Source organism: Morchella sextelata (genome assembly GCF_020137385.1).
Source record: "Morchella sextelata strain SCLS chromosome Unknown scls_15, whole genome shotgun sequence".
Lineage (NCBI taxonomy): Eukaryota > Fungi > Ascomycota > Pezizomycetes > Pezizales > Morchellaceae > Morchella > Morchella sextelata.
The window spans coordinates 1,492,586-1,562,830 of NW_025408630.1; the positions used below are offsets into that span (position 1 = coordinate 1,492,586).

At 48.6% G+C, this 70,245-nt stretch overlaps 13 protein-coding genes across 13 annotated transcripts; 8 read left to right on the plus strand and 5 right to left on the minus strand.

Annotated features, from left to right (window-relative positions):
* Nucleotides 1-1,989: 1,989 nt before the first annotated feature.
* Nucleotides 1,990-3,941, minus strand: H6S33_003686 (uncharacterized protein; the record flags this gene model as incomplete). Its single annotated transcript, XM_044835055.1, has 5 exons — nt 1,990-2,630; nt 2,684-2,975; nt 3,067-3,473; nt 3,535-3,780; nt 3,842-3,941. The coding sequence occupies 5 exons, from the start codon at nt 3,939-3,941 to the stop codon at nt 1,990-1,992; spliced, it is 1,686 nt and encodes a 561-aa protein (XP_044692047.1).
* A 2,880-nt stretch (nt 3,942-6,821) lies between these two features.
* On the plus strand, nt 6,822-8,788 carry H6S33_003687 (uncharacterized protein; the record flags this gene model as incomplete). Its single annotated transcript, XM_044835056.1, has 3 exons — nt 6,822-7,102; nt 7,179-7,764; nt 7,841-8,788. The coding sequence occupies 3 exons, from the start codon at nt 6,822-6,824 to the stop codon at nt 8,786-8,788; spliced, it is 1,815 nt and encodes a 604-aa protein (XP_044692048.1).
* A 1,401-nt stretch (nt 8,789-10,189) lies between these two features.
* H6S33_003688 (uncharacterized protein) lies at nt 10,190-10,730 on the plus strand (the record flags this gene model as incomplete). The annotated part of the gene is made up of 3 exons (XM_044835057.1): nt 10,190-10,205; nt 10,288-10,616; nt 10,689-10,730. 3 exons carry the CDS (start codon nt 10,190-10,192, stop codon nt 10,728-10,730), a joined length of 387 nt encoding a protein of 128 aa, XP_044692049.1.
* Nucleotides 10,731-11,375: 645 nt separating this feature from the next.
* Nucleotides 11,376-12,047, minus strand: H6S33_003689 (uncharacterized protein; the record flags this gene model as incomplete). The annotated part of the gene is made up of 1 exon (XM_044835058.1): nt 11,376-12,047. One exon carries the CDS (start codon nt 12,045-12,047, stop codon nt 11,376-11,378), a length of 672 nt encoding a protein of 223 aa, XP_044692050.1.
* A 1,036-nt stretch (nt 12,048-13,083) lies between these two features.
* H6S33_003690 (uncharacterized protein) lies at nt 13,084-14,193 on the minus strand (the record flags this gene model as incomplete). Its single annotated transcript, XM_044835059.1, has 1 exon — nt 13,084-14,193. The coding sequence occupies one exon, from the start codon at nt 14,191-14,193 to the stop codon at nt 13,084-13,086; it is 1,110 nt and encodes a 369-aa protein (XP_044692051.1).
* A 2,470-nt stretch (nt 14,194-16,663) lies between these two features.
* On the plus strand, nt 16,664-18,034 carry H6S33_003691 (uncharacterized protein; the record flags this gene model as incomplete). Its single annotated transcript, XM_044835060.1, has 1 exon — nt 16,664-18,034. One exon carries the CDS (start codon nt 16,664-16,666, stop codon nt 18,032-18,034), a length of 1,371 nt encoding a protein of 456 aa, XP_044692052.1.
* A 5,918-nt stretch (nt 18,035-23,952) lies between these two features.
* On the plus strand, nt 23,953-25,012 carry H6S33_003692 (uncharacterized protein; the record flags this gene model as incomplete). Its single annotated transcript, XM_044835061.1, has 2 exons — nt 23,953-24,094; nt 24,162-25,012. 2 exons carry the CDS (start codon nt 23,953-23,955, stop codon nt 25,010-25,012), a joined length of 993 nt encoding a protein of 330 aa, XP_044692053.1.
* Nucleotides 25,013-27,275: 2,263 nt separating this feature from the next.
* Nucleotides 27,276-28,349, plus strand: H6S33_003693 (uncharacterized protein; the record flags this gene model as incomplete). The annotated part of the gene is made up of 1 exon (XM_044835063.1): nt 27,276-28,349. The coding sequence occupies one exon, from the start codon at nt 27,276-27,278 to the stop codon at nt 28,347-28,349; it is 1,074 nt and encodes a 357-aa protein (XP_044692054.1).
* A 945-nt stretch (nt 28,350-29,294) lies between these two features.
* On the plus strand, nt 29,295-31,262 carry H6S33_003694 (uncharacterized protein; the record flags this gene model as incomplete). Its single annotated transcript, XM_044835064.1, has 1 exon — nt 29,295-31,262. The coding sequence occupies one exon, from the start codon at nt 29,295-29,297 to the stop codon at nt 31,260-31,262; it is 1,968 nt and encodes a 655-aa protein (XP_044692055.1).
* Nucleotides 31,263-33,253: 1,991 nt separating this feature from the next.
* H6S33_003695 (uncharacterized protein) lies at nt 33,254-33,974 on the minus strand (the record flags this gene model as incomplete). Its single annotated transcript, XM_044835065.1, has 2 exons — nt 33,254-33,783; nt 33,851-33,974. 2 exons carry the CDS (start codon nt 33,972-33,974, stop codon nt 33,254-33,256), a joined length of 654 nt encoding a protein of 217 aa, XP_044692056.1.
* Nucleotides 33,975-40,883: 6,909 nt separating this feature from the next.
* On the minus strand, nt 40,884-44,138 carry H6S33_003696 (uncharacterized protein; the record flags this gene model as incomplete). Its single annotated transcript, XM_044835066.1, has 3 exons — nt 40,884-41,708; nt 41,759-41,860; nt 41,916-44,138. The coding sequence occupies 3 exons, from the start codon at nt 44,136-44,138 to the stop codon at nt 40,884-40,886; spliced, it is 3,150 nt and encodes a 1,049-aa protein (XP_044692057.1).
* Nucleotides 44,139-45,506: 1,368 nt separating this feature from the next.
* H6S33_003697 (uncharacterized protein) lies at nt 45,507-52,279 on the plus strand (the record flags this gene model as incomplete). Its single annotated transcript, XM_044835067.1, has 4 exons — nt 45,507-45,680; nt 45,737-51,133; nt 51,185-52,045; nt 52,124-52,279. The coding sequence occupies 4 exons, from the start codon at nt 45,507-45,509 to the stop codon at nt 52,277-52,279; spliced, it is 6,588 nt and encodes a 2,195-aa protein (XP_044692058.1).
* Nucleotides 52,280-57,512: 5,233 nt separating this feature from the next.
* H6S33_003698 (uncharacterized protein) lies at nt 57,513-58,821 on the plus strand (the record flags this gene model as incomplete). Its single annotated transcript, XM_044835068.1, has 2 exons — nt 57,513-57,848; nt 57,913-58,821. 2 exons carry the CDS (start codon nt 57,513-57,515, stop codon nt 58,819-58,821), a joined length of 1,245 nt encoding a protein of 414 aa, XP_044692059.1.
* Between the last annotated feature and the right edge of the window lie 11,424 nt (nt 58,822-70,245).

Genomic DNA, 70,245 nt, shown 5'->3' on the forward strand with positions numbered 1-70,245 from the left:
GACCTGCGTGATAGTTCATGGAGTGAGTGAGATTAGATGCGTATGACTGCCTGAGCGTGGGACCAGGTTTCTTTACTTGTCCGTCCCGTAACAAGGGACCACATTGCTACAGGAATCGGTACTATATTCCAGGGTTTCTGCCTTGGTTGGTGTTCCAATGCAGGTTCGCTTTTATGGTTGTATTCTAGCGTAGTTAATTGGGCTTCGAGACGCTATAACGGCGATATTAATTCAAGTACAAGGTTCAAGCTGTCGAAACCGACTTTGCCTTTGAACGAAGCCTGACAAAGTAAATCGATCAAATCAAGTTCTAAGATTGAACAAAGCGATATTAAACCTGTCTAATCCGATATCGACACCTCACTTGAGCCGCGGAAATGCAACACTGTGCCGAAACCAATCAAAAAAATCGACTTCCCCGATTAAAATCGCCATGTGTAGTATCGAGAATAGTTTAATTCTATTTCTCTGAAATAAAGCCAGCTTGATCGAATCTTCTTCCGGCGCTAAGAAGTCGAATATCAGTGAGATATTATGATAAATGACCAAAATGTATTTTACAATGTAAAATGGAAAATATTCATAGATCAAAACCTAGGATTAAGCAAAAAAAAAATTCTATCAAAGAACATTTAAGACTACAAGTACCACTCTTGGACTAAATCTGGGCTACAGCGCTGATTACTTGCCTGGACGGCTCAAAGTGCAGTGGATACATGAAACAATATGGTGTATAAACTTACGAATAGTTTTTCTTCATTTGCCTGGTGTAGTATACATATACTGAGCCAGATGGTGGCGTCTAACTTCTTGGTAGCTCCTCTTACGCATTGTGATAGGACCCATATATTAGAATGTGAAGAAGTTCTAGGCGCGGCGGGTGTTAGGCCAGTTTTCGTTCCGCTGCATTAAATTCTGCAAGTTGGCCTGCCAATAAATACGCCACCTAATTCCTCTTATGATTAAGGACATACCGGATAATATTATACAGTGTACGCAAATCTTCAAGCTTCAATATATTTTCATCCTCGAGTTGACTCAAGGATACCGTTAATTCTCCAGAAATCCACTATCTCCGCTTCGTTAAATCTTAATTCCGGGTGAGAAAAAGTGTGTATCTGCACGAATCCGTGAATTTTGATACGCCAATTCGCCTTGGTCCGGACTTACCACTCACAAATACGGGGATAGTAGATTATTCGAGAATTAACGGTATCACATCTACCTTTTAGCATGTGAAAATGTGCTCTGTATGTACACCTATGGGAAGATCATTCTTTGGAAGAGCTACCTCAGACGAGGAAAACTATCGCTGTCTATGGTGGCAAAAGTATTGTCTTCAGAAGCTCTGATACACCGATTTTCGCCGCGTCCAATATACAGATATGATGGAAGCGAGTGATACCGCATGATTCACAAGCTGGGTTTGGGGACCGGATGTAATAAGAGATCACAGCAATTTTAGTTGCTGTAAAGGCCCCCGCTCCAAAAAGAAAATCCCTACTAAGTTTCATCAGTATATTGGCAGACGTACATGCACACATATTTTAACGCCTATCGAAGCAGAGCTTTCTCATATAACAAGACTACACAAAATATGCTATCGAATATAGATCAAGAACCGCCTTCCAAACGGCAAGGACGTGTTCAGAACAGTCAGCTGAGCTAGCTGAACCATGCACTCATGATTAATACCAATATGCAATACATCAAAGGAAATCTCGAATTCGGGGTTAGTCTGATATTTCAGAGCATAGAGGGCGTCTACTTTTTTAATTCAGCAATGCTATTCTCGATAATGGCACCAATAATAAATCAAACTATTTAGTCCCGCAAGTGGGCTCTTAGGCGCAAAACACCCACCATAGTCCTTATAGCTGAATAATAATACTAATACAATGCTAGAAAACGATTACTCCTACTTGCAATACAATAGTTATATCTCCTCGGCTATGCGCACCGTAAGCTGTACACTATAACTATCATCCACTAAGCCCCCTCTCTTTCCTCCCACTCTCCAAAGTCTGCCACAACCCATTCACAGAACTTCTCCCATTCCTGTCTCCACATCTTCATTCTCTCCGCCCTCACTCCCTCCTCCACACCCACGTCCACGCCCTCGAATGCTGCATATTTCACAGTCGTCTCCGCCAGATCCCCCAGGCCCTCCAGCCCAACATTATCAAACGCTTGCAACACCTGCCAATGATCATGCGTCATACTCGCCGTCGTCTTTTGCCCAAGAATTCCCGGATCATCATTGTTCAAGGTTACAGGCACCCCATGCGCCAGAAGCGCCGGGAGTGAGTGCGACAAAATGCTGGATGTGAGCCGCAGGATCTCATTCGAGACAGGGCACACTTCAAGGCAGATTTTACGTTCACGACAGAGTCTAAGCAGGTGGGGATGCTTGTAAAGGGAAAACCCGTGACCAATACGTTTGGTCCCTAGGAGAATAGCATCAAAGAGGTTTTCATCGGTTGCGTTGCCGTCGCCGAGCGTTTCGCCGGCATGGAAGAAAAATGGTATATCAACCGCTTCCTGGCGGCAATATTCACGGAACCAGAGGATCTCAGGGATAAGCTCCTTGTGCGGGCGGCCGAGATCTTCTTGGCCAACCAAGTCAAAGCCTTGAAGGTATTAGCGAAATTGAGCATGCGAGAGAGTAAGGCTGGGAATCTACCGGCGATGGCATGGGGATAGAGCTTTTTGGCTTCAACGCATTCTTTCATGCTGGCTCTAATAGTTTCATTGTCGAAGCTCCTGATAGTGGTCCATATCATACGCGCGCCCCAGAAGCCTGCCCCTTCCGGAGACTTCTTATACCGTTCCACCTCCTCGGAAAACGCGCGGATGACGTCAGTGCGGGGGAGGATTTCTCCTGTTTTTGCCGCGCGGAAGACCATGGCATAGGCCGCCCGCATATCCACCCAGAGAACATTATCCAGATGCAAATGGTGGAGAATATGGCGGACCTACTTTCATTACATATTATTAGAGCTTGTTGTGGGGATATGGAAGAGGGGAGAGGAGGAGGAGGAGGAGGAGGACAAATGCTCGATATACTGGCTCGTAATAGACTATGCCCGAGATTATTCTGAATATGCCCTGAAACTTTCGCCAGACCATGTTGATCCCTTCGTGATGCTTCAAGCTCTCTTCGGCTGTAATCGTGGTGCGGTCAATAAGCCATTCCAGGAATGCCTCTCTCGCAGTTGTGCCTGCAGCTGTGCCGTCAATATTTCCGGATTCCATGAGCAGGTTCGCTGGGAAAGTATCCGCGGCCTCGGTAATGGGAATGAACCCATTCGGAACATATGCCGATGAATATAAGGAGGCAGATACAGCCGGGGGTTTCGCCGAATACTGAAACTGTATCGTAGCAATCCTCAACGCCTCTGGCGAAACCAGCGGTATGTCCGAGAAAATATATAGACCCGGCGTCTCCAAAGCGAGGTTCAACAGCCAATCCACTATTCGTTTACAGTGAGTTGAAGAACACTTCCCCACAAGAGAACCCAGGGGAAAGCTCACTATCAACCATGGCCTCCAAATGCGCATGGAGCAAACAGCCCTTCGGCATTCTCTTGACAATTTTCCATAGCCTCGTGCTCTCCATACGGTCCTTTGCCAGCGTGAACATCATCCCGGGGTACACATCGCCCTCGTCGTCCTCCACCTCCTTCGTCCACACTGTTGCGGCCTCGTAGTGGCGGATATTGCCCACGATGTTTGAGGCCCTCTTGGCAGTCTCCGAGAGGCGTTGCCGGAACGCATAGTCTGCCATGTATGACGTCAGTCAGATGCCGGAGGCGAGGACAGCAGCAGGAACGTTACTGACCGTGACGGAGTGCCTTCTCTTGAGCTATGAGGGCGGCGCGGGACGCATGATAGGCCTCGAGCTGGGTGGCGACGGTGGATTCGATGTCGGTGGTGGGCATGGTCGTGGTACGTTGTTTGACTTTTGGGAGGGGACGTGGACTGTTTGGTTCGGCGGCCACGGTCAAGTATGTACGGTTCAAGGACTTCATATGTGCAGATCACCCTAGACCGCTACACTTTACCCTACCCTAGAGTACATAACCCCCCCTAAATATTGTAGAGTGCACATACGAACAAAGAGCCGGGCGGCGGGCCCCGTTGTTGGTGATGATGTCGGTACTGCCCGCATGGAACTGAAAGAGCTCAAGCTTCATGACATGCAAAGAAGTTTCTTGTGAAGCATGTCACATAGAAATGGGAGCCTTTCTTTATTTATACCTTAACCTCATATCCCGGCGCAGCATTTGGCACAACACGCTGCTTGTCCTTCTTCTCCTACAGAACGAAGTACTGATAGCTATCTCGCACCACGACCCCACAACCCCGCCCTACCTTCCACTTCGACGCAACCCTAGATGGAGCCTAGCCGGGCCCAGTCGAGCAGGTATTCCATGCATCGAACCTCTCTGCGAGTACGTAACGAAAACTCGGGCCACATGCTATTCACTCGGTACGCAACGTTTTTTTTTTTTTTTTTTTTTTTGTGGGGTAATTTGTGGGGAAGAAGGGCCATCGAGGTTTCCGGGGATTTTCTATGTACGCCCACTCGGAGCTGCGCGGAGGACTGGGCCTGTCATAAACCCTGAGAGTCTCATAGGTAGAGCAGGTAGGTTCCATACGTGCCTTGAATTCCCTGAGGTGTGTGGACAATGTACCAGGCTGGTGGATGTTCCCCGGGAAAATTTAAGGCGGTATGATGCTTATATAGATAACCACATAGCTATCCCTTGGACGGATGAAACTGTCAAATTCGCAGCTTGCCTTTTTTGAGCTAATACTAGCCTAAGCAGGTATCTAACACTTATTTTTTGATTCGCTCTAGGTCTATTATCAACCATTAAGAGCAACGGATATACCCAACTCAGTGCGTGCACGGTCCAGGCTGCGAATTTGACGATTTCATCCGTCTAAGGGATACTAGTTCCCCCAGATTCGTCCGAAGCTGTAGTTCCTGATAACCACAGCGTTACAATCACTCCTCCACTCACAAACGGGTGCCAAATACCAACCACTCTACCATACCAACGGACCGCAACCCAATAAATAAAATCAGACCACTACCTACTCTCCTACCCGCACGCATATAACCACGCCCTTCCACAATCCGGAACCCGATACCACTGTATCTACCCTCCAAAGCGCTACTAATCCTCCAGGCTAGCAGAGGTATATCGCGATCACGAATCACGATACGATACGATACGATACGATACGACACCTGCTTACAGGCAGGCAGGGTTTTGGTTGCACACCTTCCAGAGCGGGCAACCTTCCTCTTCCGGACGGTCTTGGCGCGTCATCTTGGAGCTGATGTATGTAGTCCGAATCGGATGGCTGGATGGACTTGTGATGCCGCGGTTAACAATAGGGGACGTACAGGTAGAGAGGTAGGTAGGTAGAGTACAGTTGGGGGATCCGGAGAAAGACCTTCCTTCTTGACGGTTGAAACGTTTGGTGGAAATTGGGACGGGCTTATCGGGGATGGATGGACGCCGGCGGGCAGAGTGGGATGTTGATACAGCTTGCGGTAAGATTATTGTAGAAGTATGGGAGGAGTTCTATTGGCTTGTCCAGCCATAGAAACCCTGTTTTTTAGACCCCTGTTTCTACAATAATTCTACCTCTCGCTGTATATTATGGTGGCCTAGCTAGTAGGTAGCTAGCTGAGAAGCTAGAGATCGGCGCACGCGACACTGATATCGATATCTGGTAATTACGAGTAACATGCATGCCAGATGCCGATTCTGCTGATAACTATCCCCCCCCCCACCCAGCTAGAGGAGAGGAACGGATTGATATATATTAAAAAGCCCACCTATCTACCACTACGTACCACCACCAGTACTAAATACTAATATTCACGACGTACGCGTAGAGATATGATAGTTAACACTAATATTAAATACCAGAGATAAGCACACCGGAGTTCTAGGCGGGGCTCTCTCTCTCTCTCTCTCTCTCTCTGGTAGAGTACTCTAACTACCCTACCCTACCCTACCCTACCCAACCCAACCCTGCCCTTGCAATTGATCATGATCATGATCAGATACATACATGTATCTACAACCCTGATAACCTCCCCCCCCCCCCCCCCACTTCCCTCACAGTGGCGAGGATTAGAGTTGGCAGGGCCACCAAGTTGGTAGGTATCACTGGCCATGTTAATTCCCCGAGAGAGGAAGGTGGTGCAGCTAGATATCTATACTTCCCCCCATTATGCTCTATCAATACAGTCTAGTGGTACGGGTAGCCAGATTGGCTTGGGGGAAGGGGGGGGGGGGCCTTTATTGCCAACCCAGCGCATGCTGCCAATCAGTCTGTTTGAAACCGTTTACCTATCGAGCTGGTAGGCTGGTAGGTATCTATGGAGGAGGCATCTTACTTGCCTGGTATCAGAGCAGCGTAGAGTAGGCGCCGCGACTCGAGCTAATCAAGTAACTAATCCGGCCGGCGCCGCGCTAAGCTACCAAGCAAGCAAGCACTTTGGCCAATCTCTTCTAGCTGGTAGCTTAGTGGGGACCCAATTAATAGAAAGAGAGCGAGAGAAGAAGAAGAAAAAAAAAAAAAACCGATATGTATCAGGTTTCGGGCAATTATTCTGTCTGTACCCACTGCATGTAGATATATCCCCCCCTCCTCTCGCCCTCGCCCTCGTTCTAGTTTTTCTCCTTCTTCCTCTTCTCCTGTCGTTCATCCCACCACATTAATCAATACCCCCCCCCCCCCAAACAACACCACCCCCCCCCTCCTTCCTCCTTCCTTCGTTTGTTGTTGCCGCAATGTCGCACCCCGACCCAGCGCTCAACATCTCGGACCCCCCACCCCCCGCCACCACCACCACCGCCGCCGCCGCCACAAATGAGCCCGCCGACATCGAGAGCGGGCACGCCATGAAGAGCGCGCCCATATCCGGCGACATCGAGAAAGGCAGCCGGAGCGGCAGTGGCGCCAGCGTCCGCAGCGCCGGCGCTGGCAGCGGCGGTGCCGGCAGTGGCAGCGGAGGGTTCTATCGGAAGTACCGGGTGTTTGTGCATGCGTTTATCTTTTGTCTCTTCACTGGGTAACCCCCCCTCCCCTACACTTTTTGGCCAGGTAAAAAGAAACAAGAGCCCTAATATGCTGCCACGACCGTAAAGATGGTGGATCGCATCCCTGGTGCTCCACCGCGCCGACAAGAACTGGGTCGTCCCCTTCCTCTTCTGGCTGTGCATCGCGCTGCGCATCACCACGCTCTACCTCCCCGTCAGCCTCCTCTTCAAGCCCGTGCAGACCCTCTGGAAGCACACCGCCGTGCGCCTCGTCACGCTCATCCCGTCGGGTCTGCGCACGCCGCTGTCCGCGGCGCTCGTCGTCGCCGTGTACCTCGTCGGCGCCTTCGCCTCGCCCGAGTCGCTCAACAACACGCGCGACAACCGCGCCGTGTCGCTGTTCGGCCTGCTGGTGTTTGTGGGCGTGCTCTGGGCGACGAGCAAGCACCGGGCGCACGTCAAGTGGCACACCGTCCTCATGGGCATGCTGATGCAGTTCATCATCGCGCTGTTTGTGCTCCGAACGGGCGTGGGCTATGATATCTTCCATTTCATATCGGGGCTGGCGGAGAGCTTGCTGGGCTTTGCGCGGGACGGGGTGGCCTTCTTGACGAGTGCGGAGATCTCGCAGTTGGGCATGTTCTTTATCAGTGTTTTGCCGGCGATCATCTTTTTCGTGGCGATTGTGCAGCTGGTGAGCCTCTCCCCCCCCCTCTCCTTCCTTCCTCCCTTCTCCACATCGTGCCTACTAACCAACCCGCAACGACCAGCTGTACTACTGGGGCATCCTGCAATGGTTCATCGGCAAATTCGCCGTCTTCTTCTTCTGGTCCATGCAGGTCTCGGGCGCCGAAGCCGTCGTCGCCGCCGCCTCCCCCTTCATCGGCCAGGGCGAGTCGGCCATGCTCATCCGCCCCTTCGTCGCCCACCTCACCCTCGCCGAGATCCACCAAGTCATGACCTCCGGCTTCGCCACCATCGCCGGCTCCGTCCTCGTCGCCTACATCGGCATGGGCATCAACCCGCAGGCGCTCATCTCCTCCTGCGTCATGTCCATCCCCGCCTCCCTCGCCGTGTCGAAGCTGCGCTACCCCGAGACCGAAGAATCGCTCACCGCCGGCCGCGTCGTGGTCCCGCAGGACGCCTCCGAAGAGAAGCCGGCGAACGCGCTGCACGCGTTCGCCAACGGCGCGTGGCTCGGGCTGAAGATCGCGGGCATGATCCTGAGCACGCTGCTGTGCATCCTGGCGCTGCTCGGGCTGTGCAACGGGCTGCTGACGTGGTGGGGCCGCTACCTGAACATCAACGACCCGCCGCTGACGGTCGAGCTGGTCGTCGGCTACGTGTGCTACCCCGTGGCCTTCCTGCTGGGCGTGTCGCGCGACGGCGACCTGCACAAGGTTGCGCAGCTCATCGGGACCAAGCTCATTGCGAACGAGTTTGTGGCGTACACGAGGCTGCAGAGCGAGCCCGAGTTTGCGGGCCTGAGCGACCGCTCGCGCCTGATTGCGACGTATGCGCTGTGCGGGTTTGCGAATATCGGCAGCTTGGGCACGCAGATTGGCGTGCTGAGTCAGGTGGCGCCGGCGAGGGCGGGGGATGTGAGCAGGCTGGCGTTGAGCGCGCTGGTGGCGGGCGCGATTAGCACGTTGACGAGTGCGAGTGTGGCGGGGCTGGTGGTGACGGATCAGAGGCAGTTTACGACGCCGACGGTGTAGAGGGGAGGGGGGTGGAGAGGAGGGGAGGGGGGTGTATACATAGTTGGTTGGGTTGGGTTGGGCTGGGTTGGGTTGGGTTGGGTTGGGTTAGTTATGTGATGCTGTAGCTTAATGATGTGGATGGATACGGATAGCAATGAATGCAAGTAATGGAAGTCTTCAAGCCACTCAAACCATCTGCATGGACTTGTCCAGCCATGACTCATTCACCGCCCGAGCACGCAAGAGTGGGGGGGCTAACCAGTGGTGTCGCACGGCATCCGGTGGCTTTCTGCGTCATGGGCTGTCACTCGGAATGTGAGTGATGCGTGGGCTGGGTGGGGGCTGGAGGTGGTTTTGCTCTTTTCTGGCGGAGGGGGGGGGCTGTTTTTCTTTTTGTTTGGGGGGCATGGGTGCTCACTCGGGTGGGCTGCTGGCTGGCTGGTGGGGGTTAGAGAAGCGTTGTGTGGTAACTTATCATGGGTGTAGGTAGACAGCTTGGGCAGGCCGGGCCGCAGATTGAAACTGTGGTGCGGTGACGTACGTTGGTTGGTTGGTTGGCCCGCATTGGATTCCCCGCCGTGTCAATCAATCTAGCTACCCCGCATCCACCCCCCCTCCCCCCCTCCCCCCCTCCCAAGCAAGCACGAGCCTCCGCTTAGAACAAACCTCCCCTGTGCATAGGACGGGAGTAGTCTAGATAGACTGGATCGGTCTGACCCGGGAACGGCACATACTAGGTGGTGTACATATATATACCGGCTTGTGTTTTCGTAGTATTGGCGGAATGTGATAGATGTCAAGTGTGTGGATTATGGATTATCACTGTGCACACGAAAGGCAAATGCACGGGTTCTCACTCGGATGGAGTATCACATGGGTTGTTGTTGTTGTTGCGCGAGCGTTCAAACTGACATGTCGGTTTTGATCCCTGCTCGCGTGGGGTCGCACGGGTTCGGCATGCCCGGCCGGTCCGCACATGAAGAAAAGAAAAAGCCCAACAAAAACGAGCGGGAGAAAGAAAAGAAAAAAAAAAAAGAGATGATGGCGGCGAGATTCGAACTCGCGCTCTTTCGAACTACGGTTTTGACAATGCCTAAACGTAGCGCCTTAGACCACTCGGCCACGCCACCTTGCCATTTGAGGCTTCCAAACCCACTTATCAATGGAAGACGGTGGTGGGAGGAAAGCGCTTACCGAGCTTTCACATGCCTGCCTTGTGACTCCATCGGTCGGGGAACACAAACCAACCGTTTCGGTCCGCACCGTACATAAACCCGAGCCTGTCCCAACCAGACGCATCCTCCACACCCCAGGTTCTCTCCCCACAAGTCACCGACTCAGCTTCTCTCCTATTCTGCTCCTGCTTCATTAAACGTCTCTATTCCTATTTTACTCCTTTACGTATCATAACGCTCCATCATGTCGCTCAAATCAGGTATGTTTGCCCCCGAGCTCTGTGTCTCACCTCCAAGAGACCACATTGCAGCAAACTAACCACCTCCCCCACCCCCACACAGACGCCTTCCCCTCCTCCGTCGCCTTCGACCTCATCGCCGCGTCCCTCACCGCCGAGCCCGCCAAAAAGGACGCAATCAAAAAGGGCAACGCCATCTTCGCCTTCACGCTGACCAACGGTGGAGCGGCCGAGTCGTGGTACATCGACCTCAAGAAGACGGGCGCCGTCGGGAGGGGGCTGGCGCCCGAGGGGGCCAAGCCGGACGTGGTGCTGAGTCTTAGTGACGAGGACTTCCAGAAGCTCGTGGACGGGAAGGCGGCGGCGCAGAAGCTGTTTATGGGCGGGAAGCTGAAGGTGAAGGGCGATGTGATGAAGGCGACGAAGGCTGAGGTAAGGATTGGGTTCCCTTTGAGCGCGCTGACGGGGTGGGTGTGGATGTTAACGACGGTGGTGGGCGGGCAGGTGGTGTTGAAGAACGCGCAGAAGACGAAGGCGAAGTTGTAGATGTGTGTGTGTGTGTGTGTGCGTGTGCGGGGGTTTGGGGGGGAGGGGGGCTTGTACTTTAGGGGCGCGTAATTGCGTAATTAAGGCGGGGGATGGGCCTTTGCTTTGAGGCCTGGGTGCGGGTTGAATATACTGTTTATTTGCTTCACGTTTCGTGGGTTTGTGCTATGTTTTGCTTTGGTGACTTTAGTATGCGGGCTTGTTTAAAGAGCCATATGGTGAATTCTAGCTTAGTTTTGCTTACGTTGGAACTTGCAATAACAATACCATTAAAGTTCTCAACAATTAACACCGTGTTTCTGCTGTGTCGATGTTACCCATCTGGAGGTAACATCTGACTCAAGGCTCCATAGTATTGTCCTCGACATGTGTTTCGGGTATCACTTTGTCACATGTTATACGCTTGACGGTCATTGGTGTCTTGGAACCCGAGTATCATTACCAGGTGCGTTTTGCCCGTTGTTTACAACCAAATTGACGAATCACAAAATTCACCAGACCACAAGAGAACGCACTACTACTGGATAAGCGCCAAGCAAGCTAACTAGTTGCCAATAAATCTGCATTTCTATCATTTCTCTCTATTTGCACAACCCAACTACATGTATATATCGATTCACCAACTTCTACAACTCCAACCAATATCTATATATCATAAACCCTCACCCACCCCTCCCTCCCCTCCCACCTCCCCAGCTCCACCCCCATCTTACTCACCACCTCCTCCTGCACCCACCTCCTACTCATCTCCGAGCACTCCCCATCGCTATTCCCCCCGCCCCCAACCCACACCTCATCAACCACCAACCCATCCTCGCGCATCTCCTCCAGCATATACCGAAACAGCCTCAGCCCCTCCATCCCCGCCAGCCCTCGCCCAGCGCCGGCAAAACTCGGGTCATACACGCCCCAGACGCCATCCCTCCAGAAGGCCACAAAGCAGTGCCACCCCACCCGCCCGCACCCGCCCGTGCGCTGCGCCGCGCGCCGCTCCGCGCCGCTCCAGTTCGGCCCGATAAACACCATGAGCGTCCCGTGGTCGGCGAGCAGGGACAGCGCGGTGGGCAGCGTGAGCGTGCATTTCCAGTCGCGCAGGTGCGCGCGCGCGGGCGAGGAGATGTCGGTGGGCGTGGCCTTGGCGGTGTAGAGGGTGGTCCAGAAGTGCTTGTCGGCGGCGTCGCGCGAGGAGATGGGCTGTGGGATGAGGCGGAGGGGGCTGCGGGTGAGGTGGGGCTGCGCGAGGTGGGAGAGGAAGGAGGTCCAGGCGCTGGTGGGGGTGTAGGAGGTGAAGGGGATGGTGAAGAATTGGGGGGCCATTTGTGCGTGGTTTGTTGGGCGGCTGGGGGTGGAAATGCGTACTGACAGAGGCATGGGAAGGTGCAGCGCGGAAAAAGAGGGGCGGGAGGGGGGATATTTATTTTGTGGGCGGGAGGGGGGGGTTTCTTTGTTAGGGGTTCTGGAATCGTGGAGGGTGGGCGGTGGGCGCTCTTTGAGGATTCCATTATTGCGTGCCAAGGAATTGTTCGTGAGCTTTCGATAATGTGGGTGGTGTTTCTCGGGCTTGCCTAGTGGTTCGGGGGGGTCTTTGATTAGTTTGGTGGATCAGGTATCAAACATCGTCGTGGGTTCGATAAAGTACTTGGATAACAAAGGGCAATTCGCCCCACTGCCAGGTTTGCGGATTAAAGTATACAGTTAGTGAATTATCAATCAATCAATGCGGATCGAAATAAGGTATTGTGTTTACGACTCGAGTGATTCCTGGTATTGGAATCAGGTTGAATGAAACCACTGTTCGAAAATGTAGTTCTTATATACTTGTACCGTTGTGCCCGCTAATTATTAGAGGATTATTAGTAGCAGCGCTACATTTACTCTTGGCATCTACTAGCGCTTCCCAACCGCCAATTCAGTAGACCGTACTACTCTCGTCACGTCGCATCACTCGCACGCACTAGAATGTGCTGTATTGAACAATATCATGGCGCGAGTCCCGCCTGGTGCGCTCTCAAGCAAGCTCTCACGTAGTGGGTTCTAGCTAGCTAGCCAAATTGTGGTGACCACCCACTAGCACCGCGTACCGGTTGGTAAGGAGGACAGTATAGAAACACCTGTTCAGTGCAGTGGGATAAAGGACAAGTTGTAATTAGGAAACTAGAATATTTATGAGGAGAGCGAGGTCACACTTCTCCCTCTCCCTCTCTCTCTCTCTTCCACCCCACATTGTCATGAACGTTGCAGAATTACATATTGGATCGAGCTGGGTTTTTTTTTTTAGAAAGGCATCAGTCTCCAGGCCCTCAAAAATATCCTACACATGTCCCTGCAGATATTCACTTGTGCTTCCCATAAGCTAACACTCGCCAGGCCCAATCGACCAATCCTCCAACAACTTCACAATCTCCCCCGAACTTCTCGGCCAGCCATTCGCACTCGCCAACCATACCGGCGTCTTTCCCGAACCATTCACCGCTTCCCTCTCCGCACCCGCCTCCAACAACATCCTCACCACCCCCACATCCTGAAATTCCGCCGCGTTGTGCAGCGGCGTCCTCCCCCCCTGATCCCTCGCATTGCAGTCCGCACCCCTCTCAATCAGCAGGGCCACTATCTGAGAATGCACCAGCTTCCCACCCGCCTTCATCCCCTCTCCCAATGACCGCAAAAACAGCCCGGCCGAAACACCCTCCCCGCTCTTGGCGGCGCTGTGAAGCGGCGTAGCGCGGTACCCGTCACGCGAGAGAACGTCGGCACCGTAGTCGAGTAGCAGGCGCAGCACGGGCAGGAAATCAAGCCCCCGCAGGACCCTCACGGCAAACGCGTTCTCCACAACCCAGTGGATCAATGGCTTCTTCCTCGCGGCGGCAACCGCCATCCCGCCCACAACCACATTCGGCGATGCTCCATACTCAAGCAGCGTCCGCACAACCTGCACGTGAGCATTCCTGACAGCCAGCACCAGCGGCGTCGCCCCATCCTGTGCCTGCTGCATCTCGCTGAAGCCCGCCTCGAGCAGCACGCGGACTGTCGCGTCGTGGCCGTTCTCCGCGGCCGTGTGCAGCGCGCTGCGGCCATAGTTGTGTGTCTGGCATGCAACGTGGACAGCTACGCCCTCGGTTCTTGCCGTGTGGTACGCGATCATGAGGCTCACTATCTCCTCCTGGCCGTGTTCCGCGGCAGTGTAGAGGGCGGGCGGGGCGCCGGAGGTGTACGATGCGCCGGCATTGAGGAGGTGTGTGACGGAGCGGATGCGGCCGAGGCGGGCGAGGTTGTTGAGAAGGGGTTCGGGGTTTTGGAGGTCATCGCGGGGGGGGAGTATGAGGGTTTTGGCGCGGGTGTAGAGGTGCGGGGTGAGGAGGGCGTTGAGGGGGCGGTTTGTGCGGAGGAGGGAAGAGACGTCGTGGAGGGAGAGCTCGTCGGCGACTAGAAGGAGGAGCTCGGCGGCGAGGGCGGAGAGAGGCATTTTTCGTGCGGTGTGGAGGTTGGAAGAGCTGGAGCTGGAGCTGGAGAGCCAGCGGCCATCTCGAAGGAGAAGAAGAAGAAGAAGAAGTAAAGTGGGTGTTGCAGGAAGTTGGTGGGCAATCAGTCGATCGTGCACCCGGGCACCACTGGCAGTCGGTGAAGCCAATCAGCGTCGACTGGCCGGTGAGCATCCTTGCACGTCAATGTGCGTCACATGGATGCACGAATCGCTGGCTATCCCAGAAGACTGAGCATTACGCGCAGTATGCTGGGTATTACACACTCTGCGATCTCAAATGGATTTCTAAACCGGGTCTAGTTAGTACTTGATCAATTGAAGCTGTTGAATAGTCACCCGATCTGCAAGAGGCAGTGGGTACATACATGTAGATATTTGACTCCTTTGTTTTGTCACCAGTACTGCGCACGTGCGTGCCCAAACAATCTGTGCGAAAAGCTTGTGTTTCGGAAAGCTTCGTGACTATATAGGAATGCCTTATCATATTGGAGCGATCCCTATCAAGATATTTTAGTTTTCCGATTTCTCAAAACGACAATTGCAAGATATGGAGTTGACTCCCAGAGAAATACTGCCAAGCTTAAGAGGCAGCGAAAACAAAACACGTTTCAATCATTGACCTAGCTTGGCTAGTCAACGCAATTGCATGCAGGATGTTTCATGTATGTAGGTAGTTATCCCTTAAGCTGTTACTTAAATGCTGCCAACATAAGACAAGGTAACATCAGGCGAGCCTCGCGCGCAAGCCACAGAATTGAGACATGATACTTGGCAAAGTTGACAGCTTTAACGTCAGCATATGGGATAAGTAGCATGCATTTACATACCGAGCGTTATATTAAATAAGTTTTTCTGTTGTCAAAAATTCTGTCCACTCACGATCGTACGACCAGTGCCCCATCTGGCCAGATGTATCGGTACAAGTGAAATTTCCCCGACTTAAGCTTGGCGCAAGATGTCCAAACACGTATACGTGTACGTATGCGATGTAGAAACATTAGTTGCCCTCCTTCCAACGTCTAGCTATAAAACTACCCTCTGTCCTCCTCCACGCTTTCTTTCTTTCTTTTCTCCTCGGGGGCAGCGGTGGTCGTGGGTCTTCCCTTTCTTTTCTAGCTTTCTTTGACCTCTCTGATTTCTTGGACTAGTGCGTTTTGTGATGGGAGTCTGATTTCTTAGTAGCCAGGCCGGAGGTCTGGGGATATGTTGGAGATCTTGTCGTGTTGTTTATGTCTTTTCTTTTGCTTATCTGTCGTTTATTTGTTTTCTTTCTTTTCCCACGTGCACTTGGGACGTTTTGAGGAGATTTTTGTTGTTTGTCATGCTCATGCATATAATTGATCCTCTTTACCAAAATTGACTTTACCGGTTCCATTACAAGTACCATGAGGGTACCTGCTCTTATGACATCAATTTACTGGTCAGTAGGTGAACCACTCACGCCATTGGTTTTGATACACGTTTGCAATTCGCCTCCTTGGCTGGCTAATAATAGTTGCTCATTTAGGTTCATATACAGCCCTAGCCTGGGCCTTCGAGTATCGTCATGTCAGTCACTCCTGGCCCGTGGTCATATATATATGCATCAATAGGGCATGGTTGTTTCGATGATCGGAACAATGTCCTCTCCGAGTGAGATTCTATGAAATAGTTGCCACCCGCGGCAGCGACCATTGGAGGAGCCCTAGCTAGCCGGGAGTCACATATCCTAATTATAAGGAAAGGTACCCTCAGTCTAGATGCTGTGGGTTCTTTGACTCTAACAAGCTAGCCATTCATATGATCTAAAAGACAATCATATTAAGATCAATCTGCTGTGTGGCGGAGGCGCATCCCTTCTTCAAACTGCACTTCTAACAGCGCTCGACTAGCCACGTGTTTCCCCACTCTTAAGGTCAAAACATCATCTCAAACCGTGCTCACGGATTCATTGACCCCTAATTGGTAGTGAGACCTAATGCATCACTTCCTGCAGCTGTCATCGTTTGATCTACTGCAACAGTTTAGCAACGTTAGATCTTACTATTACCTCCACTACCGGTATCAAACGGCATACACGTATCCTAATGACCATATCTCCTGATGATATGAATTTCAGAACCCCCGTTTCTGTCCAGGAATAGCGTTTGCAATTGGCGCTGCTTAGCTGTGTGTTGTTGGTTACACGCGGCCTTTCTTGGCACCGCTCTCTTGTGCGAATGCGAATTAATGTCAGAGCTGCGTTGCACCAATAATAGAAAAGGGGTCAATCATCGAGTGCGCAACTATCCTTGACCCATCTCTCCTCAGCCGTCCATCGATGATCGATCTCATAGGCTACCAGAGATTCCCCCACAGAGGGCAATGTCGCAGACATTCAGCCCCACGCAGCTCTTGTCAACATATAAGAGCTCAGCTATGGCCCTTTAACACCCAACTCTATTAAATTATAATACCTTAGAAGTACTTAACCATGGTCCGTGAACACCGCCGATTGTCCTCCTTGAACTTCCTATCATTCCGCAGGTTAAGAAACAGATCCGCCTCTACCCCCCCAAGACATGGGACACCTCTCTTGACACTCACGGATGCCCTCATTATCGCGATAGCTTCCTACGTCGACGACCCCCGAGACATCTCCCATTTCCTCCTCGCCAACCGGCGCCTGTCAACCCTCCTCACACCCGTCCTCTACGACACCGCCTTCCTCATCAACCCCTACAGCCGCAGCGCCGCCTCCGCGCTGTGCCGGGCCGCCAAACTCGGGCACGTCAATGTCGTCCAATACCTCCTCGACCGCGGCGTCAGCATGATCGACCCCAAGCCCTGGACGGGCATCGAAAACCCACTGCACGTCGCCGCGCGCGACGGCCAGCTCGCCGTCGTCGAGACAATGCTCCAGCACGAGGACGCCGCCGCAGCCAGCCTCCTCATCGACTCCCACGGCTACACGCCCTTCCACCTCGCGGCCCTCAACGGCTTCGCCAGCGTCACCAGACTCTTCCTCGAGACCGCCGGCGTGGACGTCAACCTCCGCAGCGACCCCGCCACAACCCAACACGCCGCAACAGCACTCCACTACGCCGCCTCCTGGGGCCACGACAAAGTCGTCAAGCTCCTCCTCCGCTCCGGCGCAACCCCGGACTTCACCACCACCGACGGCGCAGCCCACACCCCGCTGCAATGGGCGCTGCAGAACTTCTGCTCCATGGCCGCCCTCACCCCCATTGACCCCACCGAGACCATCGTCGCGCTCCTCGCCGCCCGCCCCGCCATGATCTCGCAGCGCAACCCCGCCAGCGGCCGCCCGATCCTACACTTTGCCGCCACGAGCGGCGACTACTCGCCGCAGCGCCGCTTCGGCGAGCACTACTCTCAGATCCGCGCCTCGCCCAGCGGCACCGTGCTGCCGCGCGATGCGCGCGGCCGCCGCGAGGCTGCGCGAGAGATGCATAGGCGTGTTGTTGCGTTGCTGGTGGCCAACGGGGCCGACATCGATGCGGTTGACCGCGAGGGGAAGACGGCGCTGTTCCATGCGGCCGAGCACGGCGAGGAGCATTTCGTCAGGAACTTTGCGGAGCTGGGGGCGGACGTGGGCGTGAAGGCGGACACGGGGGAGACGGCGCTGGAGATGGTGGTTGTGCGGCGAATGTGTGGGGAGGGGATGGAGATGGCGGAGGCGCTGCTGGACCATGGGGGGGTTGTGGAGCTGGGGAGGGGGGGGAGGGTGGCGGGGGAAATTGGGGAGCGAGAGAGGGAGGGGCTGGTCAAGTTTGTGAAGTGCCATGAGACGAAGATGAGGAGGGTGCAGGGTGGGGGTGGGCATCATGGAGGGGCGTGGTAGATGCGGTGGGCGTTAGGTTGGCTTGGAGGCTTGCTGTATAGTAGTGTGGATTCTGTGGGCGGATGTAAAATATTTAGATGGGTGATATCCTTTTCTGTTCAGATAGTTAAAGACGTGCGCAGCTGTTCTAAAAAGTGGTAAAATCAATCCTTGACCTTAACTAGCCATAAGCGCTGCCTCCTGCTTTACCTAGCGTGGGCCTGTCTACGCACCATCAACACTCCAACCTACAACTCCCCCCCCCCCCCCCCCATGTTGCATTCCTCCCCACGTATTTCAATACATTTCAATATTCTAAACAGCACGCCACAACCCGCCCACCACACAATACCTAAGCTACCTATCCCTAGATCCCACACCCCAGTTGGTCAAAACGTAACACGGTGAACCATATACATACACATAGCGGATTCTATCTACCCCCACTAGTTATGGGTTCAATTAAACGTCGCCGTACTTGGGTAGGTATTATATATAGCTATATAGGTAGCCTGCAGTTGTTTTTGACTGTAAGATGGGGGTATTAATATGGCGGGTATTGGGATCGAAGTTGAAGTTGAAGTTGGAGTTGAAGTGGAGTTGAAGTTGGAGTTGGAGTTGGAGTTGTAGTTGAAGTTGAAATTGGAGTTGGAGTTGAAGTTGAAGTCGTGCAGTTCATGTGGGTGATATATACGCTCCGTCCCAGCCACGCGTATATATATTTCATTGCCAAACAGCCGGCCGACCCATATCGCCTAACTGACCGTCCTGTTGATAAAATATTTCACTATTGACCAATGTTTCTTGAGGTTTGGCAAAACAGTCACTGATCATCTTCGGTCCGGTTGGCCCGTGCCTCATGCCAGAATTTGACCAAAGCGGTGATTGTGAATATTGTCTAGCTACTTAGCTCCCAAAGGTCACTGCCTATATATAGCTAACAACCAAGAAACCTCAAAGAGCACATTCTACCTACATTTGTGTACCTAGTGTGGTCCACGAGGACACTCGAGGCGAGATTTGGGGGGGGGGGGTCCTCAAGGTACCTCGTCCTCGTTGCATGTTGACCTCTGCCCTTATCTGTGCTCGAGGTACCTCGAGGACGATATAAAACGACCCGGTAGAGCAAAAATCTTAAAATGAAAGGTATGTTTATTAATGACCTTATTCTATTAGTACATATTAATATTATGTGTCATGTATTATAGCCAAGAATTGCCCTTGGAAGCCCTCGGGGCAAGGACATTCATGCATTGTCCTCGAGGCAAGGACACAAGGACGCTCGTCCTCGTGGACCACATTGTATGTACCTGGCCCTTGCCCACCCCCCCCCCCCCCCCCCCGCGGGGCGGATATACCACCGTCCTGGGCCGGGGCTACATATGCATAAGTAATGCAAATAAATATTTCATTAATGAATAGCTAATTAACCGGGGCCAAGGACTTTCCACCGAAAACGATGAGAAGTATATTTAGCAAAATGCCCTGTAAGCGGAAAAAACCAGTGCTCGTTCACCAATTATGACCCATTGGCCAATAATCAGTGTTTGCGGCTGGGACGGAACATATATAACCACTGGTATTAGGAGCAATTTATGATTGGAGTCTTATCGGAGGGAGGGAGGGAGGGAGGGAGGGAGGGAGGGAGGGGTTCTATAACTAAACTACTAGTATTAAGTACATGCATGTATCGCGATATATAGCTGAGCTAACCTCTCCAAAACTCGCATCTGGTATCATACTACTAGTGGTACATACAGGAAACCCCTATATGGCCAGAAAAAAGAGGATAGGAGGAGAGATATGGCGAAAATCGTTTAGTTACTTTACTTTACTTTGTTTTTGTTTTTGTTTTGTTTCATTTTCCTTTGGTACGTCAGATATTGTCATAACCTCCGGGTTGCATATAATTAATGAAGTAATCAATCAATCAATCAATCAATCACGGAGGTTCGAGCAATGATCATTGACTATTCGCCGTTATATATGGCGAAGCATTACTGATATACCGATCTCCGATAGGCCACCCGGTTTGTAAAAAAGAGGGAAAAAAGAAAAACTGTTATATATGCCATCACCAGGTATGTATATACGTTCCAAAGAAATCGTTAAAACAGAAGAAAGCAGTCAGACAGAAGAAGAAAGAGAAAGAAAGAAACTCTATAAAAGAGAGGCGGGTGACCAAATTCCCCCAATTCTCCCACCCACTGCGTGGGTTCTGGCGCTCCCAGCATGTACAAGAAACAACAAAACTGAATAAAGAAACCGACCGGCTATGTAGAACGGAACAAGCAAGGAAATAAATGCAAACCAATACATACAACAGGAACAGCTAGATATGAGGCCAAAAATCCACCCACTGAACAGAATCATAGGTCCCCAAAGGAACCTTCCGCAGGCTTATAAACGCCTCCACCGTTATAAAGGTGATACTAAACAGGTAAAGGGGTATACAGATCAACATGAAGATAACTGCCGTAGTTCGATAGATAAAATTGTACATAGTGCTATTAAAATTATGTGAACTAGAGTCAAGGAGCTCACATATGAGGGAAATAGAGGGTGTAGCGAGAGCGATGGATGATACCCTCCACAGTATTTGCTCGGCATATGTAGGGAACGGATAGTTCCAAGCACTCATATGAGCGCAGCTTGTGATGATAACTGTGCCGAGCGTCACCCAGTAGCAATAACCTGAACCAATGTCGCTAGCTTCTTCGAGAGAGCCCATCACCTCTAAAAACACATTTCTATACCTGTTAACCCGTAGGAAGGCGCTCTCCTCAACCTCGACTGGTAGACTTAGTATTATGGGCTCGTTGATATTTAAGGGTTTGTAGAACCATTGAGTATATGATACCAACACAAAAAACACTTGTATAACCACATGCAGTTCGAGTAGAGTAATCGGCAAGCCCGTGGCTTTGCGCGCGGAGCACTGAAAAACCATCCAAAGTGCTTGAAGACAAACAAAAAACTTTGCAATGAGATCGGCTTTTCCTTTATCCGCAATCACTCTTTTGTTGATAGCATCCATTGGGATTTGATCCTTCGACAGGTAATGTAGGAAGCCCTCATGGGTAAGAATGCAGCGGTCGCGTGTGAAATCATCTTTCTCACCGTCCTCCCCCGCTTCTAAATCTTCATTCACTACAAAACCCCCCATCACGACGAAAAAGGCCCCCTCCATCCCCATGTTGTCCTGAGAGCTTCCTGGTTTGATGCCAAAATGCGCGCACCAAGTGTCGTGGACCAGTTTGGCATTTTTTCTCTGTACGCAGGCCGACCCAACGATTAATTCGGGAGTAAACAGTGCCCAAAACATCCACACAACCCTACGAATTGTGATTCTTAATGTTGTTGGATTCGGGATAATGTCGGGATGGACTGAGGTCCAAACACAAAGACCAAGAGTGATTATACAACTCCATAAAATACCCATCGTTCCTCGGCCTCTAGGCTCCGAAACGAATGTTGGTTCGAATTGAGTGTCGTTAGAAACGGCCGAGCAGATATCCCACAGGAAGACTAAAGCAAGGAAAACATAGCATCGATAGTTTCCCATTTCGCAGATATTGTTTTGTGTGCGGTAGTTTCGGTTGAATTTTGTTGCGGAGTTGCAGATTTCCGTGGTTGGGGCGGAGGGGTTCTGATCTGGCTACGTCTATCTGGAGATGAAATAAAGCGTTAGAAATAGATCAATTATTTATCTGACCATAAATATATGATCTCACCTCGGCGGATTCTTAGACCAAGCTATCTCCCAGTACTGGTGGAACAGACTTGCCTGCTTAAAAGTAGTTGAAAGATAGGTTTTGCGGGGTACTCAGTTGTGGTGAGAGGGCCCGGACTCGAGCCTTGTCATATACTATTTCCCATAGGACCACAGCCGAAACTGGGATCCTTGAAAAGCTAGAAGCACAGCCTACTCTGGAATTAGTAGGTATGGTGCGCACACTCTTAAATTAAAGGCATGGAAGTGGACTCATGGGCCAATTAGAGGCCACAACTCGGCCGGGTTTGCTTTTTGGGGGTTATGGTGGAGGAACCTTGACACGGAGTGCCGCGACATTGATTTTGCTTACTAACACATACAAATCACGTGCCAAGAGTAGGGAAAGTATTGCGGGTTGACAAAATTAACTGGACACTGCGTTAAAACCACCCAAACCAAATAGACCACAGTAACTAACCCCCCAAATACCTGTGATTAAGTCCACATTAAAACCTGAGATAATAAAAGTATAGAGGATCACAGATATAACATCTCTTGACTTTTCAAGTTGTGGTTGTGTTGCAAGGGGACGTTGAAGTTGAATTTCTTACAAAATTTGGTTGTAACGTATGTACATGTCCGGTTAATTTTGTCAACCCGCAATACTTTTTTTGACCATACAAGCGACATTGTCTCAGCCAAAATATTTTTATAACTCAACAATGAAGAATGATTTTAAAAGTCCGAGCAGATAAAATGATAGAGCAGGTGAAACTGAGTAGATCTATCTAATAAAATTTGGTTGGTGAGCTATAAGCGGTCAAAGTTGAGGTGTTTAAACTACTAGTACTCTGTGACAAGGCTTCCCCCACCATATAGTATGGTCAATAAGAGAGGGGTTCATGGCCAGAGGTATCTCATCTCCATCTCCATCTAACATCTATATATAGCGTTATAACGTAGAGTCAAGAAGGAAAGAAGAAATAAAGAAAGAAAGAATTCTTAAGCTGCATGTCCGCTACACCGCCTTGTATCGGTTAGGCTATGACCGCGCTGTGTCAGCAAACACTGAAAGAGCCAGCTATAGAAACGTACTTCGAAAGGTATACGTACACCATCTAGGACTCAGGTGATGTGGTAGACTTTACCGGCTGGCTGGGTTCTCCATCCACCCATCAGCCTCTGTCTCTTATACGCCCCCATCTAGCTGTCTGCGCTTTTCTCCACGCTTTCTGGAATCTCGTCACAGCTACAGATAATTTGGTGGGCAGGGAGCTAGACTGTCATTAACCGAGTGCTGTACGTCTCACAGCCTCTCACTCTCCTCCGCAAATTAAAGACTGAGCTCTGGCAGGGCTTTATGGTCCAGAGGTCCAGAGGTTCGTCTCGTCTAAAAGGCTAATCCGATTCTTAATAGAAAAAAGGTGTCATTGATAAAGTTAATGATGTTTTATTAGCAGGTATTTCCACACATATTACGGTCAATAGTCAGCCGGACTAGTGCTGCTATTCGATTCTACCGCTAATGTTGAAATCGAGCGTCCTATGCTCTTCATTAGTATGAGGTACGAACGGGCTGAGCAGGGGAGGAAGGCCGGGTTATGACGAGTAAGCCTGGGTGATGCTTGCAAGGGCTGTAGTCAACGAACTCTCTTCTGTCTTTCCTTCTCTAATTTTACTTCTGTATTAAGCACGTATAAATCAATAAAACCTTCATCGTTCTCAACAGCTAATTACAATTATATTAACGATAACCATAACTACGACAAAAAATCCGGCTAAAACCCAGTACACTACTCCTGAAGGAAACTGTTGCTGGGTAGTCTATCAGAAAAACGGACATTTCGACTGCGTTGGCTCAATTACATGTAGGTAGGCAATAACCCCCCCTTGCCGCACATGAATGACAGCTTAGCTATAGCCAATATTTACGCTCTCCTAGCACACGGATTGTTATTACCCAGCACTCTAACTGTTCCTCGGCGTCGGTGATAAGGGCTGCAGTATTAATTGACGCCGTACTGGGCTAGCAGCACGCCCCATTACTACTGCAACATCAGCACCCGCACGCTTAACACGGAACGGGTAGGTGGGGTTGCGGTTAACGAAACGAAACCCTAACCCCGGCTATCAATCTCACCCTCAAACCTGACACTTAGCATCTCCGGTCATACTCGACGCCAATTGCCCGCAATTGCCCGAAATCACGCGCATATATATACGAATGTTGCGGCAGCTCTTCTCCGCCGTCAAATCTACCATCACCAGTCCCACCGCCGCCGCCGCCACAAGAACAATGTCCACCGCACCGCCCCCATCGCCGCTCAAGAAGCCCTGCAAACTAGCCCTGCTCCAGCTCGCAAGCGGTCAGTACTATCCGTAGCAGCGCTTCCACTACAAGGCGGGCACGAGACTAACCCCCCACGCACACAGGCAACGACAAAGCCGCCAACCTTGCCAACGCCCGCAAGCAGGTCGCCGCCGCCGCCGCCCGCGGCGCCAACATCGTAGTCCTGCCCGAATGCTTCAACTCCCCCTACGGCACCTCCTACTTCCGGACCTACGCCGAACCCGTCCCCCACGGCAACACCACCTACCCCGAATCCCTCACCCCCTCCTACACCGCGCTCTCCACCGCCGCGCGCGAAAACAACATCTACCTCATCGGCGGGTCCATCCCCGAGCACGACCCCGCCACCGACGCCCTCTACAACACCTCCCTCACCTTCTCCCCCACCGGCGCGCTGCTCGCCGCCCACCGCAAAATCCACCTCTTCGACATCGACATCCCCGGCAAGATCCGCTTCATCGAGAGCGAGGTGCTCTCCGCCGGCAACACCCCAACACTCATCGACACGCCGTATGGGCGCGTCGGCGTCGGCATCTGCTACGACGTGCGCTTCCCCGAGCTGGCGATGATGGCGGCGCGGCAGGGTGCGTTCGCGATGCTGTACCCCGGCGCGTTCAACATGACGACGGGGCCGCTGCACTGGGAGCTGCTGGCAAGGGCGAGGGCCGTGGATAATCAGGTGTGGGTGGGGATGTGTAGTCCTGCGCGCAGCGAGGAGGCCGGGTATACGGCGTGGGGGCATAGCATGGTTGTTGATCCGAATGGAGAGGTGGTGGCGGGGATGGAGGAGGGCGAGGGGTATGTGGAGTGGGAGTTGGTGCCGGAGAGGGTGGTGGAGGTGCGCAGGGGCATTCCCGTGACGAGGCAGAGGAGGTTTGATGTTTATGCGGATGTGGCGGTGGCGGCGCCAACGGAGGGGAAGGAGGTGGTGTAGGGTGGTGTGGATAGGTAGTTAATATCATTGGCTTTGAATTGACTCTTTTTTTGCGGCTGTGATCATTGACCCGAGATGTTTACCGGACTAGAAACCCAGCCCTATAATAATTCACGTTTCTAGAATTTTTATACAATAACAACTAACGTAAATTCTCTAGTGCCCATTGTAGTATCCAGTAGTTCACGTTATGAGCTTTAAGGGATTATATTACCATCGTCCATAGTCATAGCCGTGTGTGCAAATTACGGTTCACTGTAAAACCTGTATAGTCTACAGCCTGCCAGAATAACTCAGAAATAGTCCATAACAATCTCTCTAGTATCTACAAGAGGCCAATCGTTGGCTGTCACTTTTAAGAAGATATTCGTCTCATGGCCAGTCCCCAGTGCTACCCCATCATGAACCGGAGCCGTTTGAGGTTCTAATATTGGGTACTTTGCAACCACGAGAAACTAGCGCAGGGCAATGAAATGTTATAACGGGATTTCACACACCAAGCTTTATAGAGCTGTTATTGAGGTTTCTCTATGGTATTAAGACCGGTTGCCACCACACCAACCACACTCCCAACCATAACTCGTCCCACCGCTGCCACAACCCTTCACCCCAAACCAACAAAACCAAAAATACAAAAGAGTTCAGTACCCAGGATTCCCGCATGGTCACCCACTGCAGTACTGGCTGAGCGATACGAGGTTTGTGTATGGCAGAGCGAACGGGATGCCCAATTTTCATCGTTCTATGACTGAACACGGGAGATCACTCGGCTTTTCGCATGAGATATCACTCGGTTGCGCTTTGTTTAGGAGGGGGGGGGGGGGGGTTATTACATGTAGTAATGGGGCTCCATAAGCCCAGCACAACTATCAGACTCGGAAGCCCAAAAACCAACAGACTTCTAGTAGGGCCCGTTTGGCAACGGGGTCGACTTGTTAAATTTTGGTGGTGGGGAATGACTTATCCGTGAAATACTTGTATTGACTTATTAACAAGATTTGAGTGTTTGGCAACACATTCTGTCCAGTAGATTTGTAATACAAAAGTCAACCAAAGTCAACAAATCCACGGAAATAAAAAAGCTGCCCCGACCCTGCTTTTCGTTTCCCATTGCTACAGTGATGGGGAGAATTATTGCGAAAACAGGGGTTGGCGAGCTCTGTGGGGCCGCACAGGTGGGTTAGGGCTTTGATTGGGCGAAGAGGAGCCTCAGGCGGGCTTTAGGCGGGCTTCACGCAGTTTTCAGCGGTTCACGGCTTCAGCACTCGACTAAAAACTGAAATTGGGACGTTTTGTTAGTAAATTCACGAATTTTGATACTCGCTAGGCTTTTTTAGCACGCTCGCCAACCCCTGTTTTCGCAATAATTCTCCCCATCACTGTTACAATATCACTTCAACCCAACCACATTTGGTTAAGTAACTTACCAAACCACAGGTAACCCACTTTTCTAGAGCGCAACTTGTCCTCTCAACATAAGTGACCCTTTTGCATAAGTCTGTTACAACGCCTTAAACTGGCAAACGAGCCCTTAACCTAATATTTGAGCTAGAAAGACTACAGTCACCACGTGCCGACAATCGATATCGAAGCTCCGCTCGCCTCTCGAACAGTCTATCATTACTCCGCCCCAAACACCGCCCGGTAGTATAAGTACAGCCTGTAGCCTGTAGGCGGTAGTGAGATGTACGTACGAACTTCAGTGGACCTGCAACCGCTCCCCCACCCCCCTTCTTTATCTTTTCGAAAGTTTTAAAGGAAGAAACTCTACTACTTTGCGGGTTCTGCCCATTCCGCATCTACCCGCAACAAGCAATTTGGCAACCAGTACCCTCCCAATTTGATTGTTACTCATCTGCTTTGTATGGAGCACAGCATGTTATTAACTCAGTACCCTCTATTTAAACGGGTTAGTCTACTAGCTGCTACATTACTTGTATTTCCGCTCAGAATAAACGAGTGATGCTCGATGATCTCATGTGGATCTTCCGGGCTACATACGGCTCTACTAGATGTCAATGGTATAGCTGATGAGGCCGCGTTTCGGTCATAATAACAACTAGGGTAAAATATAGCGTAACTAACGTGTAATGATGGCTATTTTAAGATTCATATATAATTGAAAATGTGGACACCTCGCATCTTGCATTCAATGATCCAGAGGGTACGTACCTCGGTCAGATCCAGCCCTTGATGATTCGAAGTACTTAAGTGCTGCAACTCAAGATACAAGTCACCCCCCCGGTCAACCATCTGGCAAAAGATGCGTCTTAAAGAGAGAATTCGGAAGGTCTTCACAGGCCAGAGCAAACCGATTGAAGATCCCGTTTATTTCTTCCCTCTTTTCGATCTACCAAATGACATCCTCGTTTGTCTTGCTCCATACCTCTCCTACGATGCCCTTTACAATCTAATCCGGACAAATCGCCGATTCTACCATCTTCTCATCGTACCCCTTTACAAGAGATTTCTAGACAACAACCTCTATCTAAATGTTGTCGATACTCTCGCATGCGCCTCTCTCACCCTGAATCCTGGCACACTCCGCAATCTCATCAGAGTGGGTGCGCCCCTCCACCTTCTCACAGGCACCAGAAATAATCGCACACGTGCCTCTCTCTACTTGAAAAGTCACACGGTGGATAATCTCCCCAATGCAGGCGCGCCGGGCCCGGTCGAGCTTTTTACACCTATGGGTTCCGGACGCAAGCCCACAATCCTACTTTCTGCGGCTCTCGAAGGCAATAGCAAAGTCGTAAACATGATAGCGACTGCAGCACATCTAGTACACCTGCAGGACACGTACGGAAGACCCTCAGAAATTGTCTTCAAGGTGGCACTCCCGAGTAACACGATGGGTCTTCCGGGTACTGATCAGTGTTGCCGGAATATACTGCATCTTGCCTGCATTAATAGGGAGCACTTCAGGATGACCAATGATTTTGAGGGGCGAACGAAAGCGGTGTCGCTTGTTCGAGAGTGCCAGGAAAATGTCAATTCGAGAGATCTTAATGAGTGTACGCCCTTGCATTACGCAGTGCAGAGTGGCTGGGACTTCATGATACGGTTGTTGCTGAGGTCTGGCGCGAATGTTAATGCAAAAAACCGCGCTGGAGTCACAGCGCTACACATCGCGGCAAGGTTGGAAGACATCAAGACAGCGCTGAGTGCCTGCCGTATTCTTGTCGGGTTTAAAGCAGATAAGACCATGGTGGTCCCTTCATCTGGGCGCACAGCGCATGATATTGCCTTATCCCGGAGATTTAAAGCTGGTCAGCTTCCCCGCATCGACGAGATACGGACGAGACGGCTAGTAAAACTATTAAAGCGCAGATGAGTGGCATCTTACTGTTCTTCGACCGTCTTTTTATATGTTTGTGTGTTCATACTCGGCGAGGTATCCTTCCCTCTGTTTTGAAGGCACGAATGTTTAGCCATGGTGGGCAACATTATTACTGCATCAAGATTAGATTTATTGCTAACACCATTCTGGGTATAACTATCACCTTTCTAGATATAGCCGTGAAGGTGAAGCACTGTGACTTGTATCAATTTGAACCTCTTTCAAAAGCTTTGTTTTTTTTGCTTGGGACGATCGTCAGGCCTAATAAAAAGCCATGGGGGTCAGTGCAGTTTAAGGATTTCTTTGGTTTTCCGTGTATATAGAAGGAATTATGTATATATATTGTTGTGTAGACATTTGATAGTTGCGGAGATGTACTAAATAACGGAATGTAGTTGATGACACAATCGAGTGATAGATCGTGAGTAAATTGACGAATGTTTCAACAAATGATTCGTTACCTTCAGGGATCATTTTCACAAGGGAAAAAACAAGTTATATGAGAAGAAATCCCATATTTGTCTCCGTCTTGGGTTAGAGGCGACAGATAGTTGGACGATAAATGATGTATTTATATCACCAAGTCGATGCAAAGTACATAAGTCACCCAGTGCTCTTATATTACATAGTAGTGCCTACTTGTACGAACTTATAAATTACAAGTATCGTAATTTATACTGTGTACTTAGTAGGTGCTAGTTCTACGTTTCATGTAATTCGCACGTAGCTAGTAGAAAGGCCAAGTTTTATAGTCTACATATATACCTTCATCCACTACTAATCGGACACGGCATCACCATCTCTATCATCTATCACCCCTCCACATTTCAAGACCCGATGTTTTTACTGCATGTTCGCTGAACTAGACCTATCGTCGTCTTGTTGGATATATCTACACCTCCTAAACCCTTACAACCACGGAAGTGCATTGCACCCCGAATGCCTAATACTAGTCCTTCCAGATCGCGTCCATTTATCCCCTACGAACTGATTATCATCATCGCCGAGAACCTTTGCTTTTCGGATCTGAAAACACTCTTATCTGTCAGCCGCTCCTTCTGTGAGCTTTTAGTTGGAATGTTCTACCGCAACGCACTCGCGCCGAGATACAGAAAGCTCGCATTCTACTGGGCAACATTAACTAGAAATAGAGAGCTCATGGCTTTGTTAATGGAGAAGAGCAAAAACTTCGCAGTGAGGCGGAGCAGTTCAGGCCCGATAATTTTCAGACCACCGGTAAACCCTGCTTATACAGCTGCTCTTATCGAAACCTTGCTGGAGCTTGATGCCAGGAAGATCACCGTTCAAGACGCATTCGACTTGTGTACGCCTCTCCACGAAGCGGCGCGGCAAGGACATCATAGACATTTGGGGATGATACTAGAGTCGAGTACTGAGTTGGATGTTAAGGATATCCGTGGGTGGACGGCGCTTTTTCATGCCATCTGGGAGGGCCGCGTAGATGTTATAACGCGCTTGATCGACCAAGGTTGCAAAATCAATACTCAAGATAATGCTGGAATGGGAGTGCTCCATCTTGCGGCAGTACAGAGGGACCCAAATATCGTTAGAGTCCTGCTTGACTCGGGAGCCGATTGCAATGTTGCTGATTCTAGGGGGTGGACTCCTATTGAGATGAGGGAATTTACGCGTGGGGATAGTGACCCCATATCGATGATGATCCTCAAAAGGTTGAAACAAGATTATCGAAGCAGCTTATCACAGACGGCTCTTCATATAGCAGTGCTTTTTCAAGATCTAGAGATGGCTACCCACTTCCTGGATCAAGGTTCAAGGATAAATGATGCGGATATCCTTGGGTGCACAGCTCTGCATGATGCCGCAGTAGTCGGTTACAAAGAGATGGTTGATCTGTTACTATCAAGAGGAGCGGCAGTTGATGTAATGAATTCGACGGGGAAAACCCCACTCCATTGTCTATTGATTCAATGGCCACGAAATACGCCTCGAATTGCGTGGGCACTGCTAGACAGTGGCGCAGATGTTAGAATTAGGGACAATGACGGGAATACCGTTTTTGATAACATAATCAACTTCGAGGTTTTCCAATCAGCCAGAGAAAAACTGCTTCTTCAGCGACTCCTGGAAGGAATGGATATCGACTTTATCAGCACGTATGGCGGGAGCAATCTACTCAATATAGCGGTAGAATTTGGAAACGAAGACTGTATCCGGGTAGTTCTGGATAATGGGGCTGGTATCAATGACTTTAACCAAGAAGGGGTGACTGTTTTGCACCAAGCTGTGTCCTTGGAGAAGCCTGGATCACTAATCCAATTTCTTCTTGACAGAGGTGCGGATCCAAATAGTACAACGCCCAGAGGATATACATTTATGGATGTGGCATTCATCTTTGGTTACTTCCCTACACCACTTCTACACATTGCTCTCGGCAATCCCCACTTTAGGTCACGATATAAAAACCAAACATACCTCCATCTCGCCGTCCGTACACTTGACATGAGAAAACTAAAGATATTTATCACCTTGGGCGTCGACATCAATGCCCAGGACATCTGGGGGATAACAGCACTTCACTTCGCAGTTAAGGAGTTCAGACTAGACATGATCAGTCTACTCATTAACAGTGGTGCAGATACTAATATCCGGGATGTCGACGGGCTAACGCCGCTTGCCGATTTACTAAAGATATTAAACCCGGTACACCCACCGGCACCGGTACCGTTGGATCTAATAATGATACTGGCGGAGGGTGTTGACCTGGATATGAAGGATAGCGAGGGGAATACGGTGCTAGACATAGCGATGAAGTATAAACATTATGCAGCAGCGAAACTGTTGATATCCCTTAATATAGAAGGGTGCGTGTTTATCGGGACAGATTATTGTAACACTTTTCGGAAAAGGAAGAGGGTCAGTGTATAATAGTTTAGAGTAGCTGGGAAGGTGCTCATGTCGGTATGCTACCTACCTGGGATATCTCTTATGTATTATTATTAAGTATCGATTTGATTACTACAGGTAGAATAATTGATGGGTACTAGGACCTATGGCGAAAGCTGATGTTTTGTTACTATAATTATCAGACGTCAATGTTAATGAATTATCAATCAATCAATCGGACGTCAGTGCGTACCATCGAGTGATATTTCATGACTGTAATTCTGACCCAGGATTTGTAACTTACTAACCATATGCAATTGCGCAATTAATAATTAACCACTCTACACGGACTATCCCCTTTACAATCTTACTCTACTAATTGAACCTCATCTCTTCCTTCCCTCGCCTTCCCTTCCATCCTTCCCTCTCCTTCCACTAAGCACGGATCCGCACGTTCTCCCTCAGCCATCCTTAGCACATCCACACTCTCCATACAGCAATGGCATGTGCATGCCAAACACGCATCCTGTGCTTATAAACACCGCCTTCCTACATCCATCCATACATAATCCCACTGATCTCCTCTCACCACGCTAAAATAAAACGGCTCACGACATCTCCGCTTCCGTGCCCTCGGGTCGGATACATGAGATCATGAAACAACTTCCTTGGGCTTCCGCGGGATCTATGTAGGTACGATAAACATTCCTTCCACTCCACCCATCCACCTCCCTACATACATGAGATACACATCCCATGTGGTCTAGAAAGATCTGTAACACGCCTCGCCGACGTCGTCCGTCCCACACCATCGCATCCCCCTCCCTCTCGATCCCGCCCATGCACTGCGCCAAAAGGAAAAAAAATGTGAAAAAACGAAAGAAAATTTGTTTACCACCTTGGCCTTAATCACTGCCGCATGCGCAGTGTCAAAGCCCTATCTGAATACCCACTCTATCTACCCATCCAGCCCCCCCCCCCCCCCCCCCAGACCCCCGTAGAGCAGGACACCTTTAAGGCCAACTCTAGAGTGTTTGCAGGGATTATAGCAGCAACCACAAGGATCACCGTCCATGAAACGACATGGGGATGGCGAAAGACGCAGGGGAAGGGGGAGGGAGGTAGGGCGAGGAGATAATCCGGCCGGGCCGGTGTTGCGATGTGGGAATGGAATGCAATGGGCTGGGGTGCTGGGAGAGGGAGAGTAAAGTAGATGTGACGCGTACAGACGGGCGGACGGTAGGTGTCAATCTAATCGGAATCAAGTTGATTGAGTTCTTCTGGAAGCAGGTTTTGCGGACGATTATGGATTACAAAGGAGGAGCGAAGATGTTTCGGCTCTAGGTAGGCTAACTAACTAATCGAGTACAAACATTGAGAAGAAGAAGCAAAGACAGACAAAAGGCTCTCAGCAGAGGAGAAACAAGATAAGTCAAGTTCAGTTACAATTGCTCGGAAATGAAGAAACAAGAAAAATAAAAAGAAAGAAAAGGCCCATATCAGCACAAACGCTGAATCTCTGCCATAACTCTACATCCGTCTCTCTCAACTTCCCATCCATGTAGCGGACATGCTCGCTATCGCATTCCGGTCCCCATCACCACTGCTGTAAAGCTTTCCAGACCCTCGGTTTTCGGTACCTTGTTTTCGCAGGACCTTTCCGTCCGGGTCGCACACGCAGGGACAGAACTTTACGCCGGCGGGGCGCCTAAATAGCCGGCTGCGCGCAGGTAACCCTCGCCCTCTCTCTCTTTTTCTGTCCTCCCTCGCCATTGATCGGGGCGAGGTGGCCACAGCCGTTTTACCCATTCGGAAATTAGCCAGGAACCAGGGGCGGTGTGGTTCAGTGGCGACGGGTTTGTTCAGTGGTGTGTGGTGGGATGTTCCTGCGGTCCGTGAATTTTTTATCGGTTTCGGGTTGATGGGCAACCCATCCCATCAAATCGATCTTTGCAGTCTGTCGGTAAAAAAAATAAAAAAATCTTTTTTTCGAATTTCTTTTTCAGTCAAATTTTCTCCTCATCGCAGTTCATTCAGGGCCAGGAGCCCTCCTCCCGCTCCTCTGAAATGATCGGCAGCAGCGCTGAAAACCGATACCCAACGTAATCCTCCTCAAATGAAAGCACCGCACCCTCTGAGTTTTCCCACCAACCCGAACGGTAAACTTTCCACCAGCCGAGCGCAGGCAGGTACTCCTCCCCCCTTCGTTCCTCCTTCTTCTCCCACCCGAAATCGAGTTCGTCGTAGTCCTCAGAATAGGTCGATGATGCGGAGGAGACTGAGACCGCGTCTGAATCGTCATCAGAGTACTCATATCCCTCGTCGTGTGATGCGGAGCTGAATGAGGCGTTGTCTTGGACTTCTTGGCCATCGTAGCAACCGAGCCAATGGGAGTGTGTGGAGGCTGCATCGTCGTCTTCATCGGTGCTGCAGGTGTCACATTCCGCTTCTCCACATTCCCAAGCGGTTGCGGTTGTGGGCTGGGCGGCTTTTTCACTTTCGAGGTCGGTGGTACTTTCCCACCAGTTTGCTGTGGATGTGGAGGATAGGTCTTCTGTAGAATCTTTTTTTTTTTTCTAAAGTCAGCTTTTGTCTTTTTTTTTTCCGACTTTTTTTTTTTTGTTACTTACGACTGAACCAGCTCCAAGCAATGAAAGAGCCGCTTTTCTGCTCTTGTCTGAATTTCCGGAGAAGCTCACGGAAGGATGTTGTAGAGCCTGCACCGAGGGCCTGGATGTTCGACATAATGTCCATCTATATATCTCACTCGTACACTAAAATTCCAGCGATAAATATTGCAATGAGGTGTGTTGTATGTTCAAGCAAGGTAGCAAGGTAGCAAGCAAAGTAGCAAGCAAAGTAGCAAGGTAGCAAAAAAAAAGTTTAACCGTCCACGATGAATGATGGGGGGGAGGGGAGGGGACGAAGAGACACTTATGTACCAAAAGACAGCCGGGAGGAGCAAGGGAAGTGTGACAAGGTGGTGGGTGGTGTGGTGGAAGGCGACTAAGGCTAGACTAAGAAAATGAAATGCGGGGGAGGCAGGCAGGCATGCCTACATACATAACTTTCCCAGCACGGTTGTGGTGTTTTTTTTTTCTCTCTCTCCTTCTCCTACCCTGCGTCTTATTAGCCTCCTCCACCTGCGGCTGAATTCAATATGTGCAGGCAGAATATCACTCTTATGTGGATACATTATACATAACATGTTGGCACTCCCCATCAATTCAATTGAGCCTCATCCACTCGAGAGCAGTAAAATTTACTGTCACGGGGGCAAGTGCATTCACGCGCCCAGCCCATTCGGGACTTTTCCGTACTCAAAAGCTCGAGCGCAACAACAATTGAACCCTAGTTAGCAGCTACAGTATGCTAGACAGCTCAATCCCTGAACCACGTGATATATCCCCGTATTTACAATATTGTCTGTTAATTATTTATTTTTATTATCCCAAATCCTGGGGTTTGTTCTGGAATGAAGATGACAAAAGGTCGACGAGAGACACGACTCTGAATATCGATCCGGGTCCAATTACTCGGGTCGGCCCGCCCTGTACGTCCTCACTCGGACCTTTCTAATGGAGCAGTTACTACCGTCTACAGCCTCGTGACGTTGTTTTCTCAGCTTTATATACTGTCATCCATTGCGTGCCTTGATTTTTTTTTGCTTTCAAATCTGGTCGTAGAACTAGATTTCTATAAGAGTCAAACACCAACAGTTTCCGGGTAGGTTGCAAATTTCACGATGTCACGAGAGACCCCCCCCCCCCTCCTCCATCGCCTTCCCCGGAAATGGCAATGTATTCTTTGGAACAGACCCACTTCCTGACTGGTTGGTAGGAAGAATTCTCTGATGACAAGGCACAGACGGTTAGCAATCGAATTGAGACGGATAATTGTTGGGGACCGAACGTAGAGCAGGTAGGTACTCTTGAGTACTAATACCCTCGTGGACATTTGCAGGCGCCCACATATGCCAACCACTCTTTTTTCTCTCTCGGCGGGCTACCCGGACCCAGCGTCCTGGGATTATTGGTATACAAAGATGTTTCGCACGGTTGTGACCAAGAGTTTAATTTCTGAAGCTAGATCTTCTGTAACAAGGCGGTACCTAGCTAGGTGAGCCAGCACTCAAGTCGTTGAGTAGTGCTAGCCAGTACTTTCCGGTGCATCTATCCGGCAGTTAGATTTAGACTCTCCATATCGTTGTCACAGAAACACGAAAAAGAGTCTTTTTGTTTTCTGCGTGTCATCATGTACAATGCCTTCGAGAGGAAGTATGTATATTGAACCCAAACAAAAAGACCGGCGATAAACCGCCAATGGAATGTTTGACAACCAAGCTGCCTAAATTATAAAGTCAACAGCTTTCAAACTCCCGCCAGTTCCCGCCAGTCCTTGCATTAATTGCATTACCCCACGATCACCATAGCTTTTGAAAGCTGCAAGCGAAAAAATTTCATGATTGGGCATTCTTGAAAATTTTCACACCGGTCGAACGTTCAAGGCTTGATGTTCAATATGCTATGCACTGCACGGCCAGGGGGAAGGTCTAACCTCACCGTTTCTGTACTCTAGAATAGCTGTTGCTAGGTAAGAACCCTGCCCAGCTAAGGCCCCTGCTCAGAGGGCCCTGCCAAGAGCATTGTAGAAAACCGGACGCTTCAAAAATCACAAAATCAGAGACATCACGTGCGAATCGGACAACTTTTTTGCAAGAAAGGAGAATCTTCGCTTCTCCGATTGGATCTCCTTCCTGGGACAAACGCGTGTATGGATCATGAACGAGATCTACGGAAAATCAAGGATGGCCGTTGCGGAGGTTTTAATTCGAAAGCCGCCGGTTCGGTCGATAGGGGCAGCGCCGCCGCCGCCACGACAACGGACTCCGTGGCGGTTTTGAATTCTTCGAATGTTCGGATCTGTGTTCTTCCACTGGCAAAGGGCGACTATCCCTATTCTCATTCCCCATCTCCTTTTGTTTCCTTCCTCCTAGTTCAGGTGCTGGATGTTGCCCCTCTTCCCTAAATTCCCTACTAGGAAGTAGGATGACACCAAATAGCTTCAAGAGCATTTTACGCCGCTCACCGACTTGAACCCTGATGTGATGCATGGAAGTTGTGGTGAGGGGAAGATGTTCCTTCCGGGTAACCCTGAATTGCTTTAAAGTGCTGTGCAGGAGAAAAAACAAAAACGCCCTGGCTGGTGAGACATGGCCAAGCACACTACCCCACAAGGATGCAAAAAAAAACTGACATGTCGACTCCCGCCAACGCGAAAGGGAGAAATGACGATTCTTAATTCGCCAACTCAACAGGTCCGGGTAGGATTAAATTTTCGAATGCGCTTTTTTGTCACTGCTTCGATTCCTCTACTGGCCGGTGATCAGACCATCTGGCTTTTTATACAGAGCTACTCTACTTAGGTACGGGTCCACGTACAATACTCTACTCCAGACTCGTATATAGGATAAGCTGAGTAAAGCCCGCATCTGCACTTTATTGCTTGATCTTGTGACGAGGGCGAACCAGTGGGAGCTGAGCGTGGGTGAAGAGTTCAAGCGACAGAGTTCCTAGACCTACCTGTGGTCCTGAAGTAGCACGCGACGTTCTCAGATGTGAGTCTAGGGACGGATTCATCCCCAAAAATGCCATAAAATAAAACGCTACATACCTAAATCTACGTGAGCAGAGTAGGCAAGGCACATAAATACATACTCGGGGCAGGTAACAAGAACCTGAACATAAAAACGCGCTAGCAGGGGTCAAAGTGGTTGCTACCAGAAAAACGATGTTCAGGTTCTTCATGCCTACTGCGAGTATACTCGTTAGTATCTAGAGTTTGATTTCTATAGGCGAGACATCTGCAGAGCCAGCGTGCAATGATAATCAAAGAACCACTGCTGATCGACACAAGGGGGCGTACTCTACCACTGACGCTTTACCGGTTCTGTATATTCGCTCGAGAGTCTGGACTACAAAATTCCAGATTGAGTTAGTTATCAGCTTGAACTCCGAACGAGTGATCCCTGGTGATGTCCCAGTTAAAAGCTACTTGGCGCAATCAAGCCTCGATCGCAAGATCTACATGAGTGGATTCTAAGATTCTAAGTGAAGAAATGAATAAGGCTAGCCGGCCGAGATAATGCAAGGCACTAGCTGAAAATAGTGATGGTAGTAATAGTAGTGTCAGAGTAATAGATATGTAGTTGGAGAACCAACCAAGTCGCGGTTACCAAAGAGGAGAGTGGAGCGCAGTAGAGCCTACCAATGGCTGCACATATAACTTGTTTTATGTGATGCTGTTGATAATCCTCTGTGGTAAAATGCGGGTACGGTTGGTGGGGAGAAGTTCGATATGCACCACGGGCTGAGGTGCAATTTTGCTTGTACTCGGGGCAGGTAAAAAGTACCGGACACTGCAAGTTTTGTCTCTGGGTTTTTTTGCAGTAGCTCACGCCTAGCACGCATACCCATTGGTGAACCAAAAACCTGCATTGTCCGGTACTTTTTACCTACCCCGAGTATGTACTCACGACAGGCATGAAGTACCCGAATATGCAGCTGCAAGTTTTTGGTGTATTTTTGACTTCTACTCCAATGGAAATTGCAGATTAGGACGTGCATTTTCGGGTACTTGTTACCTGCTGCGAGTACCTACCTACATACAGATCAAGACATTTTTTTTCCTGCTGGCCGGGAGAGCTTGAACTGCCTATTGCGCTGCACATGAAGAATATCTTAATTTCAACCGATGTTGGTTGAAACGTCATACTTAAAAAGTTATTTTATAACAATTATCCCAACTCTGACCGAGGGTACATCGTGCGGCTGAGTTTCTGGCGTACAAATATCTAACCTGGCCTAGCCCACGGCGAAGGCCGTAGGAATTACACTTACGGCAGCTTTAAGGGCTTGAAATAAATACTTGGCAATTTACTGAGGACAGAGAAATCAGATGTATGTACGCCCGCGGTTAATAAATGCGTGTATAATTTTCGGTCCGTTATTGGTGGTTGATGTTGGCGCGATTGATGAAGTTGGTAGCGACCTAAGAGTCGATGTATCCCACTTTCCAGAAATGGGTCATATACCATCACTCGATACCAGCTCCAGCCCTTTGGCTCTAGCACAACTACTGTGAGCCCTAAATTGTCATTATAAATACATGCCGATAGACCTAGGCGGAAAGCCAAGCTGACAACCACTTGCCTTTTGTTTGATAACAGACCAAGACTAACGGGTAGCCTGATACTGCGAAGGAGATGGGTATTGCTATCTAAATAGTGCCCATGTCGGATTTTAAATGATATATCTAAATGTCCACCCCAGCGATATCAAGAGTGTGGTTACACTCAGCTGTTGTGATCCACGAATGAGAAAAAACAAATATCTTGAGATATCCCCGCTCTGTAGGGGAGTGCTTGTTTCACCCCAGTACAATGCCTTGAGACGACCAAGGGATTCGAGTCAGCAGCTGCATCCATCTGAATAGTAGATTGCATTTCCTTACCTCTAAGGCCAAAGATTGCTCATACGTATACCCGGTAGATTATCTTTCTTTCGTTATAAAGTACTCTATCTCTTGTCTCAGGTCTCCTACGATTAGCTCGCTCCAAAAGAGCTATTATTTACATCGCAAGGAATAGAAAACAGGTAAGAGATACTGTATGCACGTGAAGACTGTATCTGAGTCCACAAAGCCTGTCCGTGTGACCCATCAGGAGATAGATCATCACATACCAACCACCGTAACCCCAGGCGGCCAAAGGATCTGTATCGAATATACTCCCCTGTGGAAATCTCTAGGGACCTTGGGCCTGATTGAAAGTCGACCTTGAATGGAAATCTCAGATTGATTCCTTGTGGCTCTCAAGTCTTGTACGGAAGTTGAAGATAAAGAATGGAGAAGTAGAAGAGATGAATGTAGCTAGGTCGGGGGTCTAGTATATCACTAGCGCTAGCTTTGTAATACCAAAACCCGTGTATGCATGTACATTCCTCCCGCTGCCCTTCTATTCTCAGCACTTATCCCTTATATTAAAGAAATATTTAGGGTCAGTCCTCATTCTCTCATGGTCAAAATCACGGCCCGTTCGCCAAAAAGATAAACGGGGTTTACATGGATGTAAGTGTGATAGAATGGGCACCGAAATAAGCCTCCACCCCTGTAAACTCTGTTTGGCCTGTTCCCGAACTGGCTGTATATTAAGTACATGTAGTGGGCATAAGGTTGCATAGAGTTGTCTGCAGCTAGCTACCAGAAATTAGACTCCGATGAATCTTGAATGCTTGTAGTTTTCCTGTAGAAATAGTCAGCCTATGGAGGGGTAGGACAATAAAGTAAAGCGCTAGAGAATTTCTGTTATTCAAGGCATATGCATGTAAAGCGTCAGGGCAGAGAGACAGGGATACAGCAAACTGTATTTAGTAAAAGAGTATCCACGGGGGTAGGAATATGGTGACGAATAAAGATCTATTGTGTATGCAGTTATATCTTTGAGCCGGGTATCGTCGCAATTAATGAATTGAACAACAAAAAAAAAAAAAGGCCGGGATCGTCGTCATACAGTATCACTCGGTATTCAGAATAGGGTTGCAACAAGTTTTGCTTTCATGATGTTTTTGTTTATTCGTGTTCAAAGTATATACACAAGTGGTACCCCCGCCCGCAAATATCTGTAGAAGATTCCTATCAGTTTTAAGAGGGCCATGTGTATTAAGGGAAGCTTAATTCAATTGGCCATGCCAGTAAATTTCTAAACTAGTAATCCCAACGAGCGAACAAAAAAGAGTAAAGGGGGGACTGAACGGAGAAGGCATGACTGGCATCTCCCAATTGATTAAATATGGGGTAGGGCGGTGGCGGTGGCGGCGCAGAGAAAATAGAATACAATATTCAAAATCAGTATAGGAGCGCAATCAAAGGGCGCTCCCTACGAGCGATAGAATGTATTTCGTGGCCAAACAGACCCTTTTTCGGCTTTCATCGAATAGAATCAAGGTATCCAGAACTTATAAGCCCTACTAGGCCGAGATTCTATTTGATAGAAAGATTTTGTCTAAATCTTTTTTTTTTTTTGAGAAATGTTAGCCTGAATCATAATACCAGGGGTTTCACAGTTATACCTACGTACATGTAGTGTTTAGTAGGGGTTGAATAGGTCTAGGGGAATTTACAGGAATTCCTATAAATTAATAAAGCAACACAATATCCACCGAGAAGCCGAGTGATGGCTCATGACAAACCAATACTTCCTTTGTTTAATTCAACCAATACTTCCTATTCCAATGAGTGATACGACACATGCGAGAATATGTACCGAGAAACTTAAAACCACGTATGTATGTACATGTATGTCATCAATTTCACCCACCTTTCCAGTATTGCATGCATGTAGTTCCCAATTCTCATGTATCCCATTGAAGTGTATCCCAAACCCACACCTACATAATTCACGTACAGCTTCATGGACAGTAACTGGTGGAAGAAAACAGAAGCACAAAAGAGATCATACATATCGTAAGAATTGTGGAAGAACAAAAAAAAAAAAACGTAGTAACAAAAGAAAAAAGCAGGAAAAAAATACAAAATCTCCATTCCCACAAGTAATATTACCCTATCTAGTACTCAACCAGTTTCAACTACTAATATTACATTTTTCTAATCTTCACCTTCCAACCACGCCCTCGCAACCTCTCGGCTGAGCCTCAGCCTAACCACTCGGATGATTTCCTCAAGTCCACCCTTCTTCCCATCTCCCACAAAGCCATCTCTCCAATCCCATGCTCTCTCAATAGCGTCCATATCGATCCCATTCAAAAGAACCCCCTCATCAATCCCCTTCCTCACCTCCTCCCACGAACTCGATTTAATTATGCTGTTTCTCCCGCTACTAGCTCCGCCATTCGCCAGAGAAGCAATGTCCTTCTTGGCCGTAATAACCCTTTTCAGGAACTCATCGGCGCGGCGCATCGATTCACCTCCAACGAGTTCAAAGTCCGTAAGAACCTTCATAACATCCATGCACTCGCGCACGGTGATGCAGCGTTTCGCGCTTCCAAGGAACGGGATGAGTTCACCAAGGAGCGCCCCAAGAGTCCATTCTTCCACTGCGCACTCCCACTCAGGGTCCAAGACGCCCCCGTCGAGTTTCTCGCCAGCGGATTTGATGGTAGCAACGAGTGCAGAGACAGCAGGAGCGAACTTTCCAGCATCACGGAGAGCGTAGAAGTTTCTAAGGGTGGCATATCCGGAGAGCTCGAAGCGCAAGATCTGAGAGGAGGTGGATTTGGGGGAGGATAAAAGCTTTTTGAAGGTATCATCAAGGGTTGAGTCCGGGGGGGAGGCGCTAGAGAGGAGGAGGGAAGAGGAAAGAAGTTTGGTGAGTAGGTTGTGAATTGAGGGGCGATGATAGGAAGATAGGGAATAGAAGTAAAGAGAGTCACCGTATGAGGTGGCAGAAGTGACGAGGCGACCGGCGAATGACTAACAAAATATATTAGCATAGATAACTAAAATGTGCTAGAGGCACTTACTGCTGCGATATCTGAGGCTTCATCGGTGAGATTTTTCTCGTTACAGTGCTGCAACAACTTTTGCACCCTGTCCTTCGAGTTGAGTTCAAGCTGGGTAAGTAACTAGATATACAAGTCAGTTATACTTCTAAATCGATTTCTACGGCGATTCACGTGCCTTTCCAGCCAGTTCTTTCCCGCCTTTGACTCTCTCTAATATACCAACACCAGCCTCCCACCCTTCGAACTTCGCATTCTCATCCAGCCATTCGATGCCAAATAGTCCCGCCGCATACTCCTTGAGCACACCATCGGCCTTATCTGCTTCTGTTACTACTCGGCCCATTGTCCCAAAGACCGCATCATCATCCTCATTAAAGCCATCCATCATGCCACCACCCCTTCTCCTCTCAAGGGCACTTTCATTTATGGGATTTCGGAGAATGGACCCGGCCCACCCACAAATTTCTACAGCCGCCGAGGCAGCAAGTAGCGAGAATGTAGGGAGAAAATCTGTTATAGCCGTCGGATCACCAGTCATGATCCCGCCGATTGTAATATCCAAATCAGATGTCGGATCAATTGGCATGTCTTCCATGAGAGACTCAATAGTTTTTGACAACCTGACTAATTCCCTTTCTCGGCGGTTACGGTCAACATGCTGGAGGTCTCCTCCTTCCGTATCAGAGTCCTCTTCATCGACTGAATCGTCATAGTCGCCCTTATTGGCTGAATCTGCGGGGTTCCAGAACATGAGACCAGCTACTGCTTCCTCCCACTTATCGGTGCTTGATATGACAGCATCTCGGTCCCCACGCATGACTTCGTAGATTTGCCTAAATCCACGAGCTACATCTTGAGGTAGCGGCGCCTTCTCTTTGGGTTTTCCGCTAGCAATGCTAAGGCCGAATGAACCTAGCCCATTCCGGGGATGGTAGTTGTTGTAGTAACTATCATCCGTATCATCGAAAACAGAGTCCTCGGCATCAGTATTCCTCCCTCGGAGCTCCTCGCAAGCGGAAAAAACGCTGCCTTGCCATATCCGCCAGGCAGCAGGTGTGCCGTGATGCTTTGCGGTCTTCGGAAAAAAGCCTGTTTCGCTTGGTGCATAGCTTGAGCGTGCTAATCCGGGGCATGTTTTAAGCAGTTTCATACAAGTAGTGGTGGCAGCCTTGATGGTATCAATTTCTCCACGGGTATATCGTTTCTCGATACCAGGAACAGATTGGCCGGAGCTGGTATTAAACTTAGGGGCTTTGGTGACGGGTGCGTCGACACAGAGTTGATCCCAGTCTGTAGTGCGCATAATGTCGTGCACTTCTTGAACCTCTCCGCGAAGGATGAGACGGTGGATGAAATCCCAGTAGTTTGGACTAAAGGCACAGTTCGGGTGGAAAGATTTAAGAGAGTGTAGTTGCTGTCGTGATGGATTCTGCTTGTGCGTGTAGAGCCATTTTCGCAATGTCTCAGGGACATTGGCGCGAGAATGGTGCAAAGGAAGAAGAAGAGAAACAATATAGTATGCTTTATAAAGCCGTGACTTGGTGTCATTCTTTGGAAGCTGCTGGGCAAATATTTCGAGCCACTCCTTTGAACAAGTCGTCAATAATTGTTGCTTTTCTTTTGGGGAAGGCGGGGCGGGGTGATCCAGCTCCATATCCAGATCTTCCTCTTCAGAATCATATCCCATTGGCTGGGAAAGCGCTGACCCGGGAGGTTCCATTTCTAGGAATAACCTCTGCATTACATCCTCCGTATTGATAATTAGTGGCCCAGGTTCGGATACGATTCCTGGCTTAATCACATCCCCCGCTCCCAGTATCGTTCTCGGGCTATCCCCGTTGTTTCTGGTCCGAAGAAGATCAAAAGATCCTTCGCCTTCTGTCTCCTCTGTCTCCTGTTCCACCTCGTCGTCTTCGTCGTCAAAGATCCCTGATTCGTCCATGTCATCCTCGTCATTAAATTCTTGGTGGGTGTCATATTCCTGGTAAGAGCCCTCGTCCTGACTATCTTCAAAAATCTGTGTTCCATCTTCTTCTTCGTCGTCGCCATCAGTGGGCGACATGTATTTGCCCCCGATTCTGCTCTCACGTCCCCCGCGCGCGCCAAACTTTGAGGAATCCCCAGTGACGTGTTTGCCAGTACCGCCGAGAGGAAACTTTGGCGTGGCATCTGGTGAATCAAACAATCCCATCCCATTACTTTTCTGGCTCATTTTGAAACCCGGGGTAGAGCCGGCAAACAGCGTCGCGGGAGTGGTACTAGAGCGTTGTTGCTGAGGTGTGGAAGAGGCGGAAAAGAGGCCATTGCTGGGAACGTTTCCAGCGGGTGGAGAGAATAAGGAAGCCGGAGGATTTGGATCCGAGGGGAGTCGAAATACGGGAGGGTTTGGAGGAGCCATGGTTTGAGGATATGGATGGAGGAGGATTCAAAGAAGAGACCTCGCGTGTGTGTTTTTCACGAAACCCGGGAGGGTTCAGCAAGGCCAACAAGCAGGAGAATGAATAGCCAGCAGCAGATGAAGCTGAATAGATGGTGTGTGGGTGGGGCTACGCAATGAGGGCGAAAGGGAGCAAGATGCAGCTGCACAATCACGTCGATGGATGTTTGGGTAAAGAGGGATTCCAGCCCTTTGATGGGAGGTTTGGAATTTGGCGATCGCGACCAGGGTTAGGGGTGTGATGATGCACGTGTCACGGGGTATCGAGATATTCGGTTGGCTTAAGTCGTTACACGAGAGCCGCAACGCGTGAAACAGAACCTGGGCAGTGGAAGGAAAATGCACAAGAAGATATTCGTACCTACAGGCTATTGGAGGTTTAGAGCACGATGATAGATAGGAAGAAAATAGTGTAGGCACGGCTAGTTACAAAGATCGTATGACTTATGTAGATACATGTAGAGATGAACCTATCGCCTATCGGATATGTGATAAAGGTGCAGGAGACTCATTCAGAGCAGTGGATGGCATCAAGAAGAGATACGGTACTGTAAATACATCTTACATGTACATTTATGGACTCCAGAATAAATGAAACAATAGCACCGGTACTGTATCGACCTCTCCTGTATCAGAAGGCTGACTCCGACTCGGCATAGGTCACACCCGTCACCTGGCACGAGACTTACCTTCCACTACGCTAACCACATTATCCGTGGTGCGCGTGGATGTCGAAGTTGCTTCTGCGGTTGCTCTCACTGTTTGCTAGAGTACTTCTCTAGCGCTGGTTTTGTTACCAAACTGGGCCACTGAGCATCGCCACCGACGGTTGCAGTCATCGATCGTTGAATAATTCGAACGCAACCTTAAGAAGAGATAAGTTCTCTACATGTAGAATATATCTCACAAGCCCGCACATGTATCAGGATACCCATCCCTTCTACCTTCTTTCTTATCCTCTAGCTCTGACAGCAGCTCCCCTGCGTCACCGTTGCTGTGCACAAACTTCCGCTGATCACATTCGCTAATCACCGTATCGAGGTTGTGGCCCTCATATTAGCTAGGAAGCTATTACACCACGTCGAGCTCTTCCTGTCTTCCTCGGCCTCCTTCTTCACTCTTTCTTCCCCCCGTCAACCTTCCCCCCACCAGACCCTCTCCACCCCCTCCCGGCCCGCCCCCCATTCTATTTACAACAAATCTCTCCATATCTATAACTACGTCTACGATCTATCCTGGGGGCTTCCCGTCTAGCCACACAACCCCGGCTTTAATATCTCCACCCATACATCACCCCGCACTGTAATAGATCCAAGCTCGAACCCCGAGATGTTTTCCCTACCGAGCTATCTTCCAGCTCAGTGGGAGAAGAAGATTGTTCGTTATGTTTTGAATCACTTTGACCTCCTTGAAGAACGCACTCTAGGCGACCTATCAAATCTCGAGGGTTCAGTGGGCCGTAACTCAGTTCTTACGCTCAAAGATGTCGGAATTAAAGTTGATGTACGTATCGCCCGGATATTTCTCCAGCCCTAGTTTGTTACTGACTTCGCTCCTAGAGACTTAAGCAGCTCATGAAGATTCCTCTTCCTCCCCGAGTGGCACTCACACATGCCGTAATCGGTACACTAACTTTAAGTCTTCCTGCAAATTTCCTACTGTCTGGATCAATAGAGATACTTCTCTCCGACATAAAAGTGTCCGTTACGATCGCTCCTGTAGCGCAACCATCTTCCCCACCCTCCCCAGGAAGCCGGCAAAACCCCGACAACAGCCCTGATGTCGATTCTGAAGACGAATTGCCCACTACAGCTGAGGATCTTGCTCAGTCATTTTTGCAGTCGCAACCCCAGCGCGAGAAGGACCAATTGCTACACTCTCTTTACCGGGACCGAGATAACGTGACCGCGTCAACGCATTCAGCGGCCAGTACAGCTTCGTTATCGGATGATGACGATGATGAAGAACTAGGCGTAGGGACAAATGTTGGTCTGCCAAAAATACTGGCAACTCTGTTTAAAGGAATCGGCGACAGGCTGAGGATCAAGATACGGGGGGTAGTCATCTCACTGGAGAGTACCGCGCCTGAGGAACACGGAGGCGAGAAGATTATGCTGGATTTAGAGGTCGAAGATGTTGATGTGGAGGGTGTCACCACAAATTCAGTCACACCTGCCGGAGAACCGGGCATGCGCCACAAGGAGGGAAAGCGGCGCATTACTCTCGATAGAATCAAAGCATATATCACTTCCGATGCTTCGTTGTTCGAGCCCCCAAGTCCGCCCGCGGCCAGTACTATTTTTGGTGAAGCTTCAGAAGTTTTGACTGAAAAAATGGCATCGAGCAACATGGCGGCCAGCAGGGATACGTTGACACAGGCCGGGAGTTTTCATAGTATGGCGACTTCAACAAACACTATTCGGGATCGACCCCTACAGTCACCGCCCCATGAAGAAGCTCCACCTACAGTGGGAAAAGCTCTAGAATCACATGTATCCGAGGATGGAGGTGTGCATGTAGATGGGAATTTTGACGAAAACAACTTCTCCGGGAGTGATAGATTTGCTGACTTTTCAGACTCTTCGTCCGATGATGAGGTCTTGGCATTTGCGCCATCGCCATTTGCCGCTTCAAGTCGGGTTCATACCTCCTGTTCCCTCCCGAGACAGCCCATAAATTATGACGTCGACGAAGACAGCGAAGATGAAGGAGGGGCTGCTTTTGCGCCGAGTATGGTCCCTCCGATGGAATTGTCGTCGTCGTCGTCTTCTTCAATTCGTGCCCGCCTACCGCCTTCATTCTCCCGTACCGGTTCGCCATCTGGATCAATCCATGCCCGATCTCAATCGGCATCATTTTATGCATCTTCACCATTATCCTCAACACATATCCGCTCACAATCGGGATCGTTTTATGATCGCTCGACATCAACCTCGGTGCACATACCTTCAACAAAGGCCGTGGACCAGCCATTACCATCTGACAGTCCGCCTTCACCTATGGCGAAATCCTTGATGCTAAGCAAGCAAACTCCAGAGTCATCCCCGAGTGAAACTGAGGGTAGTGAATCTGGAGATGAGATGGATGCAGAAGCAAGCCGTATGCTCAGCGAATCTACGCTGTTTACCCATAGCGAAGCGGGGAGTTTATATCTTTCAGCTACTAGTGGGGTATTCAACGAGTCGGATAGAAAGGATGAAGAGGAGGGGCGATTGAAGGACGAGGTGGATGAGGAGGAGGTTGATGCAGACGAAATGGACGCCCGTTTAGATGCATTGATTGGCGATGTGGCAGCTTCAAGGGCGGGAACCTCTATCAGGACCATGGAGAAATCTTGCGGTGAAAATTTGAAGGTTGGAAGGAGGATAAGGAAGAATATTTTTGGTTTGGATAAGATCGAAGTTTTTATTCCATCTCTTTCAGCAGAGGAATCTCGAAGCTCCGGTGCTCATCATGCTGAAACAGGGGCTTCTAATAATTCCGGAAGCAACGAAATGGAAGACAACCATTATCCAAATGTTCCAGGCGCCTTTTCAATGTATGCTTCGAAACGGAATATCGCCTCACCTCCAAAGTCTGTCTCTCCCCCGCGATCAAGACGCCAAACAATGATAAAGATTGTGGATAAAAAAACTCCCCAAAGCACCACCGATCACTCGCAAGAAAAACCCGATGTTGAGATTAGTATCGGTAAAGTAGGAGGTGCTGTGGATTTCTCTACCGCTAGGATTCTAGGAATAGTTATTGAATCCATTACTGGGGCGCTTTCCGAGGGCCCAGACCTGAAAGGAAAACGTGGGTCAGGTAACACTACAACAAACGCAACAGAGACAACTGGTCCAAATTTAGAAATTTTGGTGGAAGAAATAGTATTGAAACTTGTAGATCAGTTGTCGGGTCTCGTTGTACGCAATGAAGAGGAGGAAGGGGAAGATGAATTGGTCCACAATGACAATAGCGGAACCGTTGTTGAATGCCTCTTGCGCGAAATTAAAGTTGCTCATAGCAATCTTGGACAGAACATAACAACTTCGAAGATCGATATTAAAGGGTTCTCCTTAGGAGATGGAAAGGAAGATATACTATCCTTCATTCAGCCACCATCAGCCAAATCCTCACGAAAGCGCGGTTCACATACTTCATCCGTCACGTTTCCCGAAAATGATGTTTCGTTTATAATTTCTCAGAGCCCAACAAAGAAGAGAATAAACATCACGACGCTCCCGGTCAAGCTACATTTTGACCTTAAAAGGTTAGAGGACACCCTTGGAGCTTTCGGGGGTGTTGGAGGTGTTTTAGCCTCCACGTCTACGACAGCCTCCACGGTCACAATTACGAAAGGCAGATCTCCCGATACGCTTCAGAGGTGGGGAGCGAACGAGACAGAGCTACCAGAACTGAAAAAGAGTGATGTGAAAGTGCATTGTCAGATTGGAGGACTGAAGGTAGAAATTGTGGGTAGTACTGGGAAAGTCGGCCTCGAAACATCCCCACTAAAGATCAGGAGTGAAAACGGTAGTATCATCGTCCAATTGGACAAAATTGGGGTCTATGGGCCCGACCTACCATGGGATAATGGACGACAACAAGTTGAAACTAGTCTCATAGTCGAGAATACAAGAGTCGAATTCTTGAATAAGCCGGAACAAGAAGATTTGGCAATACTATTGGCACTGTTAACGCCAAGCAAGGATCAACATGTTGTGGAAGACGACGATATCATTATCGATACTCTAATTCGGCAGCGTCAACAGGGCACTATGCTCAGGATCGGGATAGGTGGCATCAAAGCAACCGTTGACGATCTCGGGGTGATTGAAAGATTACAACAAGTGGGAGAAGACGTGGTCAAGGTTCTTACCGCGACGGATTTCGTTACTCAAGAAGAACGCCCTGGCCTGCTGACGTTACTCCATATCGATTCCTTTCATGGTAGGGTCGAAGTTGGTGGTGGTGTTGGTAATCTTGAAGTAGATATGGGTGATTTTGGCGTTGCCCATGTCTCTCTTCCTAGTTTGTTTGCGCTCGCTGTTAGCAAGATTAAAGTCCGGCGCAATGGATCAGAGGAATTGCTAGGTGAAATTTTGCAGCGGAATATGCTGGATAAGAGCGAGGAGGGCAAATCTATGTTGATGGTCAGGGTCGTGGGTGATGAACCGGAGCCGGTTGTCAAAGTCAAACTCTGGAATATCAGGCTGGAGTACCGGGTTGAGACTTTGATGTCCTTGATGGATACTCCGCAAAAGGTGACAACCGAGGAGTTGGTGGCGGAGATGACTCACAGTGTCATTAATCTTGCTCAAAAAAGCTCTCGGGATGAAGACAAACCGCCGTGGGGGGTCGACATCGTTATGCGGGATTGTGTGCTTGGACTGAACCCATTGGGCCTAAAAAGCAGGGGACTGATCGTTCTTTCGGAGTCAAGAATCAATGCTACACTGCCGAGGAGAGGAAGGTTTCAAGTCGCCTTAGAAGTTAATAAGGCATTTGTCATGCTTATTGATGATACTTCAGATCTGAATCTATCTGACAGACCGGATCCCAGGCGGCGAAAAGCCAAAGTCAACCGACTGGTTGACCGCCTTTCAATTCAGGGCTATGTATCGGTGATCAGCATCTCTGCGGCGGATATCCTACTTCAGATTGTAGATGCCAAACGTAAAGGCGAAAAGGCGATTGACGTGGAGGTGAGGGATGACTTGTTAATCATTGAATCCTGTGCCGATTCTACACAAACCTTGTTGGGGATTGTCAATGGATTGAAGCCACCGATGCCAGAGGGGGACGAAATAAAATACCGGACAGAAATAATGCCTCTGGATGTCTTCAAATCTATGACTGAGGATGCCTTTGCCCAACCTTCACGACTGAAAGCAGGCTCAAAGGATCCGGTATTCTCATCAGACGACGAAGATGATGGGGACTTGGTTCACGATGATGTTCCGATGAATCTAACTTTTGTTGAGAGCTATTATGGTGGCCACCAACCTACGTCTTCTGTAAACATGCGGGAATCGGCACATACAAAGGACGAGCTCGCAAACAGCATGCTCGACGACGATCTAGGCAGCATCGCCCCAGGCCCGCGCAAGCCGCTTAGAGCTGGTGATAAGGGCATGTTAGCGTCTTTCACAGAGCAAGTGCATGTCCTCGAAAACGGGGATCTAGCAATTCTAGATGATCATTTTCATCACGTTCAGCGTCCTACTAATGCAAGAAAGACTAATTTGGAGGCGGTATATAAGTGGGATTCTTCTCGAAACGAATATGTCCCGTCTGACCACTCGCGTGTGACTCCATATTTCCCTCTGAGGATTAAGGTGCGAGACGTTCATGTCATTTGGAACCTCCACGACGGGTATGATTGGCCAGGCACAAGAGACGCAATCAGTCAAGCAGTCAAGAAAGTAGAAAGCAAAGCAGCCGAGAGAAGAAATCGCAAAGTGGCGTTCGACGTTGACGACGACGAAGGAAGTGTGATTGGCGACATCCTTTTTAATTCGATTTATATCGGAATACCGGGAAATAAAGATCCAAAGGAACTATCAAAAGCAATCTTTGACGATCAAATGAGCGAAACGTCGTTTGCGCCTAGCTCGGTCACCGATGACCCGTCTCGCCCTACAAGTCGTTCGGGAACTTCAGCGTTCGTGGGCGTGAAGTCTAGGAATCATAAACTCGCAAGAAGTAAAATGCACAAACTTCAAATTGAGTTGAAGGGGATCTGTGCCGACGTCCTGTTATTCCCCCCAGATTCCGGCGAAACCCAGAGCAGCGTGGATCTACGAGTGAAAGATTTCGAAATCTTCGATCTCGTTCCTACAAGTACTTGGAAAAAGTTTGTTACTTATATGCAGGATGCCGGAAAAAGGGAGACAGGAAGTAACATGCTTCATTTGGAGATTATGAGCGTGAAGCCAGTGCCACATCTTGCAGCTAGTGAAATTGTTCTGAGGGTATGTTTAGGTTTGCTTGCTTTGTGAATGAAAATTACTAATGGTTTTTAGGTCACAGTTCTGCCTCTACGACTACATGTGGACCAGGATACTTTGGATTTCCTGACAAGATTCTTCGAATTCAAGGATAGTACAGCGGACGCGCCTGGTGCTCCGACTGACGAACCATTCCTTCAGCGTGTAGAGGTCAACTCAGTCCGCGTAAAACTTGATTACAAGCCTAAAAAGGTCGATTATGCTGGTCTACGCTCTGGCCGAACGACTGAATTTATGAACTTTTTCATCCTCGAAGAAGCCGATATGGTACTTCGCCACTGCATCCTTTATGGTATTACTGGCTTCACAAAGATGTCGAAGATGTTGAACGACACCTGGATGCCAGACGTTCAAAGGACTCAGCTTGGGGATGTTCTCGCTGGTGTTGCGCCTGTCCGCAGTCTAGTCAACATTGGAGGTGGTGTGAAAAACCTTGTCTCGGTACCAATACGAGAGTACAAAAAAGATGGGCGAATTGTTCGCGCTGTCCAAAGAGGAATTGTAAGCTTCACAAAGACAACCACCGGCGAGCTCGTCCGTCTCGGTGCAAAGCTTGCCGTTGGAACCCAGAATGTTCTCCAAGACGCCGAAGAGTTTCTCGCCCCGACCCACGAACAGCACCATCACCATCATCATGGCGACGGAGATTCTGACTACATCGGTACCACTAGCGACTCTGATGAGGATACAGTGTTCCCTAGTAGCGGTAACAGTGGCGCGGGAGAGCGAAAGGTTATTAGTTTATATGCCGATCAGCCAATGGGAGTTATCGCAGGGCTTCGTGGGGCTGGCGATAGTCTGAAGAGAAACTTTGGAAGCGCAAGGGATGCCATAATGAATGTACCTGGTGATATCGCGGATACTGGAAGCGCCCAGGTTAGTCTTACCCCTCCAAGTGGACCTTTATATTTTGTTGTAGTATATTTGATCGAATGCTAATTTTTCGATTCGTAGGGAGCGGCCAAAGCAGTCATGAGAGCGGCGCCAGTCGCCATTATTAGACCGATGATCGGGGCTACCGAAGCGGCTTCTCGGGCTTTGTTGGGAGTTACAAATGCCATGGATCCGGAGCAGAAACGCAGGGTCGAAGACAAGTACAAGAAATACTGAGTTATGTATGCAGAGGAGTTTGGTTTGGTATCGGGTCACGGTTCTTTTATTTTCCCATATCGGATAAGGGTTTTTTATTGTCATGGGTGCAACTGGGGGTTTAATCGGTTTGACGCTTTGGTTTGCTGGTCTGATTTCATAAGGGTCATGATGGTTACACGACAAGGTATTCTGACGGATTGATGTTTTCTATTTTCTTTTTCTTTTTCAGTTTCTTTTTTTTCAATTTCGTTGTTTCTGGGATTATTATTACTACTATGGGTGGATATATACTGCATATTGCATTGCATTGCATTGCTTTGCATTTTTTCTTTCTTTCCCTTGTCATGAATATGATAATATGATTTTATTTTTTGCTTCCGTTTTGACTTTTGGCTGGGATTTTGAAGTTTTTTTTTGGAGGGATTTGAAGATATGTGTTGCTAGAATATACTACGTAGATATTATATTTTTTTGTTTGCATGCATGCTCGCTAGTTCGCACCTACCTACATATAGGAAGAAGTTACGACACAATAAACCTATTTCCTTGGAAGTCTGAGACCATAAGTGCCATCATGTAACTCTCCCACCACACCCGCTGCACGCACCTCAGCTGCCTTTTTAAAGGTAAAAATCATGATGCCCCCCCCCCAAGGGACGAGGGGCGTCTAACTCCGAGAACTACTTATCGGGACACGTTGCTTTTACCTCCCCCCCCCCCCCTTTCTTTCCCCCTCTTTGAGAGGGTTTGGGGTGGGGGGGTAACTAGATGTAGTTGGATCGGGCTGTTGGGGTCAGGACAATGGAATTGGGGTCATGGTGGTTAGTGGTGTGCTAGTTCTGTGACCGTGGGTGATGCGATGGGTGTTGAGGTCAGTTGAGTAGTGTAGATGATGGAGTCAGGAAAGAAATATGGATGACGCGATTGAATGCCTTGGTGAGGTTATCTGTGTTACTACATCTAGAGTACATACATGTAGTGGTTGTGTGGTTGTGTGGTTCTAAGTTACGTGACGTCCTCCGCGCCCCGGAGTCATGGGTTCTCACTCGCGTGGCCGTGACAACGACGCCCAGCGGCCGCCTATACAGTCACGTTTTTCAGCGGTCGCCATACTTGTGGCTGGTGAGATTTGATATTCATCAGTGCCCGTCCGGCCCATGGCATGAATGATCTACCACTGATTTACAATTTTGTCTACTGCGATAACTAACTAAGCGGCGTAGCTTAACGGACGAGAATCTAGACTCAACACCCCTCGAGCGCTCCCGCTCCCGATCCCGGGCCGGGATGCTAGCCAGCTACATGTAGTTATATACGCCGCACCGTCGCGGGCCAGGCGCCGCCCGACCGCATGTCTGGATGTCCACCCGCCCAGATGAAGTGCTTGCGGGAGGAAGTACGTTCAGGTTCTGCCAGGTGGGTTCAAAGGCGGGCGGGTATTGCCTGGTACCCCTACGTGCGCTGCAGGAGAAGTAGCAATGGCATACTTGATAGCGGCGGGTGATTGGTGGCCGGGCGCTTGGGGGTGCGCCTGGGGTATACTTAGAAGCTCGCTAGAGTGTATGTAGTTTGCATTGTATGCTAGAGTAGAGTGGAGTAGAGGACCTGGGATGCATAACGAACGGGACACGCTGCATGCGCGCATATCTTCTTGAAGAGAGCACACACTCTACATTCAAATAGGTACTTGGGGAACATAATTAGCTAGCTAGCTATCAAAGGACCCCCCATGCAAAGCGCGTAAACAATCCCATCATGCGCAGCTATTCCATGCATTTAAACGCGCCGCAGACCTGCACTAGCCACAGCCACTCTAAATACATCATATGTACCCAGCCAGGATCACCACCACCACAACGACGGACATGGATATACCCATCCACCATCACCAGGGGTCTATATGAAACAGGTGCTGTTTCCAGGAGAGGGCAGGTAGGTACGAGCACCCCCCAGATAGATGCAGGTACAGCTGTTCCGGAGAATTATTACGCATGCGGATGTGCTAATACCACAGTGCGCTGGATATTGGAGGGGAGGCAGGAATAGACACATGTAACCCGACCCTTTTGGTCGGATGGTCGGATGTGGCCGAAGTGCTGGCTCGGGTAGATGTGTATGAAGGATCGTATTATAATGAGGAGTGGATACGTATGTGGCGAATGAGATCGGGGGTACAGGGTGGGGCTTAATGCTAGTGATACGAAGGGGCGCTTGGAAGCATAGGTGCTCACTCGTCTCAACTTCCTGAGGCACGGAAATGATAGGGAGGATAAAACTGTTAGTGGGTCTTTTGGGGATTTTTGGTTGACCGCAGGTACGACAAGATGGTTCTCTGGACCTGGGTACAGGTGCTGTGTGGTACATGGCGGGAATCTGGTCTCTGGTGTTCATGCAGGCGCGCATGTCATGCCTGCAGCTTGGCGATAGAAGCTTTGGGAGTACATGTAGGGCTCCGTATATTGTGCCACAGAGGTCGACGGGGATGGTGAAGAGGTGGATTGTCGGCCTGGGTAGAATTTCGGGGGAGTGCGACTGCAGCTTGAGCGAGGGGATGTCGGAGTTGATGCATGCAGTTATCATAGGTGATCATTCTTCGAAAACGGATGATAGGTGCTGTGTGGGCTTATGCGGGTCGGCCGATGATCTTTTCTGTCCTGGTTGAGCCGGCCCGAAGGTATACGTACGGCCCGACAAAGATCTTTAGATGCTAGGCTCCGAGTGGACACCTATCATCGAAACCTTATGTCGTTGACTTCATCTTATCTCGTCCTATGTAACTGTGTTTTAATCCATCATTATCTATCTACTGGAATATAGACTAGTCCAGACCGTTACTTCTGAGCTCTACTCTCTTCTATATCCCCATTCAAAGTCTCAAGCGAGCATTGCAAAACTGTTCAATGGCGGATAAACCCTCGACACCGCTAAGTAATTAAATCTCTACCACAAAGCCAGCTAGTATGAGGCGCCTTTCATCCCGATCCGGCCAAGATACCGATCAACACGACACAATTTGCGCCTCTCTGTTGCTTCCCCGACAAACAAAATCATAGACGCTGGAATTACGGTTGCAACAAAGGATAAATTCCGAGTGATTCGGCATGATTGACCACCAGCCTTCTGCAGGAACGATTTGCGTGCTGCTATTAGGCATCACAAACATCGAGCCCTCATTTCGTAGTAAGCCAATCTTAAGACCAGCGATCAATAGAATGGATTTTAACGTTTTCGGGAATCTCCTCAGAGATACAGATAGCCGGCATCACATGTGTATCTAAGGAGCCGCAGCCGAGTGGACAATATGGTGTAATTTGAGGCTTTATGGCTCTCAATGTGATCCGTGTTAATATACCGTGATCTGATACACCCTTAAACCGGAGACTTTTTGACAGCCGGTAGCTGTAGCGGCAGTCGATACAACTGCTTTCCGCACAGGAATCTATGGGCAACATCTCCTCCGGTTTCCCCGATTCTCCCAATGTACTCTAGGTACGGTTAATCCTCACCAATAGTTTGCTAGGCAACACACCCTCATCAATGCGCAGGCAGGCGCACACACAACCCGCACCTTCCACATCTTCCACACCTCCGAGCTCAATCTCAACCACCTCCCAATTGAAACACCCGTTAAGCTTTGCAGTAGGATCATCGATGTTTAAATTCCCCCTGTTCCGAGATCTGGCTTCCTAAAGAAGAGAAGAGGAACGGCCAATACCCTGCCAGCCAAGACATGTCGATCCCGAGTCCAGGTTTTACGCCGATCCCCCAGGAAGCGAGAAAGCCTATTATTGGCCAAACCCTGAGATTTCTTCAAGCCCCTTCAGCTTCCGCCATCTGCTAGTGATACTTCGCGTGTCTACTACCGGAGGAACAGCGATTGGTAGAGCTGGAGAATCTTGTTTGTCATGAAACGGCCCGACGTTGGGTGGGCGGGGTTGGGTGGAGGCTAGGTTCAACGGTTGGATCTGAAACTGTCTTTCCCTTATTCTTGCTTCCGGTTCGCTGAGTTAACCGCTTGGCTTTTAGGTCGACATCTAGAAGAACGAAGAGTGGCAATCGAATGGCTAGTACGTACCCGTGGCAAGAGAAGGTAGTCGAGAAGGGAGGAGATTTGATACAACGAAGGCCCCCCAAGTGGCAGGTACTCTACCATCGCCTCGCCTCCTCTTCCCGCTCCCCTTAGTCTGACGAAGATACATTGGCTGTCAAGTAGATGGAGGCTTACAACTTGCAATCTAGTACAGCTAGTTTGTAACCGTTGAAGTCGAGGATTTACGATCATAAAGCCCAAACACGGGGGTGGTGAGGAAAGAAAAGGGTGCATATCGCGTATCCCTGCCCTATATGCAGGTACTTGCTCTAGCCTTTAGAGCTACTGCACTAGCAAGGGCCTCCTCCCAATATGCGCTAGCAAAAATATGGTTTCTCCGTTACACATAGACCCGCACAGCGCCAAAGAGTCTGTGGCATGTCAGTTCAGAGCTCAAGATGGGATGTACGCAGCAGAGTCTCACAGTGACGTGATAATTTAGAATTTTCTCAAGATATGCTTTCGGGCGGGACCGTCAACTATCCATCAATGTGGTAGGTGGCTTTTGATGGCTTTTACTGGATGCTGCACCTTCATCCAGGTGTAGAGCTCAATCTTGGACCTGGTACAGAAATTAAAGCTTAATTGATATCTCGAGGCTGGACCAATTGAGCCATCTCTCCGTACTGGAACCGGATGGCGATCGAAACAAAAACGGGGTACCGCCAGAATGGTGAGATTACAGTAGATGGGAAAACAACGAATAGGAGTGAAAATAGCTGCTTCGATTACAGAATCAATGAGGATAGGCGTTGCAATATTGCCCATATTGCCAACATTGCCAAGGGTCAAATAAACTATTAGCACGGCAGGATCTTAATTCCAGCAGTACCCAATGGATCGGGCAATAAACCGAATAGCGTTATTGCTAATATCGAGGAACAGCTTCGGCCTGCTCCCGGACATGTGGGGAACACTGAGACAGTGAAACTTCAGGAGGTCAGTCCGTTTGTATAAAGCGTGCTGGCCCCCTCTGTTCTAGTGTCCTTTTTTTTTTCCCTCATCACAGCGCATTCACATTCAGTCACTCTTTCACTCTCACTTAGGAACACAGCTTGCCGGCAGCTTTACCACACACACAATCATTTAGATCCTTCTTTTTTTTCAGTTTCTTTTTACAAATCTTACCTTTCAAAACCGCCCTTTTAGTCTACTTCCAAGATGTATTTCATTTCCTCACTCGCGGCACTTTCCGCAGCTCTTCTCCCCTTTTACGCAACTGCAGCACCTACACCTTTGGGGGACAATGTCGTTTCCATTGCTCGTGCTGGAGAGGCAGTTTCAGATAACTACATTGTCGTCTTCAATGATGACACCGACGACGATGTGATCACCGCACACATTGCAACTACCAACCACCTCCACAGGAACCGTTTGGTCCGCCGCGATGACGCCTCGTTGGTCGGCCTCAAGAAGCAGTATGCCATCGGTAGCTTCAAGGCTTATTCCGGTGCTTTCGATTCCAGCACCATTGATCAGATCAAGAATACCACTGAGGTCAGTAGCACTTTGTAAATCTGTATATTGAACAAGCCCTAATCATTCTTTTTTACATTTATAGGTTGCTTTCGTCGAAGAGGACCAGATCATCGTCGCCAAATCCCTCCTCACTCAGACTAAAGTTCCGTCATGGGGAATTGCCCGTATCTCCCAGAAGAGCGGCAAGAACGCCAGCCTTACCAACTACTTCTACGACTCCTCTTCCGGCGAGGGCGTTACAGCATACGTTGTTGACACCGGTATCAACGTTGACCACGTCGAATTCGAAGGCCGCGCAACTTGGGGTTTCAACTCTGCTGACTCCAAGAACGAGGATGGCGTCGGTCACGGAACACACGTCGCAGGAACTATTGGCAGTGTCACCTACGGTGTAGCAAAGAAGGTCGACTTGGTTGCTGTGAAGGTTCTTGGAAGCGATGGGTCTGGTACAAACGCTGGTGTTATTGAGGGTGTTGAATGGGTTACATCAGATGCGAAGTCAAAGGGCAAATCTGATAAGTCTGTTGCCAACATGTCACTCGGTGGTACTGTCTCTGCTGCCCTGAACAAGGCCGTCGCTGCAGCTGTTAGCTCCGGTATCACTTTCGTTGTCGCCGCCGGAAACGAGAACGTCGATGCCTCCAACAGCTCCCCCGCTTCCGAGAAGTCCGCCATCACAGTCGGTGCCACCCAGATCGGCGACGCCAGGGCTGAATACTCCAACTTCGGATCCTTCGTGGATGTTTTCGCTCCTGGAACTGATATCGTCTCCACCTGGATCGGATCAACCACCGCCATCAACACCATCTCTGGGACTTCAATGGCTTCTCCCCACGTTGCTGGTCTTGCCGCATACGCCATTTCCACCGAGGGACTTTCGGGAGCTTCTGCGGTCACTGAATGGATCAAGAAGAGTGCCATTAAGGGAGTTGTCACCGACGCTGGTGCCAACAGCCCCAACACCTTGGTCTACAACGGTAGCGGAAAATAGACGGTCGATTTCAATTCTTGGTATTAGCTCCACATATTTTTGGTGGGGTTTCTTTTATAGAAATTTAATTGGGCAGGAACCATGTTTCATGATTTTGGGAGGGGGTTGTGTTTGTCTACTCAGGGGGGATATATGCCATGGTGGAGCTAGCTAGCTGGATACTCCAGGCGTGTGTTTCCGATATTTTTTCTTTGTCATTCTTTTTTTTACTACTTTTTCTCTTTTATGCCATGATATACTAGGGGGAGTCTCTTTTTTTATGTGTTTTGCTGTGTGCGGAGCGGGGTTGGGCGGGCGAGTGAGTGAGCGGTATACAAATATTTTTAGTTAGTTCCCATAGCTACGAGAGGCTGTTGAGCAAAAGGTGATGGAAAAAATACATTATATCTTATCTGGAACACTGGAACACTGCACTTGAAACATTGCCTTGTGGGTGACGTACTCTGCTAGTACTTATTAACTGGTTCTGCCTCTGACATGACAGCGACAGGGAAGTTTTGCCGGTGGTGGATCGACTGCAGGGGTTGGTGCGATACTATGGTAGGGGGTATTCTGGGGTGCAGGGTTGTGAGGGCTGGCGGTTAGAGTAGTGCTATAAGATTTGGGGGGGGGGGGGGGGGGGGGGTGGATAGTTTCTTTGCGGTATGGGCGTGAGTGTGATTAGTATACTGCCCTAGGCTTTGGATTGTATGGTGGTTTCTGGCGGCTTTGTATCAAACACCTTTCTCGAATCTCATTCGAATACTGCAACCCCGTCCGAATATTGGATAGTCTTCCCAGATCTAGCTGCTCATAAGTATTCGTGTAATCCGATACCTTATAGCGGTGCCAGTCGTTACCGTCACGCCAAAGATACCCAAACCATATGCTCTGTGCCGCGAAGCACAGAATATCACTCGGCCAGCTAACCAGGTTGTCCCTCCTATAAATCCTGAGTTCTAACAGCTTCAGGGTCCAGCTACCGCAGGGTCCGATTGCCGAGTCCCGCATGTACATACGTTCGGAATCTGGCACTGGGTTTGGAGGTTGAGGTAGTGGGGTTGGGTTAGGGGGGTTTGGGGGGGGGGGGGTTGTAGTATATTGGTGATGGGGACACTGTGCTGTTTGTCTGGAGAGTGGAGGCGGGTGTTTGGTGTGGGTACTGGGATTAGGTTTGGGGCTCTAGGCCTTTGGTTTGTCTCGCACGGTTTGCGGTGTAGCGGGTGTAGTGGGTAAAGTCGACCCATTCATGAGCGGGTAGCTGCGGTGGGTTAGGGTTCCGGCGTTAGGTGTCGATCGCAGTTCCGCACAAACGGCATGTCACACAAGACGTTGGAAGTTGCCTCTCCGGGAGGCGGTGTGGCGGTGTGGGCTTGGGGTGACGTCTTGTGTTACCGGATGTTGGTGTTCGGTGTTATGGGGTGTTATGGGGTGTTATGGGGTGGGGGTGGGGGTGGGGATTGTGTTAGAAGTGGGGAAATATTAAATGGAGGGGTGGTATATAGAGAAGCACGGAGGCCGATAAGTGCCTGGGGGATAAGTAATGAGATGGTATCTCTGCGTTGTTGCGGTGTAGGAGATAGGTGGTGAGATGGTACCTCTGCGTTATTGTGGTGAGGTTGGGTTGTATGCGCCGTGCTCGTACTCTTGTCGTTAATGATTGTATATATCGACCCTGCGCTTGCGCTTTACGCCTTCTCGTGTTTTGTACATATATATACTCAATCGATCACTCGGTCAACTGGCATCAAGAGCTTTTGCGTCTCCCCGTTATGTTTAACCACAATCAAATAGAACGGAAAAGGCCTAAATGACACACTTTTTAGTCTAACTCACCGTCCCCCCCCAAAAGTCGGAATCGGGGAAACCGTCAAGTTAGATTGGTTGTGCTGCTGAGGGACTAACGCGGAATCAGCGCTATAAGTTTCGAAGGGATGAGTGCTAGTAGGGGGTAGGCTGAATATTTTATAGCAGGTAGGACCTGCCAAGATGAGTTTAATTTTGGCTGCTCCCGCTAGTATCAGGATAATCCAGTACTTGATCCTGCTTGACACGGTTGTCACGGAAAATGGTTATCTTGATATAAAGCCCTATGCAAATCGGGAGATTAGGGTACAGGTGAAAACACGGATGACATGGGGACATAAGATTTAGTCTGTATCTGCACAATAAGAATTCGAAACGAATGGCAAGACATACTAACGTATAAACCCATTCTCTTGTCGTGGTTTGCAATTGCGCGCCCCTAACGGTGCAGGGCTAGGGTTATGACGTTGAGCGTTGTTTCTACGTTCATTTCTTAAACCTACACCCTATAAGCAAAAGCGTTGATATCCTCTTATAAAGTAATAGGAGATGATAGTCCGAGTGATAATTCATGTACAAATACCACAGATCGTGTAAACGGTATCGGCAACGTCAAACCTAACCGAGCCCAAGACTCCCACAACCGATCGTAACCAAAAGAGTAGCAAAAGAGAACGAGTTCAGTACCAGGGATTCCCACATGATCACTCACTGCGGTACTAGCTTGGCGATACGATGCTTGTGTAAGGCAGAGCTGACGGGATGCCCAATTTTCATCGTTCTATGACTGAACACGTCGGTAGTTCTCGGGTCGGAATTATAATTAACTATAGTGGGCATAATTTGTTAGTTTAAACAATTGAAGCAAAAACTCTGAGAATGGTGTCTCCAGAAACGCAGCTCTGATTCACGATACTTGTTACAAAGCCTACGCCCATCTGTTACAAATCGGGGGCTTCAAGTTATCCCGCTCCTACTCCTACCGCTCAAAAACCGAACGAGTAAGCCAGCACTTCGGAATTGCCCGTTTTCTTGCTAATATTCCTGTATGTGAAGTACGCACCTGTGCCCCTAAGAGTAAAACAAAACTCTAAATCTTAGCCTTGTAGCCCACTCATTGGCTGTGGGGTCTGGGATAGACAAGGGTATCCATAACCTGTAGAGTTGCAAAAATTTGAATCTATGGGCGGCGCCAGGTACATTATAAGTACAGCGATTCACAGGCATTTGGCGAATACACCCATTTGACGAACAGGGGTTACGGCCAATAAGAATCAGGATATCTTAGTCAAACTCGCAGTTTGACTGGTTGCTGGCTGGTTGCTACATACAAATTCGCCAAATGGGTGTATTCGCCAAATGCCTGTGAATCGCTGTATGTATATAATGATACGTGTAGTTTGATCAGATCATGACGTCGTGACCACATCGCCAATTGGCCCTAACAAAGCACAACGCTTCCAGCATGTCGACAAAAACATTGCATTGGAGGTTTTATTGGCTGTCGCCAGTAATAAATGCGCTTTAATCTTTTTAATAAGAGTTGGTTGTGATATATATGCCTTGTTATAGCAACATATGAAAGATGTTATGAGTGATTTCTTATGATCCAGTTGATAGGGGGGCTGGAGTGATGAGACATGACATCCGAGAGCCCGACACCGACACGTGTACAGACGTCTAGATCCATATTCTTTCGGTAGTTTCGATAGAAACCAGAGATAATACCCTTTTTAAATCTTTTTCGTAATTCTTTTTCGTAATTCTTTTTCGTAATTCTTTTTCGTAATTCTTTTTCGTAATTCTTTCTCGTCTTGCGTTTTTGTTTCCTCTTATGATATCTTTCGCTATGACTCAGCTCGAGCCCTTGGCTTCTAGAATCAGTCACTTAACCCGCTCTATGTAACCAGAGGTCCAGAATCAGAAGTGCCCATAGTTGTACGCGACGTAGCTCAAGTGTTCTCTGTTATGGCTACGTTTGTATCTTGGAATGAATTCGAGCCCACCGTTAGTACTTACAATACGCCGAGCTATCTTAAGTTCACGCCTTGATTCGTATCAAATCGAAAATACGCGTGCGAGGTACAAGTAAGAAGGCAAATCGCTCAACATTCTAACACCTGCCTTACATGATAGGTGTGAGACAATACAAACAAAACCCTAATCCTCACCTCCGCAATAACCCACGTAAATAGAAACACGGATCCAACACGTGTACATAGTATCCGCCAAGACAATCTGTAGTATTTCTGGGTTGCGAGACGCGTTTTGACTTCTTTGGTAGTTATCAGAAATTATCGTCATCAGGTATCACTCGATTTTCGGATATTCAAGGTTAGGGTTGTCATGGTTACCATGTAAAACGAAATTCTGACACTCGACTACAAGGCCGAACATCAGACTGATAAAATGGAATGTAATAATCTATAGCTACTCAGATGTTCAAGTATTTGTGAGAATTGGCTGAACAGGTACCTGCTGTAATGCGTACAGGGTATGTTGTTGTCATCGACAAGGAGTGCGCAATATCTGGATTTAGCTGATACAAATCACTGTGAATAGCAGTAGAATAAGATGTTGAAATGGGGTTGTGAGTATTCTAATCTCTTATTAGCAGCAGTCACTATCGGTTATGACTGGTGGAGTTAAAAGTAGTGTATGTTCTTGGAGTACGGTACTATTTTGTAGAGAATTCAGATAGTATTAAGCTCGAGATAAGTTGTCGAGAGATCGGACCTCTAGGTATTAGTGGAAATAAGAGAAGTCAACACCAGGACAAGACAATACGGTTCAAAAAAACAGGAGAACCCTCGAAATAAGACTCGAAACTAGAAAACGCAGCGCAGGGTTAGGGACCGGGAAAGCGTCTGATCAGTTTATCGACACTACGACGCCACCTATAATGAAGTGTATTCTATCCTATTATCAGAAGTTTAGAACTTATAGCAACACTTCGTTTCTCTCAACTCTCGAGACTTTGACAATGCAAGGCCTTACATGCATAAGAAGAAATTCTTCAAACCCTGCCTCTTGCTCTTCTGTAGTCGTCGGTAGACAGATAGGAACCACTAAGGTTAGTGGTCTAAAATGCATAGCACAGAATTAAAATAGTCTCGTAGATCTAGATCCGGGGGAATCCCTTGGAACTCAGGTGATAGTTTTTCTTTGACTCTTTGGTGGATTGTTGACAAAGTTGGCAACTTAAGCAACCGAGCTGGCCTGATATCGCCATCTATTGGGACACAAAGGGCAGAGCTACCGGCCTGAAATCTCAGGAGATAGATATGTAGGATCATAATTTCGTGTCTTTGTTAATCTAGCGTAAGCTCGGGAGAGGGTATGTACATGCACATAGCTGGTCGAAGGAAAAGGGGGGACTGCTATTGATTGACTCGAAGGGCTATAGCTAGGCTTGAGGAATGCAATAAGAAATAAGAAAGGAGACTTTCAAAACCCGCGTGTCGCTGTTGGCTATTTGTATCATACAACTACACTACCGATGGTGATGGGCACTAGACAAGTTGTCTTGAGACTAATCCTCGAGACTTTTAGCAAGACGAGACGAGACCTAGAGACTGACAAGACGAGACGAGACAAGAACAGGTCCGGAGGTCCCGAGATAAGTCCCGGGGCCTTTTTGACTTTTTTTTCCTCACCTAAATAAATGTTCAAGCCCCAGCCCAAAAATGAGAATGAAAAAAAGAGAAAACGAAATGAAGAAGAATCGACCTCTATTTGCATTGAATAGCATAATTTTAGCGTTTCCCCGGCCCCATGCTCACATGACGAAAAGTCTCGAAACTTTGACGAGACTAGACCATTGTCTCGAGAACTTTCAAGACTCCGTCGAAAGAATACGACGAGACGAGACTTGGGGAAGTCTCGTCTCGTCTCGTCTCGCGCCCATCACTAACTACCGATGCTAAAGGAAGGCATAACTTGGGCTTAGGATAGAGCTGGCTAGTCGCGCAATGATCGTTGTGCGAGAATATATCCTTGAATTCGAACCGTAAAGCCCCGAATAGTTTGATATAGACGCGTATATACCAGAGTCCGTGCTTTGCGCAACTGCCGGTTGACTGGGTTTCGAGTGACGTTTCGTGATCAACTTGCTTCCTACCGAGGGGGTGAGTTTTACCGACAGAGTGGCGGGTTTGATCATGATCATGACCATGACCATGAGCAAATTAATCATTGCAATACCGTTGTGCACTGACACTGACACTAAAGCTTCCCAACTCCCTTTTCTTACTCGCGATCGATACGACTAATACGTGTTGACTAGTGCGAGTAGCGGATAAACTGCACATGCAAAGTGACGGGAGTAGAGTGTGCGGTCCTGTTCTCGGTTTCAAATTCTCCATATCGGTGCACCTAGTTACCTTTCTATATGCATGATAGGGTCCAAAAGGATGGAAGAATAACCTGTATCATGCCAAACCCGAAGGTGGGATTATAACTGTGCTAGCAACTAATCTTTGACTCCTCTATACCTAATCTATCAGAGAGGTAGCATGGCTAGATTCTAGCTTGGTTAGTCTTGTTACGATATCTCTGTAGTTAAGAGCTACGCAGGTAGTGGCTGTCAATTAATGGTCTTCGTACTGAAGATCTGAGCTCGACCTTACCGGTACCGAAGTACATACATATGTACGTACCTCGCTCGATAGTAAGGGGTATTCTTTTCGCCTATTATCATAAGTTGCCAGAGAGTAACGAATTTCTTTTCGTGCAGATGCAGTAAAATAAGATTTAGTAGATTAAAAAATTCCAACCTCTTTTTCTTATACTAGTAGACTTTCAATACTTGATCGGGTAACCGGATATATCGATGCCCCCACTTGATATTCAAGCTCAAAATCTCTTACTGGAAGATCATTGACTGTTTGGAAAGCTCCCCGTTATCTGTATAATTAGTGCAATTTCATGCCACCCCTTATTTCTCTCCTGTAGCTCCTTTTCGCTGTCTTACTCTTACAAATTACTAGTACAATTTCTCAATATTTGTTTCATGGAATCTAGATCTTATCAAATAATCGGATAATTCCGCCTTGAATTAAATTATCGAGTTCAAAGCCTACGATCAAGCTCCAGCTGCTTTAAACTAAGAATTTAGACCACCAAAAGAGATCGTCGTTATCAGGTTCATGATCACGTGCATGCCTCGTTCGTGTTGCTCCTCTCCACTCCCATGGCCAGTCCCGGTATGAGATCCAATTCATAGTATTCAAATAATATAATTACCACTATCCACCAGGGTGCAAATCGAGAAAATGGAAGCCAAAAAGATACTCCGTAACTCTAGCGAAACAAAGTACATATAAGCTCCTGCAGTGATTTCATGCACTCACTTGTACTATCAATACTTGGGGTAGGCAAGCAGAACCGGGACTTGACCTTTTGTGGTAACGATCTCTTGCTTGTGCCTGTTTGGCGATTACTACGGCTTAAATCCCTGCTTATATTTCCCATACCCAGGTTCTTATTACATTCTCTGAGTATATACCATGAGATATAACTCAAATCGACCCGATATAACGGTCAGAGGTTAGTTGAGCCAAGTAATCTGAATTAGTAGGTGAGCATCATGGGGATTCAGCGCAGAAAGAGAACTCCTGAATACTCTCACAGCACTTATTAATTATTTCCTATCCCTGTGCTTGTGCCATTAAAATCAAGTAAAGCCGTCTTTGCCGCATCTACGTACCGTTGATACCATGTAGTCTACAGCTACATGTGACAAAGAAGATATACATACTTCATGTATGCTGCAACAGATCACGACGAATCACTCGCTCCTTGGCTAACTAACGGCAGGTGCTGTCAAAAAGCAAGTATAGACAGCTTCACTTAATAACTGATTACTAGAGTAAGAGCTGCTGCTGATATAAGTCAAAACATCTTGTCGTTTTCAGGCTCCCCCGAGTTGGACATTTCGGTTGACACGACGATTTTGGTGTACTTGCGTAAGTACAATACCACAAGTGACCTGACAGCGGAATAATCGATGTAAATGCAGTGGCTTTGCGGGTGAAGGGAAGAATTAGGTAGTAACACCAAGTGGTTGTCGTCCCATATATGTGGGGAGTATTCCGGAGATATGCCCAATTCCAAGTCATGTTACTTGCTAATCCTGCGGATTACTAATCCAATAATTTCATACCACACCATACATATGGGGTTTCGGAAAGCCCTATTAACCTTTCTTCCCCATTGTTGGGTTCAATCTCTTCCGGGTTGTGTTCTCACGGTTAACAGTCGCGGCAGGGCAGAGGACCGGAGAAGGGGCTGGTTGTGATGGTCTGATGAGATATAAAAGCAGGAAGTGATCAGCATTTACCATTCTACTGGGTTATATCGCACGGGGAAAGACTTAGTTGGAGTTAGTGGATGACGGCCGGCGGCCAATGTATCAGTACCACATACTGCAACTAGAAAGGACTTTAATGATAATCATAGGAAATGGGGGCTTCGGGTTTTAAAGATCGATCGATATCGGTTGTAGAATTCTCCTAGAGTAAATGCTAGCTAGTGAGCTGGTACACACTTGTTTTAGACAATTTAGAGCGCTTCCATGAAAAGCTTGTTTAATCCGCTATTTCGCATTGAGAGATAAAATATGATTATCGGAATATCACTGGAAAAACCGTTTGGGTACGTGGTAAGCAGCTTCAAGGGTCGGCCTACAATGTACTCTACCTACCTTGAGTGTGTTTGGTGTGCGACTAAGAACACTTGTTATTTGTTATGGTTTATGGTTGCGACAACGTCAAAACCAAAAAACCAACGAATGCTTTCATCAACGTCAAACTTTCCGCACCCCCACACCCCACTTTTCATATCACTTCAAAGTTGTTTGTGTCTCTACCGTGCAGGCTAATTAAACACTTCCTCCGTTTCTTATTATCAAGTGAAATTAATTCAGACCATAATGTTGTTCTAGCTGCGGCCGTAAACCTTCGATCAGTTGGGTTCTCTCTTCCCTCCTGGATCACCGAAGAGTCTAGCGAAAGACATGATTTTCATGCAACTAATACTACGGGGCCGTCGCCCGAGAAGGAATCTTGCTCTGCTGTAGAAGCAAGTGCCTACTCTAGCACCCCACACCCACAGGCACATGCACACCACTCACTTCTTTTTGTGGTTCTTTTTTTTTCTTGCTTCTTTTCCTTATACTCTAATTGTATCTGCGCTCATGCTATCCGGCATGTCTTTGACTACTCATCAACTCATCCCGGCCATACGGGCCTATCGAAAAAAGAGCTACTGGATGAAACAGAAGGATATGCTCATGTGCCCAAGCATACTTCAAAGCAGATGGAAGCTACCGGCCATCTGCAAGAACATTTGAGCTGGTCATCATTCCGACCGTCATGTTGTTGCTTTCTCTATGTCTAAGATAACCAGTACTCTTAAGTGCCAACGAGAATCGGCGCTTGGAATGGAGATCGGGATGAAGTCAGCGGGATGGAAAGGACACCTAGATCGTCCAGACCGTTGGGTGAGGGGGATTGGATCGTCTACAGCGAATTGGTGATCACCATAGAGAGTCGTGAGAGTTCACTACATCAAGATGATTCGGGTTTGGGCTTTTCGGTTTAGGTTTAAGGTTCCGCCATCAATATTTAGGCTTATCGGTACGTTTAGTCTAAAGCTATATACAAGCCGGAGATTTACTGCCATAGATGTCTAAAGTGTTCATAGGCTATCTACTCAAGACCCATTGGTATATTCCCTTAGTAGAAATACTTAGTTACTACATCGATCGCGAAACGCTCCAAGAAGTCATCTACGTACGGTTATGGGTTGCCGTGAGACGGTACTACATGTTTCAAAGCACAGAGCAGTCGCTAGAGTATATACTATACTTACCGTGGTTGATTGCCGATGGGTAAAGAAGCACTAACCGAGAATCAGTGGAATTTGAGGCTAGGGAACAATGCCGGTCGGGCTTGATCGCGATACATTGGCTTTTATTATAACCCAAAGCTCTGAAAATATTTTGGTTTGACGGGAGATAGAGTTCAAAACATACTGGAAACAGAGAGGCAGATAGTGTTTTTGGATTTATTGGTACTTATGGGAGTTCTTCGTTTTCAAATTTAGGTAGACATCACACCAAACCCACACCTCACTCATAATGTTTCACCTGTAAATGTTTTCTTTTATCACCTTTCTAATCAGTGTGCTGTTAGTAGCCTAGCTTATCACGAAACATCACTCGGCACATATTTATCATATCCGAGGAAGGATCTATGCTTCCGGGCCGGCCGTTGTGGGTCTAAAGCCGGGAGGTTCCGAGGCCGTCGGTCAAGAACAATTTTTGCACGACAGCAATACCTATAAGCCACAAGGTGATGCGCATACGACCGATCCTCTAAATGTGGTTGTTTGGGGGTGGTCGCCGTCCCCAGGAGTCTGAGAGCTGAGAGTACGGGGTGGCGGGGGTACCTACTTCTGGGGCTACTGTCGATTAAAGATCAGATATGATATATTCCACTCATTAATTGCTGAGTATCGAATGAAGAGCCCTGTTTAAATCTAATCTATCGAAATAAATTGATTTTGGGAGTAGGTACTTCAGTGATTTATAAATAGCCCTCGACGTTTATAGCACGTTATGAATCAACTATACCGACGCAATCGCGCCCACGAGCCACAAATGCAAGCAATCAAACGAAATCTTTCGCAAAAATTAATTTCTTGAGGCTCCGTTCTTTTATTCTTCTCCACAATCATACATAGCCAAGTGACGGCGACAATTCTATTTTCTCTCCTCGCGATTGGTGTCTCGCTTACGTATCCGAACCCTAAGTCGTAAGGGAAAGAGCAGGCGGTTTTCATGTCTCACCGCGGGCTGGAATCCGTGGTAGGGCTATTGGGATGTGTATCAACCTGGCTGGTGGGTAAGGGTGTTCCTGGTGTACCAAACAGTTCTATGATGATCGTTTTCAAGACTGCTATACAACTAATTAAATTCGTCCGATACCAAGGCATATATGTACCTACGTCGCTGCCTTGAATTAATAGAGGAAAGTACGTCCCTTCTGGAAGGTAGTATAATCGGTAAACGAGGGGCTTGAATCACAGCTAGTATAAATGACATATAACTCGATATCTATTGCCTAGGATTCCAGAGAATAGGTAAGAGTCCCATGAAGCACCACAACTCCCGAGAACTCTGTTCAATCCCGTCAAAGTGGGTTTAATCTTGGTTTACCTGCGGCAACGGTATACGAAAACAGGTTTTCAAACCGCAGAATGACCGAGGGTGTACACCCCACCCGCGACTGTTGCCAACTATCGCCTCTTCATGACCGCCGTCGGTTATGATTACCTTCCTATCTGCGGTTATATCCGTAAATATCTTCAGAACCTCAATTGAAACGCGTCGCGGCGCTAGAAGTCAGGTTTGGGAATCCTGATATAAGGGGACTTGTAATAGGAGCAGGTCTACCATACTTCCCCGGCGTACACAAGTGGCACAGCATCGAAACCTCCTCCGATTATCTAGTCTTCTTTTGGTAAAACTCTACTATCAACTGTTACATGGGAAGGCTGCTTATTGCATGGTAAGGGGAAATACTAAACACTGATGATGATATAGCTGGCTAGGTCGCTTATAACTGTTGCCTGGGG